This window comes from Bos indicus, chromosome 16, assembly GCF_029378745.1.
Source record: "Bos indicus isolate NIAB-ARS_2022 breed Sahiwal x Tharparkar chromosome 16, NIAB-ARS_B.indTharparkar_mat_pri_1.0, whole genome shotgun sequence".
Taxonomy (NCBI): domain Eukaryota; kingdom Metazoa; phylum Chordata; class Mammalia; order Artiodactyla; family Bovidae; genus Bos; species Bos indicus.
In genome coordinates this window covers 37,185,215-37,257,303 of record NC_091775.1, presented here as the reverse complement: position 1 = coordinate 37,257,303, position 72,089 = coordinate 37,185,215, and the positions used below count along the sequence as shown (strand labels likewise).

The following is a 72,089-nucleotide window of genomic DNA, read 5'->3' as shown; positions in this document are numbered from 1 at the left end:
TATCAGACTCTTCTGTCCATGGAATTTTCCAGACAGGAATAGTGGAGTGGTTTGCCATTTTCTACTCCAGGGGGATCTACAATCAGATAGGTGAAATAAAATCTCAACTTATTTTATTGACAGCATCCAGGACTAAATTTTCTTACATAATCTCCCTGAGCTTCAATTTCTTCATCTGTTACATGAGAATAATAAGGCTATTATCTCATAGGGCTCTCAGGGTTGTGATGAGGATTAAATGATATAATACATGTGAAGTGTTGAATACACAGCCGGGCACAAACAAGAGAAGCAGTCATCACCTCCGCGTGGGAGGCAGCACAGCACAGAGGTGCCAAGTGCAGGCTCTTTGTCTCATGTGTTCAGAAGTGGGACCTTGGATAGTGTGCTTCATGTCTCTGAGCCTTCGTTTCTCCTTTGTAAAATTGGAGTAAGACTAATCTCCATCTCAACAGGATGTTATGAGGATTTGGGGGCAATAACACATGTAAGTGCCTTCCTTGCTGGCACTTAGGGAGGATCTTGAGGCTTCCCAGATACTGCTAGTGGTAAAGAACAAGCCTGCCAATGCAGAGGACATAAGATCAAACACAGGTTTGATCCCGGGGTCGAGAAGATCCCCTGGAGGAGGGCATGTCAGCCCACGCCAGTATTCTTGTCTGGAGAATCCCATGGACAGAGGAGCCTGGCAGACTACAGTCGATAGGGTCACAGAGTCAGACACAACTAAAGTGACTTAGCAGGCATGCAGGAAGGATCTCAGTAAATATCTGTTACCAGTGTTCTATGAAGATATCCTGACCTTTTATTCATGAGGTAGAATTTACTTTTCCTCTTTGGCATTTTCATAAAGCCTCTTGTACTTTTATGAAAATACTCATATTGTTTAACAATTATTCCCAAGTTTCTCCTTTAGGTCTTGTTATATTTTATATGTATACATGTAAAACAACTGTCACAACATAGGTGCTCAATAAATGTTAATGAATCCCTGAATGAACCCAAAATAATTTTTTTTTATTAGATCAACAAGAGGTTATTTGAATTGGCCCTTAAAACGGCCAGAAAAGCTGGTCTATATGTGACCTGATTCATTTTTGGGTAACTGACAGCATCCCAGACTCATCGTGTGTTTAATAAGAAGCAGGAAGTGCATTGCTCTCCTGGAACAGCTTAATAAAGTCCTCAGTGTGTGATGCTAAAAGGGAAGATGAGAAAATGAATAAATTAATGCTTGCCAACAGCAGTAAGCTTTGGAGAAAAAAAGAAAGTTGTGTAATAATATAATGGCTCTGGGTAATTGCCTGCATGGACAGAATTTTTCCCCTTTAATCACTGAGGGAACTCAATCTTTTATAATAACCAGGTATACTATCTTCTACAGCTTTTGTGAGAATGAATTAGGCAGGGGACTCAGATTATTCCCATTCTACAGATGTGGATACTGAGGCATGGCATAGGCATAGACTTTCCCTATACCACATACTGATGAAGTGGTGGAAATAATAAAAACAGTTAGTGTCTATCAAGAATCTACTATATCCCCTCACTGTTAGGACTATTATAAACATTATTGCTAATTTTCACGCCTATCCTGCCAGGTAAGTATTAGCAAACTGAGGTTCAGAGGGGTTAAGTGACTTGCCTCAGGTCACACAGTGATTGACAGAATCTGGAACCAGTCTGTCTGATTCCAGAGTCCCTGCACAACATCAAGCCCAAGCATTCTGATCTCTGGCCTAGAAGATTGCACTGTGGGGTAGGGAAATGGTACCGGCTTTTGAAAGACCTGTGATTAAGTTTCAAGATTTTAGAGAGCAGTGCACAGGACATGGTTAAAGGTGAATTTAGCTTCAGGTGAATGCTGCTGCAAAACCAGGTGTTCCTCGTTTAACGAACATGATTAAATTACAGTGGAAAGTGGGCTAGAGAGGAAGAGTTTGGGGGACCTGCTCTGGCTCAGGGGAATAAATAGTGCAGGGATCCAACCCTCAGCTAGAAAGAGTGGCCTCTAGCAGGGAATGAACTGTTCTCTCTCCCTTGAGCACCCTGCAGAAAGGAGCAGGAGAGGGAGGCTGTAAGTTAGCGTGGGCTCAGTCTTGAGCAAGGTGTGGACTTCACAGCCACATGGTCTAGGTTTAAATCTCGGTTCTGACATTCTCTAGGGCAGGGGCCCCTGACCTCCGGGATCTAATGCCTGATGATCTGAGGTGGAGCTGATGTGAAAACAATAGAAATTAAGTGCAAAATAATTGTAGTGTGCTTTAATCACCCCAAACCATCCCCGCCCCCACTCCACCCCAGTCAGTGGAAAAATTGTCTTCTATGAGACCAGGCTCTGGTGACAAAGAGACTGGGGACCACTGCTCCAGGGTATGCCTCAGGTCTGTTTCTTCATCTAGCTGAGCCTCTACTTTCCAACTAGGAGATCAGAGACATTCTGATCATTTCATAGCAATGTGAGGAAGATTATGAGAACTTATGATTAAACTGCCACTTGCAGAGAGGGTAGTCTGACCTTCCAGCCCTGGGATGGCTGTGACTCAGAAAGCCAAGTCGCTTCACTGGGGCATGAAGTGACCCGGGGCAGCCCAGGCTGGCTTGTGGTTACTGGCATCAGTCAGACCTTGCCTTTATTGCTCTGCAGGAAGAAATAGGGTCATGGTTCTGGTTCACTAGCTGGTACGAGGCGGTTTCCACCAGGCTAGCATAGAAGAATGAGGCAGTGAGTATAGGAACCTCTCAAGGTGAGATTACCTCCCCAGGGAACCAGCACCAGGCAGCCCTGCTCTGCCCAGAAAGCAGCAACCTGCAAGTTTGGGTTTACAGAGTCTAACAGGTGTGGGAAGGGGCGGGAGAGAAATTGCTTCCTTCTCAAGGTATCGTCAGAGAAGGCAATGGCACTCCACTCCAGTACTCTTGCCTGGAAAATCCTATGGACAGAGGAGCCTAGTGGGCTGCAGTCCATGGGGTCGCACAGAGTCAGACACGACTAGGCGACTTCACTTTCACTTTTCACTTTCCTGCATTGGAGAAGGAAATGGCAACCCACTCCAGTGTTCTTGCCTGGAGAATCCCAGGGACGGGGGAGCCTGGTGGGCTGCCGTCTATGGGGTCACACAGAGTCGGACACGACTGAAGCGACTTAGCAGCAACAGCAAGGTCTCTTGCAGGCCTTTGACTTTTCCCTCCATCACACACACCTTGGAGCAGAGTGTGAAAACACCACCCAGCCCTGCCAAATCCCATCCTTGTATTTTGCCTGATGAGCACTAGGCTCTCGGGGGCACACCTTCAGAAGAGTGAGGGCGTTCCAAGTACGGACTCCATGGAGCCCACAAGGCACCAGGGCCTTGGCATTTATTATTCCTCGGGAGCCTTGAGCTCTCCTGTAATTTGCAATTAATATGGTGAACTGTTTCTCACTTGTTGGCAAACTTGACTGAGTGCTTGCTTGCTCCAGAGCACAGCTCACGGACCAGGGCTTTAAGTCCTGACTTGGAAGCCCATAGCATGCAGTAGGAGCCTGCACCACGGCTTACTCACTAGAGGGCTTGAAGTTCAATTGGTCCATCTGTAAAATGGGGATAATGTTAATGTAAGCTGTTGCAAATGGATGAATGCCTTATCAGACACTTTCCCTAATGCCTGGCACTTGTTAGATGCTCCATAAATGCCACTGAGACAGTGAACAGTAGAAGAGTTGTATTCTCAGTGTGGTCACACTATAAAACAAAAGAGATAATAATAGAATGAAATGTACAGATTCCATGACTACATGGGTTGTAGAATACTGGACAATGACCTTAAAGGCATGTATTTTAGACAGAAGGTCACATTGTCAATGATGAAAGACAGTCAGAGCTAAGGGGGCCTCATCTTTAGAACTGCATTTTAATGAGAAGGATTTTTAATTTAGTTATCATATGGCTCAGGGGTGTTGGTGATAATTTCATTCATTCCACAAATATTTTTACTGCCTACCATGTGCAAAATTTTTAAAATAAAACAACTGCCATATCCAACCTAGAGTGGCACACATAATTTCTTGTGAACTGATTGGAATTATTTGGGTTGAAACTAAAAAAACAGCACTTTGCCCTGTGCATTTTCCACTGATTGTTTCAGCTTTCCCCTTGCTCCTGTGTCCTCTCCTTGAACACATCTCAGGATAGGAGTCCTTAGTCATCTCTTGGGGTCTCCCTCTCTTCCTGATGTCAATCAGAATTTACCTGTCCTTGCTCATTATCTTTGGTTTTTCCATGTCCTGTCTCAGCTAACTAATTGAACTGGGAGACCACGTTTCACATCATATTAAAGATTACAATCCCATTAAAGTCTTTACCATTACAGCAATTTTTATAGCATAAACAGCGACGTGCTAGGTACTCAACACATTGGCTCAAGGAATCAAATCTAATAGGATTTCAAACACTGCAATGGAAGGATGAGGTACATACAGATATTTTTGCTTCCTATTGTGATACTGTTTTTGCCAAATGATGTAAAGAAGAAAGAAAAGAATTTGGAGAAAGAACAATGGACCGGATCCTGACTTGACTTTGGAAATATATAAATAAATAAGACAGTCTGAATAAATTTTAAGTAAGAGAAAGGATGTGATTTGGAAAGTGCAAACATACCTAATACATTTTCCTCCACCTGGAGATTTTAACCATGTTATGATATTTTCCCTCCATTTTTCGCTCTTTTGAAATCTCCTATGCTTGTCACCTCTCAGTATCCACCTGATTCATCTCCCATTTGATCTGTTGGATCACTCCTTAAAATGCTGCAGTTCACAAAGCAGATATTTAAAAAGGAATCTTAAATTGTATTGACACAGTGCTTTTGCGGTGAACCCTTAAGTTTGTTTTCCTGGCATTTTAAAACAAAGGTCACATCAGGATGGTGCCTTCAGTTAGGCCAATAAGGCGTCACAAGTGAATATTCAGTTCAGTTCAGTTCAGTTCAGTCGCCCAGTCATGTCTGACTCCTTGCAACCCATTGGCTGCAGCACCCTAGGCTTCCCTGTCCATCACCAACTCCCGGAGCTTGCTCAAACTCATTTCCATCGAGTCAGTATGCCACCCAACCATCTCATCCTCTGTCGTCCCCTTCTCCCACCTTCAGTCTTTCCCAGCATCAGGGTCTTTCAAATGAGTCGGTTCTTCCCATCAGGTGGCCAAAGTATTGGAGTTTCAGCTTCAGCATCAGTCCTTCCAATGAATATTCAGCACTAATTTCCTTTAGGAGTGACTGGTTGGATCTCCTTGCAGTGTTATCGAAATGTGATTATTTCTTTGTCTTTACAGTCTGGGGTCAATTTTTTTTTTTTCCCCTGTGGAAATACCTTTGAAATCATAATTCAAGTTTAAAGTTTGGTTCATTAGGAAAGTTTGATTTTATTTACAAATATGCAGAAAGGAAACTAAGGCTTATAATTTGAAGTTGTTCGATTAAAGTTTGATAATATTATATGGGTTAAAAGTCAGGAAATATCATATTTTTACGATTATAATCTGATACTCTCTGGAATGTTGAATTTAAAATTAGTGTCTCTGAAGGCAGAAGCAGTGCCCCTGTGCTTTATCTTCTCTCGGTAGGAATTTATGTTGTTGTTTAGTTGCTAAGTCGTGTCTGACTCTGCAACCACATGGACTGTAGCCTGTCAGGTTCCTCTGTCCATGTGATTTCCTAGGCAAGAATTCTGGAATGAGTTACAATTTCATTCTCCAGGAGATCTTCCTGACCTGGGATTGAAGCAGTCTCCTGCACTGGAGACTTTACCACTGAGCCACCTGGGAAGCCCGGTACGAATTCATAGTCATAAAATATTAGGAAAGAATCCTTTAAAGCAGGGATTCATGGTCTGTGGTTGGATTCAAGGTGTCCATAATACCCCTGAAAATGTACATTAAAAATCTAATGTATGGATTTTCTTCTAGAAAGAAGGGTTAGTGTTTTCATCAGGTTCTCACAGTCTCTGATCTTCAGAATGCTAAGAATCACTGTCTTGAAGATAAACTACCTCAACCCTCTCATTTTACTAGTTGAGAAATGGCTCACTCCCTCCCATACTTATTCGGTTAAGCAACTTCCCTGATATTCTTTATAAGAGCAAGACAAATCCCAGGCATGGATAAAAGTCTGTGGACTTCCAGGACCATAAGAATTAGAATCTTCCCCAGTAACATCCCTGGAGAAGGAAATGGCAACCCACTCCAGTATTCATGCCTGGAGAATTCCATGCACAGAGGAGCCTGGCAGGCTACAGTCCAGGGGGGCACAAAAGAGTCGGATTAGCAACCTAACACACACTAACACCAGGATCCTCTGGACCTTTCAGGCAAACAATAAATACTAAATTTAGTTTTTTAAAAATATCATTTTCCACCATGATTATAAGGGGCTCATTAACACTAATGAGCTGGAACATATCAGTGAAACTTTGCATCATGTGCTATGTTCACTCGCACCCAGTTTGGCTCTCATGTAGCACAGGGGCTGCGTGTGTGCTGGAATAAACACCCTCTCCCTCCCTTTCACCTGCGCTCCTTCCTTCTCACGATTGGTAACAAGTGTTCCGTCTCCTCTGAAGGAGCCCTAGAGGTGGGGGATGCTACCTGCTTTTTGCTTCATGGAAAATTACTGCCGTATCTGGCCCTGATATCTGAAACCTCATACCACAGTTCTCATCCAACAGGTCTGTCAGGCGTGTGGTGTTTGCACAACAGTCTTTAGATAATAACAGAGAAGATAAAATTTCCCAGATAAGGAGGAAGTGGTGTGAGTTGAAACCTGCAGAGGTTTAATTTCCAGCTCTCCTCTCCTCACCTCATCCCTGCCCCTCTCAGAGTTAGTGAGTGCAATGACAGCACTCTGCGTACGCACTGCAAGCTGTACAGAGCCCATAAATAGTAGTTGTCAGTGACCCATAAATTAATATTTATTCTACTTACCCGATGTGGAAAATACTTTGCCTTTAGCTGAGTAAGCGTAAATAGAGTTGAATTGGAAAGGTTAAACTGTCAGGAGTTGAGTGACCCTGATTCCTTTTCCTGGCAAACCTGGGAAAAATCACCCCATCCATAGGTCTCAACCCTCTCTGCCTAACTTGTTTAATAACATTAACTCTAGGAGTTAAGTCCTTTGATTCCAACATATCATTTTTTTTCTCTACGATTTTTCTTGTAAAACAGAATTTTCACTTGTGTGTTGGAATCACTTCTCACTCTTAGCCAATTTCCTGAGCCACCCATGTCAGGGTGACGGTTAAATCTGACTTTTTTCTTGCTGTTTTGATTGTTGTCAGGGAGACACAGCCCCTCTTTTCCCAGTGATCACATTTGGCAGAAGGGGTTTTCTAGTTCATCATTTCAGTTCCATCCAACAATGACTTTTTGAGCCTTTGCTGTGTACCTCCACTGATTGTGAGGAAATCATGGCTGAATTAAGTCATGTGCTTTGTCCTCACGAAGCACACAACTTTGTGCAGAAGTCTCGTGTAAGCTGCTGGTTTTAACGCATGGCAGCATGACAATTTCATGCTGAAAAGAAATACAGGCAATGTGTTATGGCAGTCAGAGCAATGACAATCTTAGCTGTGTGATCAGAAAACTCTTCAGGGAAGAGGATGCATGTGAGTTGAGGTTTGTTTGTTTGTTTGTTTGTTTTTTGCCTAGTATAGTAATGGGTATCTTTTACTGAGTGCATACTATGAAGTATTTTTTCATTTCATACTCACAACAATTCTATGAAATGGATACTATCAATATTACCCCTCCATTGCAACTGGACAAACACAAGCATAGAGTTCAAGTAATCAACTGCCAAAGGGAGTTCTTCTTGCTAACTCTAGAATCCTTTCTCTCACCACCCCACCATACACCGGCTTATTTGAGAAACTTCTCTAACCAGCAGAAGATGGAAGCATTCCAGGCTGTACCTCCATGTTTACCGGGTGAGCGGCAGAAATGGAGTCTCTGAGGGCAGAACTGTAGAGCCTAGAAAAGAGTATGGGAATTGTCCTTAACTCCTTAATGGTTACTCTAAGCCAAGCTCTGCCTGAGCACCTCACAGACACAATTAGCCTCTCATCCTTATAACACTCTTGAGAACTAGAGATTATTATCACAATTTTTAAAATTGAGGAGACTCAAAGAGTTAAGTTTGCTTACTTGAGGCATCAAGGATTATTGAAAGGCAGGGGTTTGATCTCAAGTCCTGACAACTCCTTTCCAACCTCTTTAATCTATTATAGGAAGAGGAGGCTTCACAAACCTGATCAAAGACTCCTGTGCTTTTAACCATAAGCATATTTTCACCTCCTTCCTCTATTCCAGAACCTGAACGCAAATAAAAAAACAAATATCCTAGTTCCTTTCACCAAATTGCCTTCCTATTATCATTTGGATTATAAATTGGCAATGAGGAAGAAAGAGAGTAGATTAATTCTCACCATAGTCTCCCAAGATATATACTGCTTACTTTATTTTGCAAATGAAAGAGCTTGCACTCAGAGAATGAAGAAACTTAGTTATGTGGATGAAAATTCAATTAACTACCAAGAAGAAAGAGAAAGAATTTTATCTGAGCCAAACTGAGGATTATAACCCAGGAAGCAAATTCTCAGGAAGTTCTGAGAACTGTTCTGCTTGCTACACGTCAAAGGCACAGTCATATACATTTTTGAGACACGGGACCATACGTCAATATGACATAGTTATAGTTTACATAAAGTTGATCATGGATATATAGTCCAGATAAATGGGTACAAAGTGAGCAGCAAGTCACCATGACTCTGTTCAGAGTCAGGAAAGACCTCTACTTTTTAAGAAGTTACACTGCTATGGTCACAAGAAAGAAAAAAAAAATTGGTCTTTCTGGTTGAGGAGGCACTCCCCTCTTTGAGGAGCTCTGGTTAATGTGTACATTAGAGAGGGAGGAGGAGGCCCAAGCATACACAGAGACTTTTATGTTTAATTTTTTCTTGCCCTGCCTTAAAATAGAAATTTATTTCATCAGTCAAAATCAGATAGCAATTATGAAAGGCAGAAGGGATGACTGTATCATTGGTTGATATTTATGGAGATTATCAAGATGTAAAATGCTTTGTATTCAGATATTTGGGCTTCCCCGGTGCCTCAGCAGTGCAGAATCTGCCTCTCGGTGCAGGAGATGCGGGTTCAATCCCTGATTCAGGAAGATCCCCTGGAAAAGAAAATGGCAACCTACTCCATTGGCTGGGAAATCCCATGGACAGAGGAGCCTGGCAGGGCTACAGTCCACGGGGTCACAAAGAGTCAGACCGAGTGACTGTACACACATGTGACAGACTAGGAGAGGACAGCTTCTAATCTTTCTCAATAATTCATTCTTTTCCAGAACCAAGAATGTAATAGTGGCTTCGAGGTTTCAGAAACAGAAGGTTTGACAACAAAGAGTATCTTTTTTCAAGAATAAATTTCAGATATAGAATTACTACATGTTAGAGATGGAAAGGGCTCCTCATTTATTGTAATCCGTTTGGTTAACAAATGAGGAAACTGAGGCTCAGAGAGGTGTGATGACTTATCCAAGGTCCCAGTGAGCATTAATACATGCTTTTGCTTTAATAAATGCACAAGTAAATTATATTCCTGGATGAGATGAAAGTATTGTCAAAACGAATACTTTTTTTTTTTTTTTTCCAAATCAAGTATAGCATTCATACAACTCCACTTCAAGGGTCAAAAGGATTATTTATAAACAATCCAACAAAATGACTCTAGAAATCAGTGAACTTAAATGCTCAAGTCATTCAGGGGAATTGTCTATTCCACAGTACAGTCTGCACACACAGGTAGAATGGAAGATAGGAACACATTTCTCCGAACACACAAGATAGTTTCATGCGTTATATCCCACTTTCAGGGCTTCCCTGGTGGCTCAGGCCATAAAGAATCTGCCTGTGATGCAAAAGACCCAGGTTGATCCCTGGGTAGGGAAGATCCCCTGGAGGAGGAAATGGCACACACATCCCACTTTTAATGAGTCTGAATACATTTTAAGAACACACTTTCCAAGGGAAGTGTTCTGGCCCTTATTACTGTCCTGCAACCTGACAGCCAGCCAACAAGCTTATGTTCAGGTAAGCCTTATGATGACGCCTTCACTGAAAGGAGCAGTAAAGCCATCCTAATCGTCCCTGACTCAAAGCCTTCCATTTCATCCCTTAAAAACTCTTACTGTGTTAGCTGTTCTTCCAACTGCAATAATAATTAACACTTATATAATGTCTCTTATCCCAGGAGCTCTAAGGGATTGGCTAACATTACAGTGCTTAGTTCCTTTCTGATTAGGCATGGGAAAATGTCAGTTCTTGTTGCTCAGGAAAATGACTACTCTTCCCTGTACCCCCCACACACCCTAATTCATCATTCTTGGGTCAGGAGAGCAGAGTGCCTGCACTGGCAGGGCAGACTGAGACAGAAAGAAAGGAGGGACTTGTGTCAGGAGTGGGATGCTGTTGTGGAGGGCTGTTGGTATTTACACTGGGCTCTGACTCCATCACGTGAGCAGTGCTGTGGGAGTTCTATTGTTTAGGGAGCCTCACCCTCCACGCTGCTGTCCTTGGCTCACTGCAGTGTGCTTTAGTACTGTGGTTTCAAACCATGCACTTCTTGTAAGCCACCTTTTTGATGCCTCGTGAGTGAGTCTGTTTCAGATGCTAAAAACTCATGTGTGTGTATGTGGTTCCTAATTAACAGGGCAAGGGTTGCAGAGCATGGTGCTCAGTCCTCAATCCCTCAGTCTTATCTGACTCTTTACGACCCCATGGACTGTAGCCCACCAGGCTCCTCTGTCCATGGGATTTTCCAGGCGAAAATACTGGAGTGGGTTGCCATTTCCTTCTCCAAGGGATCTTCCTGACCCAGGGACCAAACCCGAGTCTTCTGCTTCTCCTGCATTGGCAGGCAGACTCTTTACCACAGCACCCCTTGGGAATGGACCACCTCCTTTTTATGCAATCTCACTTGTAGGGTATCCAAGTAGTTTGAGAACACAGATTACTCCTGTGGGGAAGCTAGTACTTTATACTCCTTCAGTACTTTTCCATCCTTGTAATAACTGTCTGGTTTTAGAGATAAACACAGTCTGCCTAACACAATAGGGAAAGATGAGATGATGAACTTTGAAGTCAGAATTCTGAACTCAAATCCCAAGCACTCTGCTTTCTGGTTTTGTGACCTTGGGCAATTACTTGTCTTCTTTCTGTGAAACTGTTTTCTCATCTCTGAAATGTATACAATCCCATGGCAAAGGTTGTTGTGAGGATTAAAGATGATGATAAGAATAAAGAGCTTAGCTTGATGCCCAGCACATCACCATGAGAATGGCAGCTTTTGTTACATCTGTGAAGTGGTTGCTATTGATAAAATTGCTCGTAGACATTAAGCCAAGTACCCTTTGCCTTTGCAGAAAAGAATAGGAAATTATTTTCCTCTGTTATGGTAATCAGGTTTTTTGTTGTTGTTGTTTGTTTGTTTGTTTTTTTAAAGAAAGATTTATGAACTGACACCTGGCAAAAACAATGTTTGCTTTTGGGCCCTTTTTTCCTAGTGACTCTTCCCCCCACATGCTGTTTCTTTTTTTTTTTTTTTTCCTTTCTTCTTTCTGATCACTCTAAAGTAAGATATTTACATAGTTATCAGCTTGTTACTGAAAAATTAGGGCTTACTAGAGAATTCTTATTAGCATTTGGTGTTAAAACCAAAATCTTCTTATCCTCTGTAACATTTAACATTATTTACCTCTTATTACATACCTGTACACCTTTCAAGTGTTCTATATATGTTGACTTATTTAATTCTCACCATACTTGTATGAGGTAGAAACTGTCAATCTCCCCATTTTACAGAGGAAGAAACTGAGGCACAGAAATGTTTATTAATTTGCTCAAGTTAACCATTCTATCTTCCAGGATCTGAAATCAGAGCCTGAAGCCAGGACTAAACAGTCAAGTCTCAACTTGGGAGACGCAGATTTTGGTGAACTGGAGAATCCCAGGGATGGGAGAGCCTGGTGGGCTGCCATCTATGGGGTCGCACAGAGTCGGACACGACTGAAGCGACTTAGTAGCAGTAAGCAGCAGCAGCGGTGATGAGGAAAGAGGTGAAGCCTGGGCAGGCATGTTCCCTGATGAGTCTGGATTTCTCTGGAATCAGGGAGACAGTATCCCTTGGAGGAATTGAATGGAAGGGACATTTGTCCACCCTTTTCCACCATGTTCTCATCCCTTTTGGTGGAGGTGCCCTTGCCCTCCTCCCTGACAGCTCACTGCCTCTCACCTCTAGTGAGAGGTGCTGCTCAGGAAACCAACGCTGTGCCATGGAGTGGCCACACAGAGCAGGTGGGGTGCTGTCAGAGTCAGAGAAAGAGGAGAGTGTTTGAAGGAAACTGAGAAGGCTGGCAAGGATTATGTTTCCTTCATGTGTAACTAGAAGGATGACTGTATCACTCCAGTGGTAGGTGAAATCCTCAGCACCTAGATGTAATTTCCTAAAATATAACCTCAGATCTGGTGGCTTAGAACAGAAACTTACTCTCTCACAGTTCTGGAGGCTCAATGTCTGAAATCAAGTCATCAGAAGGACCATGCTCCCTCTGAAGCCTCTAGGTGAGAATCCTCCCTTGCCTCTTCCCGGCTTCTGCAGCTTCTTACAACACTTGGGGTTTCTTTGCTGGTAGATGTATCACTCCAGTCTCCCCATTCTTCACATTACCTCCTTATCTGTGTCTCTCTGCATTCCCTCCTCTTCTTATAAGGACACCAGCCATTGACTCATTGTTGTTTAGTCATTCCATCTTGTTCAACTCTTTGCAACCCCATGGATTGTAGCCTGCCAGGCTCCTCTGTCCTTGGGATTTCCCAGGCAAGAATGCTGGAGTAGGTTGCCGTTGCCTTCTCCAGGGGATCTTCCTGACACAGGGATCGAACTCAGGTCTCCTGCATTGGCAGGTGGATTTTTTTTTTTTTTTTTTTTTTGCCACTGAGCAATGAGGGAAGCCCATAGGCCCACACAAAATCCAACATGATTTCATTTTGAGATTCTTAGCGAATTACACCTATGAAGACTTTTATTCCAAGTAAAGTCACATTTTGAGGTTCTGGGTGGACATAGATTTGGGGAAATAATTTAACCCACTACAACAGACCTTAGGAAACCATCAATATTGGTTGTAGAGAAATAAATAGAATAATTATGCCCCTGCCTGACTACAAAGACCACTGAGTGCTCTGTAAGACTTGGAGTTGAATAATTAAAATCAAATTACCTCAGAAGGTACTTATAATTTGGTACACTGAACTTAAAGAGTAAAGTTACTAAGCAGCTATTAAGGATTTTGAACTAAAGTGCATTTTTGGGAGGATGTCCAATTAAAATGAGCTGATATAGCTATGCTGTTACAAAAATGGACACTTTGATGTAGAAGCCATTTAGCAAGTGATAGATACATCTGTCGGAGAAGGCAATGGCACCCCACTCCAGTACTCTTGCCTGGAAAATCCCATGGACGGAGGAGCCTGGTGGGCTGCAGTCCATGGGGTTGCTAAGAGTCGGACTCGACTGAGCAACTTCACTTTCACTTTTCACTTTCCTGCATTGGAGAAGGAAATGGCAACCCACTCCAGTGTTCTTGTCTGGAGAATCCCAGGGACGGGGGAGCCTGGTGGGCTGCCGTCTATGGGGTCGCACAGAGTCGGACACGACTGAAGCGACTTAGCAGCAGCAGCAGCAGCAGATACATCTGTACACACATGCACACATATACAAACAGAGAGAGAACGAGAGAGAGAACATAGGTTTTACATGCCACTAATTATGGTATTTTGTGGTTAAGAAGGTAAAGAGTCTGCCTGCAATGCAGGAGACCTGGGTTTGATCTCTGGGGAGATCTCCTGGAGGAGGGCATAGCAACTCACTCCAGTATGCTTGCATGGAGAATCCCCATGGACAGAGGAGCCTGGTGGGCTACAGTCCACAGGGTTGCAAAGAGTCAGACACAACTGAGCGACTAAGTACAGCACCTGAAAAGGAAGGCCAAGACTTCCTTGCATTTTGGTACAATTGTCTTTTAGTCAATGTCACTGGTGACTTTGGTTTACAAAGGATGGCACTTTTTGCAAATTCACCTCTTCTCCCCACAAATTTGCCTCATGTCTCCATGAATCACATTTTTTTCCAGAAGTCATCTCATTTTGGATATTGCCATATGGTATGCTCTTTATTGTTGACTGTTTTCTCTGTCATGTCACTAGCCAGAAGGACATGTTAGTTTAAGTCCTGCTTCCAAGGACCCCTGGAGGCATTTCTGAGGGAGAGAAAAATGAACTGAGAAAGGAGGAGCAGACAGTGCCTTTACTTCATTGATGTTGGCCTATTTGAACTCATTTGTGGAAGAAAACATTGACTGAGCATCTGGGATCAGTGCGGCAGTCCCTGGGATGGGTTCTAAGGATGCAGCGGTGAGCACCCAGGCATCTCCCCTACTTTCAGATGGCTCATTTCAGGTGGCAATCACTGGACAGCAGCTGCTTGGATATACTGTGATCATGTCAAGTGATGGTAAGTCAGAAAAACCATACTTTCTCAGCTACTGCTTATTCTAAATTTGATGTCTTAAGAGGAAGCAAACAAGTATTTATAGAGTCAACTGTTTGACAGGTACCCCATGGACCATTTGGTCTAGTATCCTGTTTTAAGTCAACAAGCATCTGATAAACACTTATTGAATGTCAAGGATGTACCAGGCACAGAAAACGCAACAGTGGCTAAAATCAGGCACAGAACTCGCCCTGACAGAATGTATAGTCTAGTGGTGGAAGTCAGATGTTATCAAATAATTACACAAATAAATATAAAATTATGATTGTGATAACAGCTATGAAAAAAGTTTAGGCAGCATTGTGAAGCTGTGAGATTGGGAATTTGAGTCAAGGAGGTCCAGAAGGCTTCCCCATGAATTAGATTTAAGGTGAGATCTAAAAGAGAAATTTTGCAGGGGGCAGAGAGGAGGGACCCAGCAAGTTCACTGTGGACTCCCTTTCCAGATCCTTCTCTGGACCTGCAGCAGGCTCTGAAGATAGGCCAGGAATTTCTCAGGAATCTCCAATTCTTTTTCAAGCTCTCTAGGTGATTTGGATGTGATCCTGAGAGATCCTTCATTTTGGGAGCTTTGTGTTCCACCACATTTGAAAGCGGATTATCTGCACCAGCTGAGCAACCTTGGGCAAGTTTCTCTCTCAGCATCAGTCATCTCCTTCGAAAAACTAGCAAGAGTTGTCGTTCGAAGTGTACAAAGATGACATTCAATATCATGAGTATAAAAGTGCATGCCACAATTAGACATACTGAGGTAAGGGACAGGTCTGTGAGATGTCATTTTTCTTTGCTCAGGAAGATCTCTACGAACAAAGACTGCATGGCCTGGTAGAGAAGGCTGACTCACACATATCATCGGGACAACTCAAATGGACTCCCAGTCTGTTTTCTGGATAAGATTTAACATTGACTTCCCAAAGGGCACAGGTTGCAAAGGTGGGCCTTTGGATGGAGTGGCATGAACATCAAGGGTAGAAGACTGGGGGTAGAGTTGGGGCTGGCTTCCCACTGAAGAAGGAACCACATTGACGGTTCTCAACATCACACAACTGAAGAGAACATTTTTCTCGCACTGAGTAGCTAAGAGCCACAAGCTTCTGGAGGCATTCCCAGTGCTGGGGACAGTTACTGTGTTTCAGAGTCACCCTTGTATTGAATTCAGCCAGTTATCACTTATATCAGTCAGGTCCTGACAAGAAAAAGGTACATATTCAAAAGGGATGATTGGAGAGAATAAATGAAAGAATCATGTGCAAATGTGTGAGCAGGATTAAGGGTGAATACCCAGGCAGGCTCCACTAAAAACAGCTGAAAAACCGCTCCTCCACCCTACCCCCAGGTCTGAAGGGGCAGGGAAAGAGTGATGTCTAGAACTCTGTCCTGGAAGAGGGGACAGCTGACAGAGGCTGAGGCCTCATGGAAAGAAATCCAGCCACTGCTTACCAGGACTTAGCAGGGAAATTAACATTTTGACCCTTTTTCTCTCCCTTTCATATTCCCCTGGTGCCTCCCACTGGCCAAGCCTGATCAGGACCCAAGGGCAGGACGGCACACTCATTCAGTGAATTAACCTTCCCAGGGCGCAGTGCTGGAAAGAGAAGTGATCCAAAAGTGAAATGAGAATATCCAGTACGTTACTTACAAAACCATGACTTCTTTTTTTTTTTTAATACCAGCCTCTCCTCAAGCACTTTCCACATACCGTTTTATTTAATTTTATATAGATTAAAAGGAAAGTATAGGGCTGTATGTATGAGTGCATGAATGTGCACACACTTGTGCGTGCTCACAGACACACGCACACAACGCTGCAAAGAGGGCTGAGTGATTTGGGTAGATGTTAATACTGCAGCATCTTATAACGCTGGGCTGGGAAATAGGAGTCATTAGTGTGCAGTGCGCCTGGCTCCAGGCTGCCTAAGGGGAGGGGAGGAAGGCTGGCCTGCAGTTTTCCCCTCTGCTCTGTCACTGTCTGCATGGGCGGAGCGGGAGCGGGAGGGTAGAGTGGGCTCCGTGAACACAGGATTAGAGGACCAAGCCCTGACCACAGCCCACAGGCCCAGGAGCCAGGGCCACACCAGGTACAGGGCAGAGGAACCTTGTCTTATTCTGCTTCACTCAGTTAGGGAAGAATATGAATCAGACTTGTTCTCAGGGAATGGATATGCCCCTTGGCCTGTGGTTCTAGATTTGGTTATGTATGAACATCATGGTGGTGGGAATGGGGGTGCGAGAGCTCATTAAAAAGACAAATTCCAGAGCCCCCTCTCCAGAGACTGCACTCCAGTAGGGCAGATAGGACCCCAGGAATCTGCTTTTGGAACATTTGGATCCAGGTGGTCTGGGGTGACCTGAAGTTGAGAAATGCCGATGTGTAGTGGGCTTGTGTTTTTAGACTTGGGAGAGACAATAGGCTTCCTAGGTGACCAAGTCCAGTATCAGAAGCCCGGAGAGGTGAAGTGATTGTACAAAGCCAAAGGAAGTCCAAATGCATCGCTGCAGGAAAGAGAGTAAGAGCGTGAATCTTAGTGAAGGGAGCTAGGGGTGATCAGAAGCAGCAGGCAGATAGTGCTGGGGAACCGACTGGCCGAGATGATGGGAATACTATCTCCCTGGAGATGAAAGTCACTTTCAGGGCTTGCTAAATGTGCATGAGCTGGATCTTTTGAGATTCCTCAGGATTGGTCACCTTGCTCCCCTACGGGACACAGACTTCAAGTCTTACCGGAGAAACCTGGCCAAGCCCTGGGGACTGTCAGTGCAGTGTTGTATGCTTCTGGATCCTCAGATTGGAACTGGGAAACATGGGTTGATATTCAGACCCTCTCACCCAATATGTCTGCAACTTTGGGCATTACCTCTCAAAGCCTTCGTTTCCAAATTGGTAAAATGTATATAATAAACCCAGTTCAACAATGCTCAGATAAACTGAATCATGTTAAAGCCCCACAAATGGAAAAGACCAAATGTTTACTGAGTGCCCACTTCCTGCTAGATCATGTGGATTATACACAGAGTTTTAAGCATTGAGGAGGCTGATTTTGAATTAGGAAATTTGACTTGGGATGACAGCCCTTAAGTGTTTTTCCGACTGAATTATTATCTTTTTTCCTCATCTGTATCCATGTGTTCCCAATGGGACATTTCTTTACTATGTTCTCTAGCAGATCATCAACTCCTGATGACGTGTATTCTGATTTATGTTGTTTCACTTACAAGCATATAATATATCTACTAAAGCCATATATCCAGCAGCCTACATGTCTCTGGGCTTCCTTCATCCTCACAGATCTCTGAGCACTGATGAGGCACTTAGACCTGCCACCTTCCTTTCATGAGCATCTCAGAACTAACCTGGCTTGGCTCCCCCTTCACAATCTTGGTCCCAGTGCACACGAAGTCCTCCTTCTCCACCATAAAGGCTCCTCCTTCTGCCTGCTGCTTCCAAATCTCCTGAATTCTTGTCCCTCACTCTCAGTCTTCATTGCCCAACCCTGTCCTCCTGACATCTCTTCCCACAAACTCATTCTCAGTGACCTCTGCCATCCACTCTCATCATATGGACTACTGCAGCCCCTGAGGGTGGGGAAACAACAGGCTCCCAGCTTTGCTCATTCCCAAACGAATTGCACCAGTCACGTGCCTGTGCAGGGACACTCGGCTGCCTGCTGAGCCCTCGGCTGCTCATCACACTAATTTGCATAATGATGCCTCCTATCCAGCGTCTTGTGTTTCTCTGGGGTGATAATGACAACCTCCATTTGTGTCAAGCGTTAGAATTTACAAAGGCTTTGGCAGACTACAATTTGATGAGATTCTCACAACAATTTCATGGTGGTTATTATCTCTCATTTAACAGACAATGAAACAGGTTTGTCTAACTCAGTGGTTCTCAGCCAGAGATGAGTTTATCTCCCAGGGAACAGGTGGCAATGTGGAGGCATTTTTGGTTGTCACATGTTGCAGAGGCAAGATCTACTGACATCTACTCAATAGAGGCCAGGGATGCTGCACAGCATCCCACAACATGCAGGACAGTATCCCCAACAAGGAATCATTTGGCTCAAAGTATCAATAGTTCTGATGTCGTGAAACTCTGGTCTAGTTTCATTTACTTGCAAAACCAGAATTCTAACCCACTTGGTTAGAGTCCTTGAGCCTCTGCTGTTCTAGGGATCTTGTGCCACCGCTTTCAGGTTTTATCACTACCTTGGTTAATATCATCTCCTGATTATGAGAAAAGGATTGATGATTTCATTGAAGTCCCCTTTGTGCCTTGAGCTAGCTATGAAAAATTAGGGCAAATGACTAATGCTTTCTGAACCTCATTTTCCTCAACCATAAAATGGTTATCCTAGATTAACCGCTGGAAGATTAACTGGCCTGTCCAATGTGAAGCACATGGTAGAGAATCCAGCACACAGTAGATGCACTTTATTCTACCCCTCCCAATCTTCTCTCCTTAACTTCGGCTCTTATTCTTTCTCTGCTACCTCCAATATGAGCATTTTTTAACATTTTAGCTCTTACAGTTAACTTCAAATGGCAAAAAGGTGGGTTCCATCACAGGAAATCAAAGGATCACACAAAGAGAGACAAGCTTAAGGAAGAGGAGGACAGCCTGGGTGTGCCGGGGCTATTCGGACCTTCCTCAGATAAACTGGGAAGCTGATAACATTCTTTTTGGAGGGAAGATATGAATGGTTCAGCAGATACTCACCAGCTTTTCTGAGAGTGTGTATATAAGGACCCTGTGTATAGCCAGGTCCTACTAGTGGTAAAGAACCTGTTTGCTAGTGCGGGAGACATAAGAGATACGGGTTCGATCTCTGGGTCAGGAAGATCCCCTGGATGAGGGCATGGCAACCCACTCCAGTATTCTTGCCTGGAGAATCTTATGGACTGAGAAACCTGGCAAGCTACAGTCCATAGGGTGGCAAACAGTCAGACATGACTGAAGTGACTTAACACGCATTTAGCCACAAAGAACTGCATAGGTATGAAGTCACTCCAGTCGGTAGAACTGTAGCCAAATCCTCATAATACACAGAACTTAAAAGGGAAAAAAGTAAGTATGCAAAATTGGAATTCTCCAATAATTTTCAGTCCACATTTTAGGTTAAATATCTGTTCATCTGGGGCTATCACCTTCCTCTAGGCACTAGGCAGAACCATGTCCTCTGTCTTTAATACCTTGTCCATGGAGCCAACAGGTTTTATCTATTAATAGTAGGTTTAGATCAACTCTAGAGTGACACTGTAAATATACACTGTTCTAACTGACAATGTTCCCTCATAGCTCAGTTGGTAAAGAATCCACCTGCAATTCAGGAAACCCTGGTTTGATTTCTGGGTCAGGAAGATCCACTGGAGAAGGGATAGGCTACCCTCTCCAGTATTCTTGGCTTCCCTTGTAGCTCAGCTGGTAAAAAATTCTGCCTGCAATGCGGGAGGCCCAGGTTTAATCCCTGGGTTGGTAAGATTCCCTGGAGAAGGGAAAGGCTACCCAATCCAGTATTCTGGCCTGAAGAATTCCATGGACTGTATAGGGGTCGCAAAGAGTCAGACTTGACTGAGCGACTTTCACTTTCAACTGACAATGTACAACGGGATCTGCTCTAGTCCTAAAAGTCGAAAAATAATTCACTTGAAGGGAAGTGTTGATTCAAAGGCTAGTGTGGGGGTTTCCCATTGAGATCAGGGCAAACAGTATATTCAGAATTTCTTAAGAATGAACTATATCTCTGAGGAAGCTGCCAGGAAGGAGCAGGTCCAGGCTTAGTCTCACCAGAGTGACTATGGCTTTCCACAGCTTTCAGAAGAACTCAGCCCTAATAGCAAGTATTGGTGAGGATGCAGAGAAATGAAACACTCATACACAGCTGGTAAGAATGTAAAATGGTGCAGTTACTGCATTGGAAAGGAGCCTGGTGGTTCCTTAAAAAGTTAACAATAGTTACCATATAGCCCCCAAACTCCACTCTTAAGTACTCACCCAAGGGAAATTAAAACATATGGCCACACAAAAACTTGTATGTAAATGTTCATAGCAACCATGTTCATGGCCAAAAGCTGAAAACAACCCAAATGTCCATCAGCTTATGATGGGTAAATATCAGTGGTATGTCTATACAGTGGAATATTGTTTGGCAATAACAATAAATTAAGTACTGACACATGCTATAGCATGGAAGAAGCTTGAGGAAAAACATGCTAAGTAAAAGACCATTCATGAAAGAACACATATTGAATGATCCCACTTACATGAAATGTCCAGATTAGACCAATCCATAGACAGAATGTAAACTGGTGGCTACCAAGGGCTAAAGGGTTGAGGAAAAGTGGAGAGTGATTGCTAATAGTATAGCATTAGAGAATTTCTTGTTGGATGATAAAGACGTTCCAAAATTTACTGTGGTGATGGTGATACAACTCTGTGAATATGCTCAAAGCCATTGAATTATGTGCCTTAAATGGTGAAATGTATGATGTATGAAGTGTATCTCAATAAAGATATTAAAAGAAGGAGGAGGAGGAAAAGAAAGGAGAAGAAAAAAAAAATAAAAAGGAAGAATCATCCAATCACTGGAATGCCCATGGGCAGAATCTCTCCTAAACATCTCGAGTCCGTTACTACTAAGAAGTCAGAGATCTCAGTGGTTACACTGTGGGCTCTGGCATAAATATCAATGGTTTTGGTCAGATAGGCATTAGCATCACTATATTACTCCTTCCCAAGTGACTCCTGAAATTTGGCTACAGTTTTCTGAGATGATTTGTGTGCGGTGGTTCTCTAGCATGCATCAGATCACCTGCAGGGCTTGTAAAATTGAATACCTTTGGGCCCCACCACAGCATGTCTGATTCAGCAGGTCTGGAGTAGAGCCAGAGAATCAGCCTGCCATGCAGGAGATCCCAGCTCAATTCCTGGGTTGGGAAGATCTGCTGGAGAAGGGATAGGCTACTAACTCCAGTATTCCTAGGCTTCTCTTGTGGCTCAGCTGGTAAAGAATCCACCTGCAATGCAGGAGACCTGGGTAGGGAAAATCCCCTGGAGAAGGGAAAGGCTATCCACTCCAGTATTCTGGGCTGGAGAATTCCATGGACTGTATAGTTCATGGGGTCACAAAGAGTCAGACACAACTGAATGACTTTCACTTCACAGGGCCAGAGAATTTGAGCTACCAACAATTTTCTAAGGGATGCTGATGTTGCAGGTCGTAGAACCACACTTTGAAAACTATTAATCTAATACTTAGATTAATAATTATTGTGATTAATTATTGAGAACTTAGTTCTCAAAGTTCCCCAGGGCCTACTGAGCATACTTTGCCAACAATAGCAGAAATTCATAATGTGAATTAGTGTGCATGTGTTTACTATTTATTTGTTTGGCTGCACCAGGCCTTAGCTGTGGCAGGTCGTATCTTCTCTCTTCCTTGTAGCATATGGAATCTTTAGTTGTGGGATCTTGTTCTCTGACCAGGGACAGAACTCAGGTCCCCTGCATTGAGAGCATGGAGTCTTAGCCACTGGACCACCAGGGAAGGCTCAGTGTGTGTTTTAATATTATAAAACCTTATAAATATTTTATTTGGAAATTATTTCTAAATGTTGATGTACTAGTGTAACTGGTAGACTTTAGTTTTGATAAAATGATGAAAGGAATCACAGACTAGGACTCAGAAGATCTGGGGGTCATGGCCTTCCAGCTCTAGGAATTTGAACCAAAAAACTTCCTGACCACAGTTTTCTTACCTGTGGGAAAAAAAAAAATCACAATAATGCCTCACTACTATATAAGGCTGTGAGAAAGATAATATAATAACCTAGTTGAAAATACATGGTGAGCTGTACATGCATTAAACTTATATTCCTTTTTTGCTTTTTAAAAATTAATTTTATTGGAATATAGTTGCTTAACAATGTTGTGTTAGTTTCTGCTGTACAGCACAATGAATCAGTTATAGATTTCCTTCCCATTTACATCATCACAGAGTAGAATTTCCTGTGCTATGCAATAGGTTCTCATACATACTAATGTATGTATGTCAATCCCAATCTCCAAACTTACATTCTTTCTAAAAAAATTTTATTGGAATATAGCTTCTTTACAATGTTATATGAGTTTCTCCTATACAGCATGACCTTATTTACAAAGCAGAAATAGAGATACAGACGTAGAGAGCAAATGTATGGATACCAAGGCGGGGTAGAGGGGGATGGGATGAACTGGGAGATTGGGGTTGATGTATATACACTATTGATACTATGTATAAACTTACATTCTTTCAACTGGTAGTATATAAGCAGTCTGTAGTACAGTCACACCAACAGTATATAGAAACGAACTACTGATATTTAATGACATGGATGGATCTTGAAAAGATTTCTAGTGAAAGGAATCAGACAAAAGATAGCATGCTGTGTGATTCCATCTATGGAATATCCTAGAAAAGGCAAAACTCCAGTAACAGAAAGTAGTTCAGTGTTTACCAGTGGCTGGATTTTGGGAAGGATTTGACTACCAAGGGGTGTAAGGGAACTTGAGGGTTGATGGAACTATTCTATGTTTTGATGATGGTGCTGGATGAATGACTGTATGCTGAACACAGAAGAGATGACTTTTATTATATGTAAATATACCTCATTAAAAAGAAAACACGGAAGGGAAAACCACCAAAGGATAAAATGTGACTTTATTCAGATTAAACTCATTATGTATTGAAAAGCCAAGCACAGTTTCTAGGCGTAGCTGGGTCCAGTTTCAGCAGCTCAGAAGGATGCTTAAGTGTAGAGATAATGCCCAAGTTATCTTTCCAGAGGCCCATAATATATCCGTATGTGACTTTAAAATTCTGAGTAGCTTGAAAGTATTCCATACTTATGCATGTGCTCAGTCATTCAGTCCTATCCAACTCCAGTTCTATGGGCTGTAGCCCTACAGGCTCCTCTGTCCATGGACTTCTCTAGGCAAGAATACTAAAGTGAATTACCATGCTGTCCTCCAGGGAATCTTCCTGACGCAGGGATCGAACCTGCGTTTCTTATGTCTCCTGCCTTAGGCGGGTTCTTTACCACTAACACTACCTGGGAAGCCCATTCCATGCTTATACTCAGGGTTAAAAGAGATTGGGCTGGGAACTTGAAAGCAGGGTTAGGATGGGAGATGGGGATTGATGTATACAAAACAGATAACTAACAAGAACCTACTGTGTAGCACAGGGGCAAAAAGAAGGTATAATCTGTTTATAGGACATTTATTAAATTAACCTTAAAATGCATTCCAATATACAGTCAGTAGGAACAGTATTTGACTCCACTTATACCTAGAGCAAACAAATTCATAGAATCAGAAAGTATCTTGTTAGCTTCCAGAGACCAGGGAGTGGGGACTGATATGGGGAGGGGAAATGGGGACTTAGTGTTTAATGGGAACAGAGTTTCAGTTAAGGAAAGTGAAAAATTTGGAAGGTGGTTGTTGGTGAGATTTACACAGCAATGTGAATGTACTTGGTGCCACTGAACTGTACAGTTAAATATGGTTAAAATAGTATGTTTTATATTAAGGGACTTACCACACACACACACACACACACAAAGAAAAACATTTTAAAAAGCAGGCATCCAGACTTACAGAAATCTAAATGATTCTGCTCCTTCATCCTATTATTTTGGTGTTTCGAAATCTCGTTCTGCATATTTGTGTGATCCTGGAAGGGTGGTTGGTGGTTTGAAGAATAAATACAGGGGTTTGCTAGTGGTGGGTGAAGCAGGGGCAGAGAGAGGTGAGGTGCTAAGAGAGGAGGGACAAACACACTGTTTTTGTTCTAACACTGTTTCTAAGGAGTGTGAAGCCATTTGCTTTTATAATCTAACTGCTAATTTTTTCCTTCTCTAAGAGTTTCTTCCATTTGCATGTTCCTTACATTTTCTTAGAATTCCACCTTAAAACAAACTGAATGTACTTATGGCCAATATTTCCGCGCCGAAAAGTTTTGCTTAAACGATGACACACTGCAGTTGGAGCCTGCTCACCCACATCTGGAAGCCACATGTCAGCAGCAGCTGTATAAAACCAGCAGCCCAGCAGACATAGGGTGACAGTTTTTGCCAGAAGCCCAGACGGCATGGACCTCACTCTTCTGTGGGTGCTTCTGCCACTGGTCACCGTGGCTTGGGGACAGTATGGTGACTATGGGTACTCCTATCATCAGTACCATGACTACAGTGACGATGGGTGGGTGAATCTGAACCGGCAGGGCTTCAGCTACCAGTGTCCCCACGGGCAGGTGGTGGTGGCCGTGAGGAGCATCTTCAACAAGAAGGAAGGTTCCGACAGACAGTGGAACTACGCCTGCATGCCCACACCCCAGAGCCTGGGGGAGCCTACGGAGTGCTGGTGGGAGGAGATCAACAGGGCTGGAATGGAATGGTAAGAGCCAGCGCGCTGCACACGGCTGGTGAGGCAGCAACAGACCCCTCTCGCTGGGGGAGGCTTGACCCTCAGGGAAGAGAGCTCACTGGAGACTGGGCAAATCCTACCAGGATCCTTTCCATTGCATGCTCCGGGTGTGGCAGGGTCGATGCTGAGCAGACCACTTTACAGGACAAAAACTCACGATGGGGCAGAGGGGTGTCCATGGCAGATGGACTTCTCTGTGGCTCTCAGTTTGGTCCAGGGACTAGTATGGCTTTGTGAAACATTTACTAGTTTGCCAAAAGATAAGTACAGAAACTGAAAGTCTTTATGAAACTTTGTAGCAATTCAATTTTGCTGTAACATCCAAGTGGCACTTTAGTACGGTAATAACTTATTCAGACTATCTTACAAAAAAAGTATTGGTACCCAATAGATTGGGGAAAATAAACAACAGAACCTTCACTACAGTTTGAGAAATATTGATTTAAGGCTAATGAGTGGGGGAGAGAGGTCAAAGAAATTTAAGCCAAGAGAAGTGAAATGAAATGGCTTTTTGCCATCCCAATTAAATGTGCCCTCTCAGTTTTGAGTACCAAGGTCCTTCTCTGTCTGCATTTAAAATGGATTTCATTGCTGGGAAATAGTTTACTGAAATCTTTCGGGAGAAGTCTTCTCATTCAACTGGGTTCTGCAATGGTTAATGACCCAGAAATGGCCTGAGCCTGTGTCTTCACTGTGGAGTGTGACTGTCTCACACTAGTACTCGGTCAGAGCCCATCCCAGGAGCTATGCACTGTGAGGCCAGTTAGCAGCCTGAGTGGAGGCAAGGCCACGGAGTGGGTTGGGGGAGAGGGTGAAGGCAGACTCAGGGGGAGGCTGGCCTGGGGAGGAAGAAGCCCAGCTGGCTGGTTGCTGCTATGGTAACTGTGAAGAGGAGATTCTACTGAGGGGTCTCCGTGGGCATGTGGTGGATTGGGGCTTAGGGGTGGTCAAGCACAAAATTCTGAGTGTCACTCCACCAGCACAGAGATAAGAGGTCAGGAGAAAAAGACTGATGGTTGGAGGAGCCAGGCAATAAAGAGGACTTCTAAGCAATAAAAACAGCTGTCATTGATTGCTTAACCCAACCAAGCACCATGCTGAGTGCTTTAAATCTATAAGTCACTTTATGGGTAGATAAACTGAGGTCTAGAGATCAGGGGTTTCCTCAAATGGAAAATGGTCGATCCAGGATTTGGATCCAGCGAGTTTCAGCTCCAGAGCATAAGTGCTTAGCCATGGTGATGGGCTACTTGAGAGTCTGCTGCCCCACTGCATGGGCTCAGTCAGCATGGGTCAGGGTGGTAGGGACTGGACTCAGGGCAGTTCTTCATCCTGGGAAGGGAGGGCTCTGTAAGATGACAGCAGAAGCTAGTCCTGGAGGGATGGGGTCAGCTTGATTACTGCCAGGACTGAAGAGGGGCTCAGCCAGCCTGCAAAAGGGATGGGGGTAACGGTTCACAGCTGCAGGTGGGGGCCCCTTTATCAGGCCTTATTCATCCATCCCCACTGCCTCCAGCGAGCATATTTAATTATCTAAAACCCTTCCAGACAGATGGCTGACTCAGAGTCCAGCCTCACCTCAATGACAGTCTCCAGTGGCTTCCCGTAGGCAGGCCATTGCCTGGCACAGAGCCTGGGGATGACCTAATTACAACTGTCTGTCTAGTCCTCCAATTTAGGGGACCAGTAAATGGGTGTGGCCCCTTTCTAATGGCCCCTTTTAGAGCCACACAAAACAGCACTCAGATGATTTTTTAAATCCTAAAGGAAGAGCTGGACTCTGAATCAGGAGGCCTGGACTTGGATCCTGCTTCTGAAGACAACTTGCCTGGTGACCTTGGACCATGGGTTCAGCTCTTTAGGCTCCCACCTCATTTGGAAAATAAGCAGTTAGACTGCCTAATCTTGTAGGGCTCCAAGGCTCCTAATCTCTGCTTGGCTCTGAAAATACAGCTGGATTGTTCTTTCATTCTGTTGATCTTTGTGTTTATCCCTGCTAGGGAGAGAAGGCAAATTGTGTTTAGTTTCAAACTTGCCAACGTGTGACTTGTTTGTCATTAACTCCCAAACTATTTGAAGAAAAGCATGAGAGGGAGTGCAAATTATATGATTTTGTTTGGCCAATGGGAATCAAATGAGAAGCTGACAGACACAATCTCTCTTCCGCCTTCACTTCCTCCACATTTTTGATTGTGCAGAGTCAAATGATTTTTTTTTCTTTCCTCCTTTCCACCCTCTGTTGTCTCCATCTCCTCCTCCATTAGTCAGAGAGTTAAAAAAAAAAAAAAATGTACAAACGAAAACCAGTAGGACTCAGCTGCCCCAGGACTGATCCCGATTACCCCAGAGGCACTTCTGTTAGATGATCATTGCTTTTAGTTTAGGCTCCAGTCTCCGTGAAAAAATCAGGAGAGAAATTGTTCATAAACTGGGGAGCAATTATATCTTCCCGTTGACTGTGGGTTCTTAATCTATTCTGGGGGAAGAGTTGATAGTTTTGTGCAATATGGCTGCCTTGTATAACTACATTTGCTTGCAAGCTTAGTTTTAAAGGGGGTGGAGGAGTCTCAAACACAGATATAACAAAAACACATAGGATCTGCTAAAGATTCTTGTTAAATGGAGCACAGTCTTTAAAAATTGCTTTTGACATGTCTGAGTTGACTTGTAACATGGCTGTTTGCTAGGGCTTCTCTGTTGAAAAATCACATCTTTAGGTGCCAGATTCTGAAGTGTGCATGCTGGCCCCTACTTACAACTGCTTGGAGGCTTTACCTTGGTCCCATGAGTGGCATTTTGCCATCTCAGAGCATGCCCCAGTTGTTCTCAGGGAATCTTCTCAAACTTGGGTTGACCCAGGCTGTAGGACATGTGGGTCCCATGTGGGACAAGGTGAAGCTAAAATTTGTTAGCGAGGCTGAGCTGGAGTGTGGTGAGAGGAGCTCTGGTTTTAGAATCAGGAAACTTTGATTCACAGCTCCTTTTCCTATCATCTCTGAGCGCTGTGGTCTTGGGCATTCAATTTCTCATTCTGGAAAAAAAGTGTAATACCCATATTGCAAGCTGTTAGGGAGAAGTACTGTGATGCTCACAAGCTAAAGTGTAGGAGAACTCTAACACAAATCTAAAACAAATTCCTGGCACATTATGGGCAGTCAACAAAGATTTTGTGAATCTGTAATTTGACCAGGCTGATTAAAGAAGCAAGTCAGCTTTACATGGAGTCTGAATTCAGAAGAACATTCAGTCTCCTGGCATTTGCTTTTTTCCCAGGTCCTCAAAGAATTCCCAAGGAGACATTTCAAAATGGCAGCTTGTTTTGGAACTGACTATTTGAATTTAATAATTCACCAAAGATAAGTCACGTGATAAACAAGAGGAAAGCACATTACTTCCACCACGTTCCAAAATCATGAGCTACTCCAAAAGCATATCTACTATTAGTATAAATTCTGGCAGTTTTATCCTTGGCTAAAAGGTACAGGCCCACATAAGAGCCTGAGTCAGCCTGTTAAGCTGAAGTAGCCATAGATAAAGGTACTACCTCAAAAATATAAGAAGAAGTTGCAATAGCATACCCAGCACAGTATATGCCGTTGTCATCTTTTAAATAAGAACTGTCAGTGAACCAAGAATAATCACAGTTACCCAGAGAACTTCCTAAAGATCATCACAAGAAGTCAGTAGGCCATCCCATCAGTGTTAAGCAATCATGAGGAACTTCATCAGTGCCAGAGGGGAGAAGAGTAGCAGAGTCAAGGTTATAACAACATGAATGAGTGGTGCGAGGAACAGTTAGCCAAAGGACTTCTTGTGAGGTGAGACAGCTGACTGAGAAATGTTCAGTGTGATGAGAATTCAGGAGAACTTCTACTGAGGTACAAAAATGGTTAAATGGTTCTGTCTCAAACCTCCACTCTCAGTCCTCAAGTTTTCTCATCAGTAAAATAGGAGCATTGGGATCCCCTGTGGCTCAGATGGTAAAGAGTCTGCCTGTAATTGGGACACCTGGGTTCGATCCCACACAGGAAGATCCCCTGGAGAAGCGAATGGCTACCTACTCCAATATTCTTGCCTGGAGAACCCCATGGACAGAGGAGCCTGGCAGGCTTACAGTCCATAGAGTTGCAAACAGCTGGACATGACTGAGCAACTAACATAACATATAGGGACTAGTATAAGGGACAATGAGGTGTTGAGCCTTATAATCTAATATGATTTTTATGCTTTGAAGGGCTTCTTTACTTACAGGATATTGATTAATTCTGGGAAGAGGTTTTAAGGGATCTGTTTGAATCTTGATGTGTAGTGGGCTAATTTTCCTGATATCAGTTGGAGATTTTGCCACAAAAAAGGTGGTAATTGATTCAGTAGAAGCAGATGATCAGTTGTTTCCAGAATCAGCTCTAGTACCATCAAGAGCAAAACAAATAAATGTCAAAGAATCACTTAATTCACCTGGTTGGCTGCTTTGATGACTACTGTCAAATTCTAGAATTATTTTCTCCTTTTAGGAAAAAGTCCTGTATATTTCTTTGGCTTTCCTGGTGGCTCAATGGTAAAGAAACCACCTGCCAATGAGGGAGACACAGGTTCAATCCCTGGGTCAGGAAGATCCCCTGGAGAAGGAAATGGCAACCCACTCCAGTATTCTTGGAAAATCCCATAGACAGAGATGCTTGGTGGGCTGTAGTCCAACAGGTCGCAGAGATTTGGAGATGACTTAGTGACTGAGCATGCACTCGCACCCGTATACGTCTCTAAGAAGTCTTCACCTAATAAATGGAAGGGAAAAGAAACTAAGGGAAAAAGGTATGTGCCTCTTAAAAGGCCTAAGCAAAAGGGAATATATTCAGAGACAGAAACCTCATGAGGTTTATTAGAGATTTCCCGCTATTTGAATTGTTTTAGTACTACAAGGCAAGGGCTGATTTAAATAGTGCAGTTGAGTACCCAGAACGTGGCTCCAGTGTCAGTTAGAACTGGAAGAGATTCACCCCCAACCTGGACAAATTTTTTTCAAGCCATTTAAGAAGGATGATTGGGAGGAGCTCCTTTTGTTCCCAGGAGTCTAGTCATTGAGGACTGGGAGGATGTTGGAAAGGTTGATTAAAGGGCTGAAGGCAACTAAAGCCCTTAAATTTGTAGCAAATTATTTTCCAATGTCCTGACTTTTTGCAAAAATAGCAGAAACTTAGGGGAAGGGGTTCATTTAGGGGCCTTCATTTGCTGAAGTTGAAGATTAAGAATTTTGGCAGTCTTCCTTTTAGGTAACTCATCTAAAGTAAGAGAGTGCTGGTTTATTAGGTTAACTGAGTCTGGAGTGGACAGTTTTGTATTCCATGCTGGTTCTTTTTACTAGAAGGGAGAGGTCCTGGATCAGCCTGTTACTAAGCATAGAGTTTAGAGCTACCCAAATGGAATCAACATCTGGAGAAAGATCAGAATTTGCTTTAAAAATAATCTGAAGTCAGTTGTAATAGTCATAAACACATTTGTGAAATTTTTGTGTGCCAGCCTGAATTTTGTTCCAATCAACAGGCTTTAGAAAAGCCCTTGTAATAACTCAATGAATATGCCTAGTGATTGCCTGAGCCTGGACACATAGTAAGTTAGTGTGCTGGTCTTACAGTTGTAATTCTAGAGACCTTTTAGGAATTTCTATATTAGCTATTTTCATTCGAATTTGGGCGTTGTCTTCACTGACAAGCATATGAACTAGCTGATATATGTTGAAGAAACCAGGTTGATAAGTTTGAATGACTAAAGTACTCAGCAAATCTATGAGGATCTTCAGTTACTTTGGGAAAAAGTTTGTGGCTTGCAGTTCAGCTTTAGTACAGGAAATATTAGAGATTAAGGGTTGAGCCTCTGGGTTCCCAAAAGGCTTAATTTGAAAGGGACAGTTTCTGATCAGTTCAGAGGGAAAGGGAATGGGGAGACCTTCACAGAAAAGAGGAAGCCTGGCAAGAGAATCAGTACTGGGGGATTGGGAGTCTATATGAGATATAGGGGCTTCCCCAGGGCTTCAGCGGTAAAGAATCCACCTGCAATGCAGGAGTCACATGAGATGCAGGATTGATCCTTGGGTCAGGAAGATCCCTGGAGAAGGGCATGGCAACCCACTCCAGTATTCTTGCTTGGAGAATCCCATGGACAGAGGAACCTGGTGGGCTACAGTCCGTGTGGTCACAAAGAGTCAGACACGCCTGAAGTGACTGAGCACACAAACACACACAGGAGACAGGAGGTGTAGACGGCAAGATAGAGAAGGAGAAAGATGGCACTGAGGGTGGGCCCTGAGCAGGGGGTGCCGAAGGAGACAGGCAAGGTGGCAGAGGTGGAGTAAGAGACAGAGAAGCCGAGGAAGAACCGAGGCTTTGGGAGCCATGTTATCTTTCTTTGAACATTTTCCTCAGTTAATCTGAACATTTTACTTTGCAGAGATGCAGTTTTAGTCTCCTGATAATATTTGGAAGCCTCAAAATACCCATCAGAATAGGCTTTTCACTTAGCTTTGGAAAATTTAGAGCGATGGCTGTCCAATTTGGTTTTGAGAAAAGTAAGCTTAGGGATTTCAAAAGTTCCCCCAGAATGGTCATTGGTATTCCTAATTGCCTTTGGTTAGGTCAATCCAATTTAGTTAGACATAAACATGAAGAATAACCTTGGTTTTCACACATAAAATGGACCAGGATCGCTGTAGGGAAGGGGTACCCTCAAAATATTTAAATAACTGGGATCCCATTTTCTCAGAGCTGTTTTCTCTTGAGTAAGAGAATTATTTTCAAACAACTTAGCTCGAATAGCCCATACTGCATGCAGGTCTAGTATCAGCCAGTTCTAAGACAGCAGTCTGGCCCCAAAGAGACAGGAAGCTACTCAGCATACTTCCAATAAGACAGCCCCCCTTTCCTAAAGGCATGCGCTGATGGCCAGCCAGTTCCAGCTGTATCAGTCTGATTTCAAAAATTGAGTCAAAGTGCCAAATAAATATTCTCATAGGGGAACAAGGTCTTAACCAGAAAAGATGAAACCTTAAAACAGATCCTGAATAAAACCTGGAAAGCTTCAAAATGCAACGAGGGTGAAGCTCAGATCCAGGAGAAAGATTTGCTTAAAAATCTCAGGGTCAGTTAGAAAAGCAATGAGCATCAACAAATTCAATGTGGGTACCACATCTGTTTGCTCACAAGCCTCAAAGTGATCAAGGATCTTCACTGGATCCCCCAGTGGAACACCAAAATGTTGACTTAAACGGACTGCCAGTTATAGCTCCAGAAAACAATGCATTTGGTTGGCGTGAGCAGACAATTACAATCTGGGGTCTACAACCATGGTGAGGCATGTGCAAGTCCCTACAAAATGGAGAGAACGCTTTTGTGGGGGTAAAAGGAGTTGGGAGGTCTACAGTAAACGTAGAGTCCATGGTTTTTCATTGGTTCCCTTGTGACAAACTCTCATTGGCTGAGCAGCATCACAGGGTATGAGAGCTCCCCCTTCTGGTCCGTCTCCTGACTATTTAATTGAGATTTCTATTTAATTCTTTTAACAGTGGGAACTCAGTTTTCCACAGTGTAATTCTAATTGAGACCAAGGTCCTGTCTAGTAAAGAGCAGTCCTTTCTGATTCATTATGCTGGTCATTAAGTACACACTGTGCTCTCCTGGTTTTCTCAGATCAGCTCCTCTACACCAGTGTCTTTCACCTTCTGCTTTCCAATCTGCTTTATGTTTCTTGTGGTGCCTTTGTCCTTACCTGGTTTGTATTTTTATAGTTTGTTTCCTTCAAAATATAAGCTTCATGAATATAAGGAGTTTGTCTCATTCACCACTGTATAGAATATTTTTCAGCACTAGAATAATACTGGCACATTGTGGGACCCACTAAATATGTAGTGAAATATCAAATGAGACTGGTTAGGGACTTCTTTGACAGTCAGCGGTTAAGAATCTACCTTCTTAACCGCTGAGGGTGTGGATTCAATCCCTAGTTGGGAGCTAAAATCTCACATGCCTCATGGTCAAAAAACCAGAACATAAACAGCAAGAGCAATATTGTAACAAATTCAATAAAGACTTTAAAATAGTTCACATTAAAAAAAAAAAAATTAAAAAAAGACTAGTTAGTTCATTGAGCAGCCCAAATTCCAGCCAATGTCCTTAGTGCCCTCAATGAAGAAGCCTACAGATCTTCCTGCACAGGAAACCACTTTGGTTACATTTTTAAATTATTTTATTTTATTTTATATTGTAGTAAAGCTGATTTACAATGTGTTAGGTTCAGGTGTACAGCAAAGTGATTCAATTACATATATATATGTAGATAGATAGATAAATAGATAGATACATTCTTTCTCATTTTTTTTTCCATATAGGTGATTACAGGATACTGAGTAGAGTTCCCTGTGCTATACAGTAGATCCTTCTTGATTATCTATTTTATTATAGTAGTGTATATATGTTAACCACAGACTCCTAATTTACCCCCTCTCCCCACTACATATATACAATGGAATACTACTCATCCATGAAAAAGAATGAACTTATGCCATTTGCCGGAACTTGGAGGAACCTAGAGATTATCATACTGAGTAAAGTAAGTCAGACAGAGAAAGACGAATAACATATGATATCACTGATATGTGTAATCTAAAAAAAAAAAGTGATACAAATGAACTTCTTTACAAAACAGAAACAAACTCACAGACTTCAAAAACAAAGGTGAGAGTTAAGCAATTGAAAAAGCAATGAAACAGGTATGAAGTATAAGTGCTATTACCCTAATTTTAATTGATATGATGCTATATCATTTATAAAATATTCCTCATTCATTTGCCTATTTATTCACTGCTGCTGCTACTGCTGCTAAGTTGCTTCAGTCGTGTCCGACTCTGTGCGACCCCATGGACTGCAACCTACCAGGCTTCTCTGTCCATGGGATTCTCCAGGCAAGAACACTGGAGTGGGTTGCCAGTTCCTTCTCCAATGCATGAAAGTGGAAAGTGAAAGGGAAGTCGCTCAGTCGTGTTCAACTCTTAGTGACCCCATGGACTGCAGCCTACCAGGCTCCTCCATCCATGGGATTTGCCAGACAACAGTACTGGAGTGGGGTGCCATTGCCTTCTCCCTATTTATTCACTAACAAATACTTATTATCACAAACTTTTCCAGACTCCAGGAATATGAAGATGAATAACATATAGTCTATGCCCCTGAGTTACTCATGGTCTAATCTTATTTGAGCTTCACAATAATACTGCAAGGCAAAATTACTATTGGGTTGGTCAAAAAGTTCATTCAGTTTCTTCCATAAGATGTCTCTAGTAGTGCTTAGTTGTTTTTTAACTTCACTTGAAACAATTTTGTTAGGCTGTATTGTAACAGCTATCATATCAGTGTGGATTTAAAAAATATATATCAAAATCGGTAAATTTTTGTTCAGCCATTTTAATATTGGAGATGGAAGAAGTAAAGCAACATTTTTGGCATATTATGCTTTATGACTTCATGAAAGGCAAAAAAAGCAGCTGAAATGGAAAAAAAAATTGTGCAGTGTATGGAGAAGGTGCTGTGACTGATCGAACATGTCAAAAGTGATTTGTGAAGTTTTGTGCTGAAGATTTCTCATAGGACATTGCTCCATGGTCAAGTGGACCAGTTGAATTTGATAGTGATCAAATTGAGACATTAATTGAGAAAAATCAATGCTATACCATGTGGGAAATAATCGACATACTCAAAATATCCAAATCAAGTGTTGAGAATCATTTGCACCAGCTTGGTTATGTTAATTGCTTTGATGTTCCATGGAAGCTAAACAGAAAAAAAAAAAAAAAAAAACAGAAACCTTCTTGACAGTATTTCCTCATACGATTCTCTACTTAGGCGTAACTAAACCATTCCATTTTAAAAACAAATTGTTATGGGAGATGAAAAGTGGGTACTGTACAATAATGCAGAACAGAAGAGATAATGAGCATTTAAAATGAAAAACCATCAACCACACCGAAGCCCAATCTTCATCCAAAGAAGTTGATGATGTATATATGGTGAGGTTAGAAGGGAGTCCTCTACTATGAGCTCCTTCTGGAAAAATAAATGACTAATTTCAATAAGTACTGCTACCAATTAGACCAACTGAAAGCATCACTTGACAGAAAGTGTCTGGACTTAGTCAACAGAAAACCCATAGTCTTCTATCAGGATACTGAAAGACTGCATGTTTCTTTGATGATCAGGCAAAAGCTGTTACAGCCTGGCTGGAAAGTTCTGATTCATTCCCCAATCCACCAGACATTGTACCTTCAGATTTCTATTTACTTCAGTCTTTACAAAATTCTCCTAATGGAAGAATTTTCAATTCCCTGGAAGACTGTAGAAGACACCTAGAACAATTCTTGGCCCAGATGTAGCTTCTCCTTCCATTTAATTGCAAATATTTATGATAACAGTAATAGTAACAACCACTACCTTTTCTGTCTTTTCATAACATACTTTGTATGAGGCTCTGGGGTAGACACTTGACATATAACATCTCTTTAATCTTCATGCAATACTATCAGGCCTGAAGTTGTCATCCCCGTTTTGTGGCTGTGCTGTGCTGTGCTTAGTTGCTCAGTCATGTCTGACTCTTTGTGACTCCATGGACTCCAGACCACCAGGCTCTTCTGTTCATGGGGGTTCTCCAGGCAAGAATACTGAAGTGTTGTCATGCCCTCTCCAGAGAGTCTTCCCAACTCAGGGATCGAATCCAGGTTTCCTGCATTGCAGGCACATTCTTTACTGTCTGAGCTACCAGGGAAGCCCCCATTTTTGTGGAGGTAGGCATAAACATCAGCAGAAAGAACAAGATGGGACATGGAGTCATTCTGTTGGGGCTTGAGAGAAATATCCAAAACGTGTAAAGCTCCTTTGAATAGGTAAACTTGCCCCCAAACTGATGTGTCTTTGTCCCTTGCCATTTCACTGCCCCACCATCCCCAGCCAGTTTCTTGTTTCTCATCTTTGTCTTTAGTACCCATCTATTTCTTCCATCCAACGTCTGTACCATTGTGATGTCCCTTACCAGTACAGTTGTCTGGAAAGCATTCCGGACCAAGTACAGCACCTGTCATAGAGTAGGTTCTAATGAATACTTGTTGACCTAACAAATATTTTGAAAATCTGTGAAGCATGTTATACATGTCTTATAGCAACTCAAAGAATATTCTGGGGAAAAGAGAATTAACAGGAGTCCAAGCTGGCATCCCACTCCAGTACTCTTGCCTGGAAAATCCCATGGACGGAGGAGCCTGGAAGGCTGCAGTCCATGGGGTCACTGAGGGTCAGACACGACTGAGTGACTTCACCTTCACTTTTCACTTTTATGCATTGGAGAAGGAAATGGCAACCCATTCCAGTGTTCTTGCCTGGAGAATCCCAGGGACGGGGGAGCCTGGTGGGCTGCCGTCTCTGGGGTCACACAGAGTCGGACACGACTGAAGTGACTTAGCAGCAAGCTTTACTCTAAAAGAATGAGTCTTGACAAAGGTGCCCACTCTCACCACTACTATTTAACATAGTTTTGGAAGTTTTGGCCACAGCAATCAAAGCAGAAAAAGAAATAAAAGGAATCCAAATTGGAAAAGAAGAAGTAAAATTCTCACTGTTTGCAGATGGCATGATCCTCTTCATAGAAAACCCTTAAGACTCCATCAGAAAATTACTAGAGCTAATCAATGAATATAGTAAAGTTGTAGGATATAAAATCAACACACAGAAATCCCTTGCATTCCTATATACTAATAATGAGGAAATAGAAAGAGAAATTAAGGAAACAATGCCATTCACCATTGCAACGAAAAGAATAAAATACTTAGGAATATATCTACCTAAAGAAACAAAAGACCTATATATAGAAAACTATAAAACACTGGTGAAAGAAATCAAGAGGACACTAATGGAGAAATATACCATGTTCATGGGTCGGAAGAATCAATATAGTGAAAATGAGTATATTACCCAAAGCAGTCTATAGATTCAATGCAGTCCCTATCAAGCTACTAACGGTATTTTTCACAGAACTAGAATAAATAATTTCACAATTTTTATGGAAATATAAAAAACCTCGAATAGCCAAGCAATCTTGAGAAAGAAGAATGGAACTGGAGGAATCAACCTGCCTGACTTCAGGCTCTACTACAAAGCCACAGTCATTAAGACAGTATGGTACTGGCACAAAGATAGAAATGTAGATCAATGGAACAAAATAGAAAGCCCAGAGACAAATCCACACACCTATAGACACCTTGTCTTTGACAAAGAAGGCAAGAATACACAATTGAGAAAAGACAATCTCTTTAACAAGTGGTGCTGGGAAAACGGCTCAACCACTTGTAAAAGGGTGAAACTAGAACACTTTCTAACACCATATACAAAAATAAACTCAAAATGGATTAAAGATCTAAACATAAGACCAGAAACTATAAAACTCCTAGAGGAGAACATAGGCAAAACACTCTCTGACATAAATCACAGCAGGATCCTCTATGACCCACCTTCCAGAATATTGGAAATAAAAGCAAAAATAAACAAATGGGGCCTAATTAAACTCAAAAGCTTCTGCACAAAAAAAAGGAAACTATAAGCAAGGTGAAAAGACAGCCTTCAGAATGGGAGAAAATAATAGCAAATGAAGCAATTGACAAAGATTTAATCTCAAAAATATACAAGCAACTCCTGCAGCTCAATTCCAGAAAAATAAACGACCCAATTAAAAAATGGGCCAAAGAACTAAATAGACATTTCTCCAAAGAGGACATACAGATGGCTAAAAAACACATGAAAAGATGCTCAACATCACTCATTATCAGAGAAAGGCAAACCAAAACCACAATGAGGTACCATTTCACGCCAGTCAGAATGGCTGCGATCCAAAAGTCTACAAGCAATAAATACTGGAGAGGGTATGGAGAAAAGGGAACCCTCTTACACTGTTGGTGGGAATGCAAACTAGTACAGCCACTATGGAGAACAGTGTGGCGATTCCTTAAAAAAACTGGAAATAGAACTGCCTTATGACCCTGCAATCCCACTGCTGGGCATACACACCAAGGAAACCAAAATTGAAAGAGACACATGTACACCAATGTTCATCGCAGCACTGTTTATAATAGCCAGAACATGGAAGCAACGTAGATGTCCATCAGCAGATGAATGGATAAGAAAGCTGTGGTACATATACACAATGGAGTATTACTCAGCCATTAAAAAGAATACATTTGAATCAGTTCTAATGAGGTGGATGAAACTGGAGCCTATTATATAGACTGAAGTAAGCCAGAAAGAAAAACACCAGTACAGTATACTAATGCATATATATGGAATTTAGAAAGATGGTAACGATAACCCTGTATGCGAGACAGCAAAAGAGACACAGATGTATAGACCAGTCTTTTGAACTCTGTGGGAGAGGGCAAGGGTGGGATGATTTGGGAGAATGGCATTGAAACATGTGTAATATCATATGTGAAATGAATCACCAGTCCAGGTTTGTGCATGATACAGGGTGCTTGGGGCTGGTGCACTGGGATGACACAGAGAGATGGGATGGGGAGGGAGGTGGGAAGGGGGTTCAGGATGGGGAACACATGTATACCCGTGGTGGATTCATGTCAATGTATGGCAAAACCAATACAATGTTGTAAAGTAATTAGCCTCCAATTAAAACAAATAAATTTATATTAAAATTAAAAAGAAAAGAAAAGAAAAATATCCGTGGAAAATACATGTTTGTGTTCGTGTAAGCTTAATTTTCACAAGCTACATTATCTAAAATGAAAAATAAATAAATAAATAAAAGAATGATTCTCCCTTGGTGAAATTTAAACCCTTATCACCTGCATTGGGAGAGCAATGTTGGGGAGTAAGAGGTTGAGTCACATGGTCTTCTAGTCACAGGGAGTGGCCACCAGCCTGGACGATGGGAAAAGTTGCTTTTATTCCATCTTTGTTGTGGAGTTGAAGACTGGCTAGCAGACCTGGAAACACAGTTTGTGGAGCTGGAAGAAGAGACGAGCACAACCGGCCCATCCATTTGATGGGATTCTGAAAGCTCTTCACCAAGTTGATGCTACTTTCCTTACTCAACCCAATGCCACCTCCAACTTGCTAAGAGTCTGGGTTTTCTGTGAGTCTGGACCGAGACCAGCAGAGACTGGAATGAGAGACTAAAACTTCACAGAGAAGTTCACTGGCAAAACCAGACACATGAACAGCTTCCCATCCTGGCCACTGTCACTGAGCCTGACCAATGGCCCTGGACCCAGGGAAGGACACAACCGCAGGGAGAAAGCCTGGCTGGAGAATGGACCAGAAAGCAGAAGGACAATCATGGAGCAACATTTTGGGCTCCCTGAGAGTTCCTGAACAGGAGCTCTGGCCTCAGGAATATCTGAGTTTGGATCGTTGCTCTTCCTGTTTCTATCTTGGCTGAGAGCTTTGCAGGTGTTATTTCACTTGATTCTCACAGTGACCTAGGTGAGGCTCCACATGGAATGTGAAGGTCACAGCTAGGACCAGAACTCAATGCCTGCCAATCCCTCAGCAAGGACTCTTTCCCCTGAATCCTGTTGCTTCCACATTTTGCTATTGTGGATATAGAAGAAAGTTTTTCCGGGGTGATGGCCCTGAGAAAAGAGAAATCACTTTCATAAAGGCCATTTTCTCAGAAAATGTCCATGACCATTGTTGTCAGAGGAGGAACAACTGCCTGGTGATTTTCCTTCTAGAAAGTTTCCAGCATCAGGTGGAGCAGGGCTCACAGTGCTCGAGTTTGTGAATCTGAGCCTCCAGTCTTCAAAGGGTTGATGAGGAAGAATGTCTTTTCAAAGGGAGAGGAGAGAGTCCAGATGCAAGGAACCCCAGGGCCCTCAGACTCTGAGGAAATGTTCTCAGGGAACCTGTGCCTAGGGCTCAGCTGGGTCCTATTATCCTTTACCAGGAAAGCTGCAGTCTTGGGCCCATCCTCTTTTCTGCAGACCATTCAAGAACAACAGTCATGCACTGGGCAGTTAAGCAGAGCCTCAGGGATGTCTTTTCCACAACTTAAAAAAAAAAATTGAATTTGAATCACTTTAGTAATGCAAGCTTTGTCCAACTCCCCCTCCTTCCCCTCCTGTTGATAAGCTGCCTTCATTCCCCTTCTCACCTGCCTGGCTCCTGTGTTTGGAATCCTGCAGTTTGTGGGCAAATCTTTAGGTGGATCTTATTAAGTACTTTTTGAAAAGGTGATTGAAAGGGAGAGGAGTGGAGGTGAGGAATGCCCCAAACTAGATTCGTTTTGCACCCTCATCCTGGAGTAGGCTCTGTTCCTGAAGGAGAAGGTAGAAGTGGGAAGATGTACCGCTCACGTGAGTTTCTGAGAACTGCTTGCAGAAAGTTTCAGGGTCCCTCCTGGATTTGAATGATGGACTCTTACAAGTGCATTCTGGGGGACTTCCCTGATGGTCCAGTGTTAAGAGTCCATCTTGCAGTGCAGGCAATGAAGGTTCAATCTCTGACTGGGGACCTGGCATGCCACATGCTGTAGAACAATGGAACTAGCACATCTCAACTGGAGAGAGTTATGTATGAAAGTGAAAGTGTTAGTCTCGATCAGTTGTGTCTGACTCTTTGCAACCCCATGGACTGTAGCCCTCCAGGCTCCCCTGTCCATGGGGTATTCTCCAGACAATCATACTGGTGTGGGTAACCATTCCCTTCTCCAGGGGATCTTCCTGACCCTCCTGAGTGATTAAACCCGCATCTCCTCTTTTGCAGGTAGATTATTTACTATCAGCTACAGAGTTGTGTATGCATTGCTTCATTTGGTCTTCACAATAACTTTAATAACTACATACTGTTATTATGCCCATTTTACAGATGAGAAAACTGAGACCTTTAGAGGGTATGAAGCCTGTCAAAGGTGATACAGTCAGGAATGGTTGGAGTAGCAGTCCAGCAACATAGCCTGTGCTCTTAACTACCCTGCTAGACTGCTTCTACATGAGTGTGAAAATGTCCCCTTACAAAAATCCAATTCTAGAAGGGATAATTTCATCACGTTGGCCACACACACAGCCAAGCTCCGGTACAGGCTCACTCTACCAAAATGTGAAAGCAGTGGGACAGAAACTGGGGGAGGCGAGCTCTGTTTGGTTAACTAGCTTTCATCATATGTCCTTGGGCCCTGGGCGTGTAGTGTCCAAATAATCTTCACAAGGCAGTGTTATTTTAGGTGGCGTTTGAGAGAGTGACACACACACACTTCCCATATAGGACTGTGGGGTCAGCTGCCTGGCTGGCAGCCGGCAGAGAATTCATGGAACTTGGATGGGCTTCACAACTGGTACCGAAACCATTCAGCTTATCTTGTTACATTTATTTTTGCTTATGGGAACTTACCATCATGGGAATGCGTCCCTGTGACAGTCTGAGTGCCCAGTGGAACAACAGTTCCAGGAAAGCCTGGTTCAGTTCTGACAGGGCTGATTTAGAGGGAGGCAAACTTTTAGTGATGGAGAAAGATCACAGAGAGTACCAGTTTGCTGCACCATCACTCTTTGGACACACATGAGCTTGGTTTACAACTCTTAGAGCTTTCTATTGAAGTTGCATCTCACTAGCAAGGCTAGAATTAGGATAGGATAAACCATTGTGGAAAATCAGCCCCCAAGGCTACCCTTCAGACCTTAGTCATCCATTCCAACTGTATGGATTCCTGAAATGTACCAGGTGCTTTCAAAAGCTGAGATATGAACAATGGTAGAGCAAAGAAGGCTAGGTCATCAATGGGCATAGGTCTCAATGTACATCTTAACTTGCATTATTTATATCTTATAGCCGAGCTTTCAAAGGTTTGTCACAACTTCTTGCAAGTCCTGGGAACAGGGAGTTCGAGCCAATTTGCCTGTTGACTGAGTAACAAGCCCATTTCTTGATTTTTGTTTCAACACAGAGATTGATACAGAATAGTGAGGAGGTACAAGTTTGTTGGATGAATGGATAAATAAATACATTTGAATAAGTCACGTCCAACTCTTTTGAGACCCTATGGAGTATAGCACACAAGCTTCTCTGTCCTTGGGATTCTCCAGGCCAGAATACTAGAGTGGGTTGCCATTTCCTTCTCCAGGGGATCTTCCTGACCCAGGATTGAACCCGGGTCTCCTGAATTGTAAGTGGATTCTTTACCTTCTGAGCCACCTGGGAAGTCCTTATTTGAATCTGATCAAACTAGATAATAAATATATTTCATGTCTTGTCAGGAAGCATCTTTTTTTTCCCCATTCGTTATTCATTTATTCATTCATGCTTATATATATATATATATATATATATATATATATATATATATTCAAATACATATCTACATATGATCCAGAAGATCATTTCCAATAATTAAAAAGAACAAAATGAAGTTCGGTCACTGATGGTTTTATAGTTTGTGTGTCAGCAAGGTCTCTCTCACCTATCAGCACTGGGTACTTATTCTTAATCTATTATATTTTCTGGAAACTTATCTTTACTTGGAAAGCAGGGATGTATTCCAACTGCCAGGTAGTGACACAGAGACAAATTCCTGCTCTGCTTCCTCACAAGAGGGAACAGGATCAATGTCCAGGTGGGTAAAAATGCAGAAAAACAGAGTTAGCTAAGACTCACTTTGGAAAAGCTTTTGAAAGCTTTCAGGGCTTCCCTGGTGGCTCAAGGGTAGAGAATCTGCCCGTTCTTAAGCAGAAGAAATGTTTATTTGAAGTTCATCAATCCGTTGTGTTTTTCCTTGTCTTCATTTTATTTCAATTCAGACAAAGTGAATTATATTATCTTTTATTTTGAACGGCATGAATAATACAATCTTGCATTTGTAAAAATTCTAGATGCCTCTGTATCCATCCATTTATGCATTCTTCCATCTAACAACATATTCTCAGAGGTCTAACAAGAGCAGAGTTTCCCAATTTTCCTCCAGTTGAAAGATTTTGAATCATTTGAATTTTAACGGTGAGTATATGTCATTCCTACCAATAAAACAAAGTCTTTTTTATTTGCATAAAATAGAATAAATTGTAAGGAATCTAGGTCATTGAAAGAGTGGCTTGGCTTAGTAACTGGGTGTTGAGGTCTTGGGGAGGGGGTGAATTTGTGCACCATTGTGTTAGCTTATTTGGAGTTTTCTCTTCTCTTCAGGTACCAGACATGCTCCAACAATGGACTGGTGGCAGGGTTCCAGAGCCGCTACTTCGAGTCAGTGCTGGATCGCGAGTGGCAATTTTACTGCTGTCGCTACAGCAAGAGATGCCCATATTCCTGCTGGTGAGCCTGGCAGCCAAACACAATCCCTTTAGGCTACTGGGACTGGAAGGGAGCTTGGGGGGTGTGCTTTGGTCCACGTTTCTAGTTTCAGATAAGCATAAGCCATCACAAACAAGTTTTAAATATAGCAGCTAGTCTATAGAAGGGAGAAGGAAATGGCAACCCACTCCAGTGTTCTTGCCTGGAGAATCCCAGGGACAGAGGAGCCTGGTGGGCTGCCATCTATGGGGTCGCACAGAGTCGGACACGACTGAAGTGACTTAGCAGCAGCAGCAGCAGCCTATAGAAGGGGATGGATAGATGAAAGAAAAGGCCAGAGTAGTATTCACACTGGGAGGGACCTTACAGGTCATCAACCCAGTGCTCCTGCATCCCTCTTTTGGTAGAAAAGCAAAAAAAAAAAAGAGCAATAGAGCAAAAATGTGACTTGCCCCAGACCAGCCAGCTTATTTCATGGTGGTTCACCTCTAAGCTGAAGTTTACAGACTCCTGTTGCAGTGCTCTTTTCTGTCTCTATCATTATAACTTCTCATCACATCCAAGGACACTGGACATATCTGGGACCCTATGTTTTCTTTCAGGACTTCTTTTGAAGATCCAGCCTTTTTCCAGGTCAGAGTGCCAAACATAGTATATAATCATAGACTTAAAAAGGACCTGGCCTTTGAGTATATATAAATTCTGATAACTTGCATTGGATGTTGACAACACAACTTGTCCCAAGTTCTTCAGTCTGGAAACAAGTCAGACATTTCTACTTAGAACAAAAGAATAAGTGTCAACATTTGAAGGTTGACTCACTCAAGTGACATATCTCTCCACAGTGTGATGTGATGCTTGGAAAAACAGCCTTGTGGGTCACGCTTATTCTCTGTAACCAAACAACTCCACAGATGCTCAAGTAGGGCACAGTGTCTCTAGGGACAGGCAGCACTTTTCTGTTTGAAGCAGTGATGAATGGTAAATTCAGAGCTCAAAGTCATCTGAGAGCAGAAGCTCTCTGATGGGGGAAGGACTTCAGCCAGCTGTCCAAAATGCCTCCATGCTGTTGTTGTTGCTCAGTCGCTCAGTCATGTCTGACTCTTTACGACCCCATGAACTGCAACACGCCAGGCTCCTCTGTCCTCCACTGTTTCCTGGAGTTTGCTCAAATTCATGTGCATTGAGTCAGTGATGTCATCTACCCATCTCATTCTCTGTCGTCGCCTTCTCCTCCTGCCTTCAATCATCAGGGTCTTTTCCAATGAGTTGGCTCTTAGCATCAGGCAGTGAAAGTATTGCAGCTTCAGCTTCAGCATCAGTCTTTCCAATTAATATTCAGTGTTGATTTCCTTTAGGACTGATTTACTTGGTCTCCTTGTAGTCCAAGGAACTCTCAAGAGTCTTCTCTCCAGCACCTCAGTTTGGAAGCATCAATTCTTCAGCGCTCAGCCTTCTTTACGGTCCAACTCTCACATCCGTGTATGACTGCTGGGAAGTCCTTAGCTTTGGCTTTACAGAACTTTGTCAGCAAACTGATGTCTCTGCTTTTTAATACGCTGTCCAGATTTGTCAAAGCTTTCCTTCCAAGGAACAAGCGTTGTTTTGTTTGTTTGTTTGTTTGTTTGTTTTTAATTTTGTGGCTACAGTCACCATCCACAGTGATTTTGGAGCCCAAGAAAGTAAAATCTGTCATTGCTTCCACTTTTTCCCCATCTATTTGCCATGAAGTGATGGGACCAGATGCCTCCATAAAGCTGGTCTTACTCCACCATGGTTGGTGAACAGACATGACTAGGGTGTAGGTTATAACTCTGAAAGTTCCTGAATCCGAGACCTAAACGGTCTTACATTCAGGGTAGAGTAGCAGGAGCCCACCAGTTTCTAAGAGGCTAAGAATTTAATGAGCATGGAGCCGTGTATGTGGGACCAAAGTCTTGAGATAAAAGGCTGACAGAGATGAGCAACTTAAGTTACCCAAGACATTAAAATCTCTGGTAACAAAATTTATCCTTGGCCGTGGTCTGCAATGGTCTGCCCATCCTCTCCCACCACCCCACTCTCCCCATTCCTCATCCCACTCCATCACCCAGACTTGACACTGACAGTTGGTAGAATCAAACTGTGGAGAGAGAGAGAAGAATGGAGAGAGGAGATAATTCCTCCGAAAGACACAGAAAGTCCACTTTGAAGTGGTCCCTCTAAGAAAGGCTTCCCTTGACTGGACCTCTTCCTGGTTGTGTGGTGTCAGAGCTGAGAACTACTATGGTTGTCAAGGAAATAGTCCTTTTCCAAAGGGACACTTGGAACAGCACAATGAGATTGCAGGAAGCACTGTGGTATGCAGGGCATGAGTCACTGTCCCGCCGGCATGTCTAGACATTTCAGTGGCATCTTTAAGTTTCCTGAGTCATGACATTCTATGTTTTTCTACATTGCATGAAACCTCTAGGGCATGAATTAGGTCTTATTTCTCTGGCATCTCAGCATATTGCTTGGCACAAAGTAGGCAATAAATTTTTCAAATGAATAGTTGAGCATCAAAGGCCCCTTGGAACAGTAACAGTAGGGAAACCTGCCATTGATATGAGGAGGTTTTATAGTGGAAAAAAGTCTTTCTTCAAGTGCATTATTTTATCCGACCCTTTTAACAGCCCTTCGGAGCGAGAACTGTTTTCCCACACCTTCCCACAGTGAAAGCTCCTGATAACCCTCTTCCTCTAAACCTTCCCTCACATCACTTTAACTAACTTGAATCACCTCCCAGGGAACTGGGCATATGTGGGTGGAAACATTTTTCTCTTCCCACTTGGAAGGCTGTTCTATAGCACTGAGCCTGACATTGAGAAGTGAACATCTATCCTCTCCGAGCTTGCAAGCTTTTAGGGATTCAGGAATAGCACCCTGTGCACAGGAAAAAAAAGTAAATCATCCAAGCAACTCCCACATAAGTGCGGGATTTATTTGTTTGGTGGGGACCAAGGCGCCGCTCCCATTTCAGTCTCTGCAGTTTCTCATGAGATATTATAGCATCACTGAAGTCTGGTAAGAAAGCAAATTCCTGATAGAAGCAGACATGGCATCACTCTCAAGTCCCCACTGGGACTGGATACAGACGTAAATGTTGTTACACAGATTTATTTATGTGTGAGAATATGCATTCTTAGTCCATTCATCTGCAAACCACAAACACGTGTCACTGAGGAAGCCACAACCTTTCAGAGACTGAATAATTCCCCAGTCTCCACACAGCTCCAGTGGCTGCTTGCCATGCATCAGGCTGTCCCCCATCAGCACGCTGAGGCTGTCCAGGTGTAGACCATGTCGCAGGGACCAACAGTTTTGAATTGAGCATGTGTTTCCTTTCCTAAATGTTTCTTTTCCAGATTCATAGCCTTTCCTCAGGTTCACTACATAATATGTTTTGACCAAAAAAAAAAAAAAAACCTTCCTCAGAATCAGCATAGATAACCCATTAGTTTTCCTTCAGCCTTGAGTTTCTATAATGAATTTCTACTATGAGTTTCTATATGAATCTCAGATACTGTATTCTGTTCTCCACTATCTGGTCTCCCCTTCAATTATGCTGAAGTCATAAGCCAGAGATTTTTTTTTTTAATTCCTAGATAGTTCTGGCTAACAACTACAACAAAACCAGCTCATCTGAATATTCTCCTCTTCCTACCCCAAAGCACTCTATCAAAGCTTATCTTTAACTACTGATTTCATTGTCCAGCTTTTAATACAAGATGGATAATGTTTGCATTCCCATTTCCCGTGAAACCATGACAGGGACAAAGATGACCTCATAGCCATCTCCATGTGGCATCTGCCCCCCCCACCCCTGCTCAGATGCCTACTACAGCACTACTCCCAGAAGCCTGGTGGGAAGGGCAGCTTCTACAATGCTTCCTCTGAGCAGGTTGGAAGCTGTTATTACGGAGATGGAGACACCCACATTTTGAGAAAGTAAGACTGGATGTTACATTTTTAAGCAGCCTGCATTGAGTTTAGCTGCTTCTGGGGCTTCGATCAACCATCGCCTGGCACTGCATGAAGCATGAAGCACTCATTTTAGGGGCTGATGGGCCCTTTGAGCTTCAGCAAAATCAATCATATCTGTCATCAGTTGGGGTGGCGTGGCTGTCGTAATCATTGTGCCATATTTCTAATTTAGAAATGTATTTGCTGCCTTCATGTCAGTGCTTCCTCCCTTCCTATGTTCGACCTTCAAGAGTAGAAACTTCAGAGATGTGGCTGGTTGTCTAGTAAGTATTGGGTAACATAAGATCAGGTCCCACTTGCTGCTTAGAACAAAGTAAACCTTGCAATTCCAAATTTGTGGCTCTATACTTTCTTATTCACTCTCTTTTATTGTATTCTAGAAATAATCATTCATTCCTCTATTCATTAATTCACTTAATCAGACTGAATATGAATGGATATAAGTAAAGTTCATAAACTTTGATTCAGTTCCTAATGATGATGATAAATTTTATTTTATTTATTAATCTACACCATTAGTTCATTTACTTCTGATGCACAGAAATCATAATCTATGGCCCAGATGATAGAACCAGGGTGCAGAAGTTGTGACTTGTTCAAAGTTCTGAACTCAATTCCAACAGGTCTATCTGCCTCCAGATCCCACATGCTTTGCATAGTACTGAGTCCTCTGAATCTCGATGAGAAAATAAGACCTGGAAAATTGGAGTATTAGGTAACAATACAGTGGGCATCTCACAGTGAAAACAGAGAAGAAAGTGGTTATTTTAGCTGGAAGGGAGACACTGCAGGTGGAGTTGTCCCCACCAACTGCGGGATTGGGCAACCATGATGCAGTGTGGCCGGTGAAAACTAACATGAGTCAAAACAAATGTGCTTACTGACCAGCCCTGGGCTTGCAATGGTGAGCTGGAAATTCATTTCCAAGAGAGTGATTTGGAAAATAGTTAGGGACTTTCCTATTCTAATTTAAAATGACAGATATATCTAGAACTGTGTTCCCCCTTTTGTGATACATATTTGAACACTTTGATATATAGTGCTCCAAAATGCCACAAGAGGACAGACATGACCGTATTGAATTCTTTCTCTGACCCCTGGAGTTCAGGGCCTCTCTGCAGAGAAGGGCACTTTGGTGACTCCAGAGTCATTTAGTCCCACTTGAACTCTTCCCCCAGCTCTTTGCAGAAGTCAGTTGACTCCGAGGTTGCTTTCCTTTATGCATAACTGCAATTGGGTTTTACTTTTTTCATTTTTGCAAAAATAATTCAAATAGGTTCTGATATAGCACCTACTGGGGATGCCAGGCCACAGGCAAATTAGTCTCACCTAAAATTTTCTCATTCTTTGTAGCTTACCTGGCAAAGCGTTTATTAATCAAGAGGATTGACCACAAGCAGATTCTGTTTATTTTAGACACTTTTCAGTGATTTGCCTGTCAGAAAGGGGTGTCCTCTTTTTGACTGGATGTGGAATGTAGGCCAATCTCAACATATCCCAAGTCTATAAATGTTGAATTTCTCCACATCCACAGCTGAACTAGATTATAAAAGTGTATATGCTTGTCATATACTAATGACCCCTCAAGGAGCTCACTGTACTGATCACCATTGTGAAACAAGATGCTATACAGTATTCTGTCTTTTGATCAAAAGCTAAATATGTGGTGCTGACAAGTAATAGGACTTTAGAATGTTGTTTAGTCGCTAATGTTGTTTAGTCGCTAAGTTTTGCGAACCCATGAACTATAGTCTGGGAGGCTCCTCTGTCTATGGGATTTCCCAGGTAAAATACTGGAGTGGATTGCCATTTTCTTGTTCAGGAGATCACTCCTGACCAAGGGGTAAAACCTATGTCTCCTGCATCACAGGCAGATTGTTTACCACTGAGCCACCTGCAAGGCCCAGAACATTAGAATAGAGTATTTTAAACAAGGTGTTAATTGAGAAGCAGAAGAGTGACATGTTAGGTCCTCAGTCATGTTTGACTCTTTGTGACCCCATGGATTGTAGCCCACCAAGCTCCTCTGTCCATGGAATTCTCCAGGCAAGAATATTGGAGTGGGTTTCCATTTCCTTCTCCAGGGTATCTTCTTGACCCTGGGATTGGAACCTGGGTCTTCTGCTTTGCAGGCAGACTCTTTATCATCTGAGTCATCAGGGAATTCTAGGAAGCATAGAAAATAGAAGTAAGACAGAATTAGAGGCTGGATTGACCAGAAGAAGCTTCTCTAAAATGTTGTTTGAGGATGGGCTGAGCGCTAAAGAATGGGATGGGAAATACTGTTTACTCTTGTTTTGAAAAAAGCTGATGTATGGCTTCCTCAGGTAACCCCTTCTAGTTTGTTAACTTGTAGATGCTGGGTTTTCTCCCAGTTTTTAGGGTAGGACATCTGTGGTGTGTGCTTCTCTGGCATCCCACAAAGTGGGATACGGTTGAGGATGTGATACTAACTGATGCTGGGCCATAGGGCATGGCCCCATTTGTTCTCGTGCACACCAGCGAAGTACACAGCCTAAAAGTGGAGCCTCTGGGATGACCCCCAAAGAATCCAGTTGTTCTACTTGCTGACAGGTCAGACATGTAACAAATAGATGCTGGTGCTACAAGGCCTGACCTTGTGTTCAAGTCTCAGTAATCAATAATAAATGGCTTCCTGAATGTCTCAGTGGTAAAGAATCTGCCTGCAATACAGGACATGAGGGTACAATCCCTGGGTTGGGAATATACTCTAGAGAGGGAAATGGCAACTCATTCCAGTATTCTTGTCTGGGAAATCCCATCGACAGAACCTGGTGGACTATAGTCTATGGGATTGCAAAAGAGTCAGACATGACTTAGCAACTAAACAAAACAAATCAATAATAAAGGTGAAGTTTGATAAAATCTATACTGAGTCACTTTCTGTTGAGAAAGAGTCAAAACCCTTTCCTTTAACTATTAAAAATTGCATAAATTCTCAAGCAAACCTCCAACAATAAGTAAATTGTCCTTTTTAAATTCTATCTCTACTCTCCTTTTTAAAATGAATGTGATGATATATATCTGAGTAAGGTCTGTGACATGTCATGTTCTCATAGAAAAGGAGAATGCCATCTGTCAGCTGTGGCTCAATTTGTGGTTACGTACTGGACAGCAATCATTTATTGATTCTAGCTGAATCCATTGATAATTTCAGAGCTTTAATAATCTTAGGTGAGAAAATCCTGTATCTGTTTTAAAAATCACCTCCATTTGCAAGGGCCTTCTTCAATTCATACCTAAGACATTATTTAATTTCTTTCCATCTTCTTCAAACTTATCTAATTCAAGAAATTGTACAAGTGGTTCTATGTTATCAAGTTCTCACTTAGTTTTGAAACAACCTTCTGGTCCTGTCCCCTTGCCTACAGTTCAGTTCAGTCACTCAGTCATGCCCAACTCTTGGTGCCCCATGGACTGCAGCATACCAGGCTTCCTTGTCGGTCACCAACTCCCAAAACTTGCTCAAACTCATGTCCAACAAGTCGGTGATGCCATACTCTTGCCTATAGATGGCATTAAAAGTAGTTTACAGTGAGAAATTATGCTCCAGTAGCCACTCATCCAAAAGTGATAGGGGAAACACACACAGAGGGACAATTAGCTCTTTGTAAAGGGATATATAAGGATCCTGATAGAAGAGCTTCAGTAGTAGACTCATTTCAGTAAATTGCATAAAAACGACCATATAATCAAAGCTATGTTTTTTCCAGTAGTCATGTATGGATTGTCAGAGTTGGTCCATAAAGAAAACTGAGCACTGAACAATTGATATTTTTGAATTGTGGTCCTGGATAAGACTCTTGAGAGTCCCTTGGACTGCAAGGAGATCAACCAATCAATCTGAAAGGAAATCAACCCTGAATATTCATTGGAAGGACTGATGCTGAAGATGAAGCCCCAATACTTGGGCCACCTAATGTGAAGAGCTAAGTCATTGGAAAAGACCCTGATGCTGGGAAAGATTGAAGGCAAAAGGAAGAGGAGGCAGCAGAGGATGAGATGGTTAGATAGCATCACTGACTTTGAGCAAACTCATGGAGAGAGTGGAGGACAGGGAAGCCAGGCATGCTGGAGTCCATGGGGTCACAAAGAGTCAGACACAACTTAGTGACTGAACAACAGCAATGTTACTGACAGAACTTTCTCTTCTTCTTGCAAGGGAAGGCCTGTTTGATTGTTTTAATTGGTCTGGAAATGTATGGCAGTGCTCAGTATGAAGTGTACTTTGCCATAAAACTGCCTGCCGTGACCTGGTAATCCACAAGGAATCTGGAACCACACTGAACTCCTCCCCTTCTGCCCTCAGGAAGCCCATCACCATAGTTTATGAAACCCTTATCTTGTGCTTCCTTGTAGTCTCTTTTAATTTCCTGACAAGTTCCTATGTCCTTGTCCCTGTGTCTTGTTCTGAACGTTTAAATTCTATTTTTTCCTTCTGAGGAGTTATTACTAGAGCTTTCACTTATTGGAATATTTTGTGTGTGCATGACATCCTCAGAAACTAAATGGAGGCACATTTATCTTGTTCTAAAATTCAGAATCCTGACTGTATTGAAACAGCAGTTCCCTCTATGAATGGTGTTTGGGAGGCTTATTGATTGGGGCTCTTTCTTCCTCTGTATTTTTACTTTCATAAAGTAGAAGTAATTTTTACCGAAACCCAAACTCTTGCCTTACCCTCTTAATCAAAGATTCTGTAAAATAATCTACACTTGACCTCATGATTTTATAACAAAAACAAAGCAACATGAAAATCCCCAATATCAAGTAAGAACAAAAAACTGGCTGGGACCAAGATGGAAATACACAAATAAGCATGTATGACACCTTCCTGAGGGTATTCTAGAAATTTACTGAACAGCAATCCCCCACAGAGAAACCTCATAGACAAACTGTCAGTTGAACAGGAGACTTTTGGTCTGGCCACTACCAAAAATGAAGCCATAGGAACTGCTAGTTGAAAAAAGCAATGGATAACTTTTGTCCCCCTTTGAAGCTTAAAATGTCATTTTTTAAAAAAATGCAAGCCTCTCTTTCCCATTTCATTCCAAATGTATTTAACTATCCAAATAATCTGAAAGTAGATCAGTAAAAACTTAAAAAAATATCAGTCTAGCATAATGATTTCCAATAGTTTTGGGAACTGGATTTAGCCTAATGTAGTGTTGCCTTGGGGCTTTCCTGGTGGCTCAGATGGTAAAGAATCTGCCTATAAAACAGGAGACCCAGTTTCAACCCATGGATCAGAAAGATCCCCTGAGATGGTAATCGCAACCCACTCCAGTATCCTTGCCTGGAGAATTCCATGGACAGAGGAGTCTGGTGAGCTATAGTCTATGGGGTCACAAAGAGTCAGACACGACTGAGTGACTACTGTACACTATTACCTTAGGTGGATTTCTGCCTTAGCACATCTTAAAATGTTTGGCAATCAACTTTTATATATTGTATCTAAAGAGTGCTCTAAAAATTCTGGAAAATATTTTGTGCTCCCTGATGTAAGAAAAAATGCATTCTACTCCATCTCTTTTAATCCTAATTTTCATTATCAACAAATCCCTCCTCTGGGTAAACTTGAATCTAGCACTTGTTAGAATCCTCAGGGATCACAAACCAACAGAATCCAAATGAAAACCTATTAGGGCCATTTATGAGTCATTTAATGTTTTCATTAGGAAGAGAAAGTCCTTGTTCTGAGTCTCCTTGGAAGCACAAAATAGGGTTCTGCTTTAGCCTGTTTCCTTCCATAAATATTAAGCAGAAACACATGGAACCCACTCTAGATAGGGCTTGGTGTTCTGATGGAGCATAATTATGTCTTGAGAAGAGAAGAATCAGAGAACAAGAACAAGTGCATAATGTGGTAAAAGAAATGGTTATGAACAAAGAGAGTGAAGTTTTAAGTTCCAGTTTGGGCTTCCCTGATGGCTCAGAGGGTAAAGCGTCTGCCTGCAATGCAGGAGACCTGGGTTCGATCCCTGGGTTGGGAAGATCCTCTGGAGAAGGAAATGGCAACCCACTGTGGTATCCTTGCCTGGAAAATCCCATGAACAGAGAAACCTGGTAGGCTATAGTCCATGGGGTCTCAAATAGTTGGAGACGACTGAACAACTTCAACTTCAATAACTCAGGTTATCTTGTGTTAACTTGTTGCATCGAAGCTTGAGACTCTTCTAAGAGACCTTCCAGTTTATGAATCAGGCTTTTAAGATCTCATGACAATCCTTGCAGTATTAAGTCTACATGTAGGGAGATCTTTATATCATCAACATACAATGACCTGTGACCCCAAATCAGATTAAATTACTGACACTATTTGTTTCCCAAGCAGTTTGGGGGTGCAGATAAAGACTTTGGGGAACATATATCACACCAAAAGGACTATTTTGATCCTGAAGATCCCCAGTGGTGAAGCATTATAAGAGCCAGGAAATTCTAGATTTATTCTGGTGGAGCACAACGAGCCTACCCAGGGAGAGGCCAGGGCTTGGCTTAATCTTGGAGGAGAAAGAAGGAAATGTGAAGGAGGAAGAAGACACAAAATTTCGCCTAACAATTCAACTCCTACCACGTGTCATACTTATTTGTGTTAATCCAAATGACAAACCTGTAAGGTAACTTTCATTCTTCTATAGACCAGGAAACAGATTAAATGACTCTCTCAAGGCTATTTATTTATTCAAAAAATACTTACTATGTACCAGGAACTGTTTTAGGTGCCAAATAAACAATGGCAGACTAGGTAAAAACTATTTTTATACAGCCTATATTTTATTTTAATATTTTTCAAATACAGTAAAAAAAAAGTGCATATTAAATTATCAGACCATACAAATAACATATAAATACATGCACACATATATATTTGAAACAAAGTTTTTATCTACATACACAATAACTTTAGTATGTACAATGCAGTCTCTGATATTTTCTATTCAATCTCTTCTTCTTTTTTAAAGCTCAGCTGGTCCTAACCAATTAAACTGATTTCATGATCTACTAGTAAGTTACAACCTGTATTTTGAAAGCATGGTTCTGGTTAACTGGATTGGAATGAACTAATACTGATATTAGTCAATGTTTCCTCAAGGCCTGAGGAGCTCGCTGTATCTTTTTTAGTGTCTAGTTTAGTGGCAAGGAGGAACATGAGATGTGAGAGAAAACTGTCCATCTTTTTGCAGCCTGGAATGGTTTAGCAGAGGTCATCCAGCTCTGATTTGGGTCTCCCATAATGTTGAAACTGTATCTCTCCTTTATAACATGTTTTCTGTTTGCTCCCAGCAGTATAGTTTTATCTTTGCCCTCTAAACTTTTGTTCTTCCCACATAGGCTGACAACAGAATATCCAGGCCACTATGGTGAGGAGATGGACATGATTTCCTACAATTATGATTATTATATGCGAGGGGCAACAACCACTTTCTCTGCAGTGGAAAGGTGAGCCTTCCCCATGGGCAAGGTTGGAGTGGTCAGAACCAGCTCTCTGCAAGGGTCATATCTGCAGGATTTTTGATCTGGGGTTTTCCCTATTTTAGTTTCCTACTTGGTCTAGGTTAACTAAAAGACTGACATGACAATGGAAAACAATGGGAATTGAACCTACTTCGTGGAGCAGCTCACCCTTGGAGATGAGGATGGGTTCCAGATTGCTCAGAGCAGGAGATGCCAAGTTGGTATTCCATGATGGTTTATGCTCTTCCCTTTACTCAGTCTTAAAAAGCACTTTTTTTCCTGCCAAACATGTTAGAGAGGACAAAAATGATTAAAAGAGTGCCCAGTGTCAAAATGAACCCTCTCCAATACCACTTCTCTATATGATCCTCACTTTGGGTTGTGGGAAGGGAGAGAAAAGAGAAGAGAGGGGACTGGAGATGAGAAACACACAAAACTCACCAACTATATTTAGAAACAATGATCCAGCAATCCCACTGCTGGGCATACACACTGAGGAAACCAGAAGGGAAAGAGACACGTGTACCCCAATGTTCATCGCAGCACTGTTTATAATAGCCAGGACATGGAAGCAACCTAGATGCCCATCAGCAGATGAATGGATAAGAAAGCTGTGGTACATATACACAATGGAGTATTACTCAGCCATTAAAAAGAATACATTTGAATCAGTTCTAATGAGATGGATGAAACTGGAACCTATTATACAGAGTGAAGTAAGCCAGAAAGAAAAACACCAATACAGTATACTAACGCATATATATGGAATTTAGAAAGATGGTAACAATAACCCTGTGTATGAGACAGCAAAAGAGACACTGATGTATAGATCAGTCTTATGGACTCTGTGGGAGATGGAGAGGGTGGAGAGATTTGGGAGAATGACATTGAAACATGTATAATATCATGTATGAAACAAGTCGCCAGTCCAGGTTCGATGCACGATACTGGATGCTTGGGGCTGGTGCACTGGGATGACCCAGAGGGAGGGTATGGGGAGGGAGGAGGGAGGAGGGTTCAGGATGGGGAACACAGTTATACCTGTGGCGGATTCATTTCGATATTTGGCAAAACTAATACAATATTGTAAAGTTTAAAAATAAAATAAAATTTTTTAAAAAATGGAGAACTTCAGAGAAAAACAGTACTAATTTTTTAAAACCCCTTTCTCTCATAATCAGTTTCCAATTTTATCACAAATACATCAAAGCAAAACAATAAGAGGAAAATAAAAATTCTTCTCCCTGCTAATAAAGAAAGAGATATGAATAAATTCAGGTGTTAGAAGGTTGATTTGACCTACTTATAGTTAGGTGATCATCACTTTGCACAGCAAATGAATTCCTGAAAAGTTACCAATAACTGTTTAGCAAATGAACAAAACCTAACTCATTAATTCATTAAATAATAGAATGACAAATTTGGTTGGGACATTTTGGTGTATATTTATGTTTTTAAGTGCAATGATATCATACCTAATTGGAGTTAACTTATTTAATATGACCTTTAATTTAAAAAAAATTAAACAGAAAAAACAAACATGAACGAAATCTGAAAAGATGCAATACAGTTTTCAGGCTCAATGAACAAAAACCCTTACATTTATTCATAGAAAACCCCCTCAGTTCTCACACATTAATTGTTTGCATTTTACATACCTTTTTATCTAGCTTAGTTATTATTTTCTCAACCCACATTTTGAAAGCATGCTTCTGGTTGACTTGATTGGAATGAACTAATATTGATATTAGTCAATGTTTCCTCAAGGCCTGAGGAGCTCGCTATATCTTTTTTAGTGTCTAGTTTAGTGGCAAGAAGGAACATGAGACATGAGAGAAAACTGTCCATCTTTTTGCAGCCTGGAATGGTTTAGCAGGCAAATTAAAAAATAAACTACAGTGAGCTATAAACTCACACCAGGCAGAATGGCCATCATCAAAAAATCTACAAGCAATAAATTCTGGAGAGGGTGTGGAGAAAAGGGAACCCTCTTACACTGTTGGTGGGAATGTAAATTGATACAGCCACTATGGAAGATGGTCTGGAGATTCTTTAAAAAGCTAGGAATAAAATCATCATATGATCCAGCAATCCCACTCCTAGGCATATGCCCTGAGGAAACCAAAATTGAAAAAAACACATGTATCCCACTGTTCTTAGCAGCATTATTTACAATAGCTAGAACATGGAAGCAACCTAGATGTCCATTGACAGATGGATGGATAAAGAAGCTGTGGTACATATACACAAAGGAATATTATTCAGCTGTAAAAAAGGAACACATTTGAATCAGTTCTAATGAGGTGGATGAACCTAGAGACTATTACAGAGAGTGAAGTAAGAAAGATAAATATTGTATACTAATGCATGTGTATGCAATCTAGAAAAATGGTACTGATGAATTTATTTGCAGGGTAGCAATGGAGAAACAGACATAGAGAATAGACTTATGGAGGGAGAGGGTGAGATGTGTGGAGTGAGTACCATGGAGACATACATTACCATATGTAAAATAGATAGCCAATGGGAATTTGCTGTATGACTCAGGAAACTCAAACAGGGGCTCTGTAACAATCTAGAGGGGTGGGATGGGGAGGGAGATGGGAGGGAGGTTCAAGAGGGAGGGGACATATGTATTCCTATGGCTGATTCATGTTGATATTTGACAGAAAACAACAAAATTATGTAAAGCAATTATCCTTCAATTAAAAAAAAATTTTAATGAATAGGGAAGATATTACTTCTCACCAGTTAAAATAAAACAGCTGAATGATGTGACACACATAAAACTATATTTAAGAAAAAGAAAAGGAAAAACCTAAGAACTCAAAGCCCTGAAGGGCAACTCTGGACAACAGTATAGAAGGGTGCTCAATGTTCCTAATGACGTTTCCAACTCAATGAGAAAATTAGTTCGGCATTTTCTGTTTAAGGAGACAGGAAGGAATACAGTAAAGAGAGTACACCATCCAAAATTTCCTCAAAATAAATATATTTTGACAGCTAAAATGTCCAGTGGCTATTGACTTGGACATTTTCAGTTATGTAGTTTAACCTAAAATCTTGGAAAACTGAGCTATTATATCATGCATTTGTTTACAATTAATATACCCATGCAATTTTGCCACGGTCACTAACAATCAGTGGTGTGAAGATCCACAACTTGGATTTCTCCTGCTCTGCTGAAAGATGCTGAGGTCATCACCTTCAAGAAATATTTTCAGTGTAGGACTCATTGGGCAAGAGCTTTTCCTCCACAGGCAGATCATAGTGGTTTTCTCCTGGAATGGAGTTGCCCAGCTGGGGCACAGATAGCTCTTTGTTGCAGGAGCCTTTCCCATGCATTCCAGATGTTCAGCAGCAGCCGGACCCCTCCACACTAGATGACAATAGTGACCTCCCCTCCCCCAGAGTTGTGACAACAACAATAAAAAACTCTGAGAAGCAAAACTGCCCCTTCTTGAGAACCACCATCCAGGAGGGAAATCAGAGACTAAGCCTGATTCTTATAACTTGGTTCTTTTACAACCAAGTCTAAATTTTGCTTAGCATCAATTAAAGCCTTTTGAAAGAGCAGCGTGAATGCCTGGCTCAAGATCTTATTTAGCTATGTCTGTTGGCATAGAGATAAATCAGACTTGTCTACAGTAATGAAATTTATTTCATAAACTCACATGCCACCGATTTCCTAACCTCCATCTGAGACAAGCCATGTTCTCTGTTAACAACTGCAGGAATAAATACTAATAAATAACTGGTTACCCAGGCTCTTGATAACTTTTTATACTTGGGCAGCCTATGCCCATTACTCTAAACAACCTCGAGCAGCAGACTCAAATTACAAAGCCTGCCTTACTGTGTGAGCAGCCTGTTCCATAGCTGTTGGCAAGTTACCTCCCAGAACTTGAGAGTGGTCAGTCCCACCTTCCAGATTTGCAGCTTGGTAACGATCTTACCAGTGTTGGTGTCTAAGAAAAATCTGGGAAGAAGCCTTTCAGACTGAAGAGGAAGAAGAATATTCTAAGGTTAAATGACCCCACTGTGCTTGAGAAGCATTTGAGTGGCTATATACGGAATGACTTTTTTTGCCCTTCATCAAGACTTTGCAAAAGACATGACAGCCGTGTTCTCAATGGGGGTATGGGTGTCAAGTTAACGGAGTCATTGTGGTATCAGATAAAGAGCAAGATTTGAGTCCAACAAACTTGGAACTTGCAATTGTCATCTAATTATGTTAATAAAGTTCATGTTTCTCTGAGTCCACTTCTCCACCTAAACAATGACATATTGTGAGGATTAAATGAGAAAATATGTAAAGCATCTAGTACAATGCTGGACATATTGGAGGACTCAGCGAATAATGGTTACAGTTGTCATTACCATTGCTGCTATCATTGTTAAATAGTATCAGACCAGAAGAGTGCTATGCAGAGTAGGCTTTCAATATATTTTTGTTAAATAGGTGAACAAAGGACTTGGGCTAGTCCTTAGCAAAGAATGTTCCTTGAAAGGCATCCACACTGTATTTTTCAAAACTAAACAATTCTATGTTTTCTCATACCTATGCCTGACCATCTAAACAAATATGCAATTCAGTTTCTGTCATGCAAAAATAACAGGGACTTTCCTTTTCATGTTAAGGCTTTTAGAGTTGTTTTCTCTCTGTCCATTTCCCTGTGATAGTGTTTTCTGAAGAGGGTACAGCACAGAGCCCAGCACATTGTACGTTCTCAGAAAAAGAAAGAATGAGCGATGGATAGCCAATGTAAGAGATGATTCTCAACAATGAAATGAAGAAAATGTTAAATAAATGCTTTTATCCCAAGCTGTTAACCTGTATGTCCAAGAAGGTGCTTTTGAGATGGACCAGTGATCAGCTGATCACTGGTGATAAACAGGACCTAAACACACTGGCAACCTAGTTAGTCCCGTCCAAGATGCACCTTGAACTGGGAGGAGGGGTCCAGGAGTCCTGACCTCATAGACAATTACCAATAGGTTTTCTAGAGACTTCTTAGAGATGTTTCCTGAGAGGAAAGTGAGGTTAGCTGTCCCTTACGTTCCTAAATTCTCCAAAGATTGCTCATTGCTTTATTCTTCCCAAGGTGTCTTTTCTCACTGACATTAGCTCTCTGACTCTCTCCCTACAGGGATCGCCAGTGGAAATTCATAATGTGCCGGATGACTGACTATGACTGTGAATTTGCAAATGTTTAGATCTGCAACCTACCAATCTGAGTGAAGGGAAGAGGTCCAGGAGGCCTGAGGACTCCACAGACGTTAACATCAGCAGGGACTCCTAAGTGGTTTCTGTTGCTCTCTTTTCTTCTGCTCAAGCTGGTTGGTAGCTGGAATGCCAGTTTTCTGGGCCTTCTGACTAGTATCACGCTTATAATAAAATCCCTAATTTCTCACTTTCAACATGTTCCATAGAAACCCTTTTGTATGAGTGACGATGGCTGTGTTGCACACCATATATTCTGTGTGCACAGGCACAGCCTGAAAACGAGCCTAGTTGCTTGAGCACCTGTCTCAGCCTTGCTGTTGCTTTTACTACCCAGTGAGTTGCCTAGTGCTGAGCAGTACCTGTGAGGAGGTTTAGTAGTGGAATGAAGGGGCAGAAATTGAAGAAGGGGACCAGGAATGCTCTCTAGAGCTCTGTCTGTTTGAAGGAAACCTAGGATCTTCACAGAGAACAGACCTTCTGCCTTAGGGCGACCTGCTTCCACTCTCCCACTCCGCATAAGCCAAGCTTGCCTAGAAGTTCAAGTGCAGAGCTCTGTGCTCCAGGAGGGAGGAGACTGGGAGGTGAAATGGGGAGGTGAAATTGTTTGGGCCTGAAAGACTGAGGATTGGAAGAATTTCCTAAACTGGAAGAAGATTGTTACATGCCCAGTAATGAAAATGAGCACAGGAACCAGAGAAACCTGTGAGAATCAGTCTCAAGTAAGACAAAAACAAGGAGGATGAGAGAGGTCAGAGAATGGGACTCAAGTTAGGAACCTGGAGGAAAACTGAAAAAGGAGTTTGACTTGCCAGCACCTGGAAAAACTGGCAAAGGCCCTGTAGTTGTGCGAGCTACTGGCAAACTCATGTTGACTGGTTTCCATTTTCTGGATGGAAAAGGCTGCCCTGGGGGATCTACTTCTTTTCAATGTGTAGTTTAGGGGTGTCTTTTGCAGAGATGGCACTATCGTTCCTCCTCCTGTGATGTCCCCATCTCCAGCCCTTTGTACTCTCTTCATCATAAAAAGAATAAAAATATTAACATTCACTATGTTGCAAATGTTAAGGGTCATTTTTCTCTCTCTGTGCGAAGCCACTTCAATCATGTCTGACTCTTTGCGATCCTACGGATTGTAGTCCTCCATGCTCCTCTGTCCATGGGATTCTCCAGGCAAGAATACTGGGGTGAGTTGCCATTTGCTTCTCCATTTTGCTCTCTGCTGCTGCTGCTGCTAAGTCACTTCAGTCGTGTCCGACCCCATAGATGGCAGCCCACCAGGCTTCCCCGTCCCTGGGGTTCTCCAGGCAAGAACACTGGAGTGGGTTGCCATTTCCTTCTCCAATGCATGGAAGTGAAAAGTGAAAGTGAAGTCGCTCAGTCGTGTCCGACTCTTAGCGACCCCATGGACTGCAGCCCACCAGGCTCCTCCATCCATGGGATTTTCCAGGCAAGAGTACTGGAGTGGGGTGCCATCGCCTTCTCCGACTTTGCTCTCTACTCTTCCCCTTTCTGATTATTCAGAAAATATAGCTTCTCATTGTGATTTGTGCCAAGCACCATGCAGGGCACCAGGAATCCAATAATGATAATGACAGAGTATGAGAAATCCAATAAATAAAGCATAAAGTGCTAAGTGCTTTCATTAAGGATTGGATAAAGGGTGGAATCACATTTCTTTGCCTTTGAATCTAGCTGATTTGTCCTCAGCATCCTACAGACCTCCTCATGCCAATGTGTCACATGATTTTTGACCACAGGGAGCCTCTACTTTCTTTATCCACACAGTTTGCCTTTTCTTTTCAAATCTGTGCTGTGCTTCCCTTCTCTTCTCTCTCAGGAGACCCAGGCAGGCAGGCAAATCCACAGGGATCACCTACCTTGTTAGGCAACCCATCCAGGTGGTCAAGACAGTGAATCTCAGCCAGTGAAGCTGGCATTTCCCAGTGAGACCTCAGTATTAGGAAGAGAAAGGCAGAGCTAAGGATGTCCACCTTTGACTTAACGCTGAGGTCCTTTTTCACATTATGTTTCTGCTTTATTTCTTCCATTTCCCTGTTTCCACGTCTCTGGCAATTTTCATTTATACCAAGCTTCCCTGTGTTTTTTTCTCACAAACGGCACCATTAATATTTTAGCAATTGCAGCTTTGGGTCAGGATGGCAGCCAGGAAATGGACTTAGCCGGGTGTGTGGAGCACAGCTGGAAGAGAGACAAGCAACGCAGACTGGCTGACTTAGCAGCCATGAAGGAAACCAAAGGCTGGGGAGGAGGTGGGGGAGTAGGGCACCAGGACGCCGGAGGCTCGGGTTGGAGAGGTACAACTGGGAGCAGCAGTCCAGGAGACTGCCAGACAGCACGAGTCACGGAAAAAAAGTAATACAGCAATCCAATGTATGTCTGTGCCAAATAGAATAAATAGAGAGAAGAACTAAGAGAAAAGCTATTTTTGCATATAGGCCGAGGACAATAACAGGAAAGTCATCATCAGCTTGGTCCAAATCTGAATTTATACTTTTTTTTTTTTTTTGGTCAACCTCAATTAGAAGAAACCAAGTGCCAGATTGAGGCTTCATCCCTGATCTTCTGACTGTGATCTCTCTCTGTGCTCTCATTTCTCCAATCTTTCTAGTAACCTGCACACAACCTTAGACAAACCACCTCCCTACTCTATGAGGAATTTATCCAGGTGATATTGTGGTTTCTTGCAACCCCAGAAATCCTGTGAATGCTGAACAATCTGTCCCAGATTGTTTACAAATTCCTAAGGCATTTTCTTCCAGGGAAGAAGCCTGGGATGGGATTTGAAAACGTAGTTCCTGCCCCTGGCTCTGACAACAAGTGGCTGTGTACTATTAGACAGATCCCCAAGCCCACTCTTTCCTCATCTGCCTGGTTATGAGCAGGAGTCCCTTTTCCAGTAACTTCACAACAGGGTGGTCACAAAAAAATGGGAAGAAAAGAGATTTGATTCCTGCCTCACCGGGCCTACAGTCTGACAGGAAGAGATGAGAAAACAGACAATGAAGACACAAGTGCAGGAAAGTTTCCTGAGGAAGCCAAGCCCATGACTGGCCCTGAAGGACCTATAGAACTTGTGAAGTGAGTGCAAGAAGGCCCTGGATTCCAACAGTCAGGGCACAGATCCTTGTTCCATCACTTACCAGCTGCATGACCAAGGCTCAGTCACCTACTTTCCCTAACACTCTATTTCCTTACCAGTAAAGACAATAATTTGAGATGGAAATGGCAACCCACTCCAGTGTCCTGGGAAATCCCATGGATAGAGAAGCCTAGTACAGCCCATGGGGTCACAAAAGAGTTGGACACTACTTAGCAACTAAACAACACAAAAAAAACTTTTTTTCTTTGGAATCCTAACTCTATAAAAGTCACTAAAATCCACCTGCAAAGCAGAAGATGTGAGTTCAGTCCCTGGGCCAGGAAGATCCCCTGGAGAATGAAATGGCAACCCACTCCAGTATTCTTGGCTAGAAAATCCCATGGGCAGAGGAGCCTGGTGGGCTACAGTCCATAGGGTCACAGGAGTTGGACATGGCCTAGTGACTAAACAACAACAAAGACAATAGTAGCACCCACACTGTGGGATTCTTGTAAGATTAAATACGATCTCATAGTGTCTTGCACTAATAAGGACCCAATAAATGTAGTAAGAGAAATAGAATATTATTAGCATACTTTAGAAATAATGTTCCTTGTGTAAATTGGATATTGGTATAGATGAAGAAAAGGAAAATTCATAGAAGAGGTGAGATCAGTTTTGCTATCATTCACTTATTTATTCATTTATTCACATTCAGTCACTCAACCAATACATTATTAAAGGCTTATTATATATCAGCCACTTCACAAGGCAGAGTTCCTGCATTCCAGAGGATTATAAACTAAGGGAGTCAAACAAGCAAGCAAATCATCACAGTCCAGGTTGGTGAGTCAAGAATAGGTGGCATTGCAACAGAGAGTGGTGAGAGGTTAGGGTGGGAAAAGGGAGAGTGGCATTTCAGGCAATGGAAACAACATCATCAGATCAGATCAGATCAGTTCAGTTGCTCAGTCGTGTCCAACTCTCCGAGACCCCATGAATCGCAGCATGCCAGGCCTCCCTGTCCATCACCAACTCCCGGAGTTCACTCAGACTCACGTCCATCGAGTCAGTGATGCCATCCAGCCATCTCATCCTCTGTCGTCCCCTTCTCCTCCCGCCCCCAATCCCTCCCAGCATCAGGGTCTTTTCCAATGAGTCAGCTCTTCGCATGAGGTGTCCAAAGTACTGGAGTTTCAGCTTTAGCATCATTCCTTCCAAAGAAATCCCAGGGCTGATCTCCTTCAGAATGGACTGGTTGGATCTCCTTGCAGTCCAAGGGACTCTCAAGAGTCTTCTCCAGCACCACAGTTCAAAAGCATCAATTCTCCGGCTAGGGGTAGGATAGGGAGCCCCTAGCGGAAAGGGAGAGGAACAACATCATGGAAGGCACTAAAGGAATGTAAAGGCTTAGGAAAGTTTCCCCAGAAAACACTGATGCCACCAGTGTCTGGGAGGCACAGTACACAGTCACAAATACCCTAAGGATGTACAGGTAGCTCACGTCAGCACCATAAGGCATTCCGCCATGTGTGCATATTAATAATTACAATTATGGTATCTGGAACTCAGATTGCAGCTGAGGCCTCCTAGAAATCTAGAGAGAGGGAATTTAACAAATCCTCTCTCTGCTCCATGCACCCAGATGCACAATGCCATGGCCTGGGGAATTTTCTCTCCATCCTGGGTGTTCATCCATATGTATTATCTTTATGGGTCAACTGCTTCGACCCAGACTAGAAACTCAGCATTTTTTTAGTTCCTACAGAGGAATGTAATCTCATAAAAGCATTAATGAATGTACAAACTCAAACTAAAAAAGCAAAGAACAAAAATTTAGACATTTTGGTTGAGGCAGTCTGAATGCAGGTTGGAAAAGAATTTCCATACACTGGGCATTTCAGAAGGAAGTAAGTTTATTAAGAACAAAGAGCAGAAATCATGTGACCACTGTGAATGCACTAGACTGACCTCCTGACAGACCAGGGAAAGCTGACAGTTTTCATGGATTAGTAGCTAATTTTTATAGCCTCAAGACAAAGAAAATTACTGCTGGAAGGTTAGCAGTAGGTGATTGGTGGGAGCACTATAGGGGATTTACTGGAGTGGACATCTTTGCCTAATTTGGAGTCAGGAGGCTTGTTAGTAATGATCAGGAGGCTTTTGGTGATGGTTGTAAAGGGGTTCAGTTAGCTTTAGAGGTGTCCTTGGTTCTAGGCTCTGCTTCAGTGGCCTTGGGGCAGGACTCAATAATTTCCTTCTTCCATGTTTATTTATTATTCATCATGTAGTCAGGGGTTTTCCCTCTTTCTAGCCAGTCCTTTGTCTAGCTTCCAACCTACTTGGTTCTCTCCTTATACTTCCAGGTTCTTCTCCCCCTTTTAGTGAAGGAAATTGTCACTCAGTACAGCCTGCATCCAAACAGGTATGCACATCAGGTGGCCAACACAAGCAACGGCCACAGAGCCAACAGCATCCACTCTTACAAAGAAAATCAAAGAAAAGGAAAAAAAAATCTTACAAAGATCCAGTCCATTTTAACTAAACCTTCTGTTTAGTTTTGTGAAATTAAACCACTGTGTTAAGAAGTACTACCAGAGCCTGGTTACCATTCTGGGAGCCAGAGTCATGAAGGTAAGTGAAATCTTTTGCAAAACAGGGTCTGGATCTAACTGGGGTGTTTATCCATTACCAATGCACTCGGGTTAGTTGCCCTGCGGCCTGTGAGATCTTAGTTCTCCAACCAGGTATCAAACCTACGTCCCCTCTATTGTGAGATAGATTCTTAGGTTATTATTAGGTTCCTCTGTGCCTTCTTAAGCACTGGAAATGTATCATTTGTAACCTTCTTCTCCTCTTCCCAATACCCCCTGAAGAAGCCCGGTTATCCATGTGAGTGAATATCCTTATCAGTGAAAACTGCTGAATAGAAACATCTTTTTAAAAATGCAAATTATTATATCCTCTGAATTTTCTGAATGGTAGCATTACTGTTTATTTCTTTATTTTTTTAATACTTCTCTGCCTTTCCTAACGTTAAAAAACAATTACCATTGATTGTGTTTATAATTTTTCTTAAGTAATTTTAATCTTATGGGACAAGAACAGTCACCAGCTGCTAAACAGTTCAGCCCTAGGACTCTGCTCCAGCTGAAAGGTGAGCATATGCTGACTTTATGGAAAGAGAGAGATTATAAAACCAGACTCTTTCATCTAACAGTCTGCCTAGTGGGTTATAATTTAATAGGCAGAATTACCTGCTCTTTCCAACGTCTCTCACCATCCCCAGAGACAATGGAACAGATGTTCATTCTGTCATATGGCCAATGAGAAACAAATATTTAAAACTCCTCCACTCATTGAAGTGCCCTTGCTCTTGCTTGCCCTTCAGGACCAAGCATGGGACTCAGCTTCCCCAGAAAATTTGCAGTGTTTGCTAAGACTGGTTCAGGGTCCCTTCCTGGCTCCTCAGTAATCCAGTCTTTGTTTGCATTTCCCTAAGGGAAGAGGTCCTGACTTATTTATTTGTAGGTTTCTAGTGCTTAACAGGATATTTTTACATATAGTGGGCATCCAAGACTTATGCTTTAAAATGTATCTGGATTTCCAGGCTGATTTTCAGTTTTTATTGGGAAGACCTATCACAGCTCTGGGGCTTCCCTGCTGGCTTAGTGGTAAAGAACCCGCCTGACAATACAAGAGACGTGGGTTTCATCCCTGAGTCAGGAAGATCCCCTGGAGAAAGGAATAGCAACCCACTCCAGTATTCTTGCTGGGAAATCCCATGGACAGAGGTGCCTGGAGGGCTACATTCTTTGGGGTCGCAAAAGAGTCAGACACCACTTAGCGACTAAAACAACAACAAAATCAAAGCTTTAAGGAATCAATAATTGGAAACATGTGTAAAAGCACTTTGAAAATTGCATAGCTGTATTAAGAAGCATGGTATTATGATAATGTGTGGTTTAGAAGGGAGTTAATGCCCTCTCCCCCTGGAGGAGGGCATGGCAATGCACTCCAGTATTCTTGCCTGGGAGAGCCCATGGTCAGAAGAGCCTGGCAGGCTACCGTCCACGGGGTCACAAAGAGTCAGACAGGACTGAATCAACTCAGCATTCACACATGCAATGCCATTTCCCGCTTTCTCTTCAACATCATTAGGTAATCATTAATTTCATCCTTCTAAGAGCTACTCACTAATGATGAGTGAGTTGGAAAACATACCAGTCAGTCACAATTGTTACTTACGTGTTCAGAAAGTGTGTCACCATACTAAAAACCAGAATGTGAATTTTAGTGTTTTTATGACCTTTTCAACTATATTGAAATCAACATCTGGGCAACAAGTACAGGACTTGTTGCTATTGTTCAGTTGCTAAGTCATGTCCAACTCTATGTGACCCCAAGAGCTACAGCCCACGAGGCTCCTCTGTCCCTGGGATTCTCCAGGCAAGAATAATGGAGTTGGTTGCCAGTTCCTTCTCTAGGGGACCTTCCCAACCCAGAGATAGAACCCAAGTCTCCTGCATTGGCAGATGGGTTCTTTACTACTGACCCACCAGGGAAGTACAGAACTAGGCATTTGTTAAACATGAGGTAGCACCTAGGTAACTAACCCTTGAAGAGACTGAGGGGCCGAGGGCAAAGGGGCACAGGTTGGTAAATTGGTGTAGCTCTGTATGAATTTGGATGCATTTTGAGTCTTATAATAGCATATGAGTTCCAGAGGATAGGAGGGCAGTGATTTTTGTTTGATGTATCCCCTATACAACAAACATTTGATAAGTAAATACAAGTAGAGCCCTAAGACAAGCAATAACACAGATTAAAATTTTGTGAATATAGATTTTATGACCCTTGTTTTTCCTTGTTATTCCCACAAAGAGTTGACTTGTGAGACTAGCTGGTGATTAGCTGGGCTGAAGCAGCGAAGCCAGTTTCTGAGAGTCAGGGTTTCCTGTTCATGAGGTTGCCTGGCAGGCATCCATAGACCATGCCTGTGTGCCACATCTTCCCTCTCTGGGACTGGTGGATTTCAGCTGACCTGAGTGTTTCCCAGGTCTCTTTTGTTGGCAGACTCGAAAGTGAGCTCATTAGCCATCACCACTTGGAAAGATGTCTTTGGGAATCAAACATGCTCTGAGTCATACCTGCCTGTCCCCTACTGAGACAGTATAATGTCACTGACAGTACAATGTCATGTAAATTAATTCTGCCCATGGCTTCCAGGAGGAAGGTGCCAAACACCTCTCACAGTGTAAAACAGCACAGCTCAAGCTGGAGAAGGACTTCACAGAAATTCAGAGCCAAGGCAAGCTTAATTCTCTACATGCACAGGTAAGCCTGGATAAAAACCTTTGCAGAGGGATAGAAAAAAAACGGAAAGATGTGGATGAGTGGATTATTGGTGGTGGGGGCATCAGACTCAGCCCTTCCCAGAATGGCACCAATGCTTGTTCCAAATCCATAATCCCACACATCTGTGCTTTTGTACATTTAATGTCGACTGTTACTTCAACAAGGTATCATTAATCACTTACTTTGTTCCTGGAACACACTGAAGGAAGTCACAAAGCCTAAAACATACTTCTTTCCTCAGGAAGAATTTTGTTCTAGTTGGGGAGCCAAGGCCTAAAATCCAGAAAGGTTAGAAATCAAAAGAAAGCTGTTTACAGTCGAGGGCCCAGTGAGTGACAGTCAAAGGCACAGGGAGTGACACACTGTGAAGGAGGATCACTATGTGCCTGACAGGAATAGAACGGGACAGCTATACAGGTATTCGGAGAAGCCCCAGTAGGGGCGAGAAAAATGTCACCACCCTTCTACTGATTTTAATAAGCCCTATGGTAATCCTGAAGAAGAAGTGAAGTGAAGTCGCTCAGTCATGACTGTGGCCTACCAGGCTCCTCTGTCCATGGGATTTTCAAGGCAAGAACACTAGAGTGGGTTGCCATTTCCCTCTCCAGGGGATCTTCCGGACCCAGGGATCGAACCCGAGTCTCCCGCATTGTAGGCAGACTCTTTACCGTCTGAGCCACCAGGGAAGAATCTAATAAGAATGGTAATCCTAGTTGACCTCATAGGGTCAGACACTCTCCTGCCTGATATAAAGGAGGAGCTAGTGATGTAAGCCTGACATCTTCTTGAATAAGGTGGTCTTTCCCCCTCCCCCACTTTTCTTTGATTATAAAATCATAGCCCATTTAATCGTTGGGGCAGAGCTCCGTCGCCTGCCCACTTGCATCTCTTACAAGCACCCTATATTAAAAAATCTACCCCTTGACTATCACTTTGCCTCCGGCTGAATTCCTTCTGTGCTGAGACACAAAGAACCTGAGCCTCAGTAAATCTTAAGTCCCAGTTCAAGTTTTGGCCAGGTTTTAGTCCCAGCACATGGGTTCAAGTCCCCATCTGAGGTAAACAGTTTCAGGCTGATGAAACAGAAGACATCAGAACAAGTGAAGGAAGAGTAAGAGTCATGCCAGTAGTGGAGACTGCCTGGGCAAACCTATGGAAGTGAGGTGCTTCTCAAGGAGCTGAGGGAAACCATGCATGCAATTCTTACATCTTACTAACGGAAGACTGGAGCCCACTGAAGTCAATGACTTGCTCAAGGATATCCCATGAGTAAGTGGCACAGTCAGATCTAGAATTCAAGGCTCTGGGCTATTAGCTCAGTGATGTACGCTCCCAGGTCCCTGCACAGTGGTTTAGTACGGTAACATGAAAGGGAGATTCAGGCCCTTGAACTCTGTGCTCTAACAGGCTTTCCCATTTAACACTTGCAGCTACTCTACATGGGCCTTCTTATTGCCATTTTATAGCTCAGTTCAAAAGTTCCTGAAATAGAAGACTTGCCCAAGGTCATACAGCTAGTGAGAGTGGACTTTGAATCCAAGTCTGGCTGTTTGTGAAGCCCAGCTTCTCTCTGCTATGTCAACCTGGAGCCAAGGGTTTCCACTGAGAGTAAGAAGAAAGTTTTTAAACTGCTTCTTATTATTCCATAGCTAAATGTTGTACAATAGAAAAGACTTACAGCTTTATTCCAATATTTTACATATTACCTTTAGAGAGAGAGGTACATTGTAAGGTAAGTGAGAGAACATTGTTGGAGGTCTAAAAAGTCAGACGGGTGGCCTGAAAATCATAACCCTACTACTCAACTATTTCATATTACTTTAGACTTTACTCATCCCAATAAAACCAGGAAGAGATTCAACATCTCCTGTAGTGACAATACCTCGTTGTTATCTGACTTCTGTAATGACTCCTACATCACAAACCCCCAATTCCATAAATCTAACCCAGCTAAGAAGAATTACTCTGACAGCTGAGACATACTCATCTTTTCTTTGTTCCCAGCCTCCACAATTGTTTCAGTTCCACACAGAGTCTCAGACTCATTTCTCTTTGCTGCACGTGCCCCGGGAAGATTTCTGCCTAGAGAATCATCATCACGCTTAATAAGCACTACTGTTCTCTTCAGCTGATTAAACTCCAGGATACCCAGTCTGTTAGCAGGAATGTGCTGGGCTGATATCAAAGCTCTAGCTCACTTCATCTCCTGAGGCTCTTCTCCAACATTGTCTTGAAGGATGAAGGTTACCTGCATCATAAATCAAATTTATCACTGGTATTTGGTAGTCACAACCAATTCAATAGACATATAAATTATTTTTTATTATCTTTAATTCCCAATGAAGGAATTTGGACACCTAATCTAAGGAAGTAAAATAGTGTGCCCCAGTTTCATCAGACATTATAAAGATCTCACTTCTAAAAGAAAAGTAGAAAATAAGCAAATTTATAGGTAGTGGCAATTTTGAGGTCCTTCCACATGAAGTCAATCATCATTAAGGATGCTGCTGCCTTTGACTTTATGTGAAGCTTCGATCCACACAGGCCTCCATGAATTCACAGTTGATCTTCATGTACTGAAGTAACTAAGTCTTTGATTTATCTGTGTCTCTAAATATAGGTATCAAATCATGATTATGATAACAATTATTTTTATACATTCTCTGAGCCAGGTACCTTACTTGGCCCTTAAATGAAGCTCATTTGAAAACTCATAGTAAGTCGACTTACAAGGTGGCTGTCATTAATCTCATTTTACAAATGAGAAAAATGACTCACAGATATTGAGTTAGTTTTTCAAGACTGCAGACTCTACTCGTCAGACCTGGCTGAGGCCCATGCATGTGTGTTCCAATGTAGACTGAGCTAAGCTGCCTTCTGTAGGCAATGCCATCCTTTCTCACCCCATCTGAGGCCTCAGCCAGTATGAGCACCAAATCAACCGAACAAATGAAACTGTGAAGGCAGTCAGTCTCCGCCTGGTACACATGGTCCTTTACTGTATCCCCAGCACCTGGTGGAGTACCTAGTACATTGTTGGAGATCAAAATATATTTGTTGAGTGATTGAACAACTGACTCTGTAGATTATTCTTTGCTGAAGGACTAAGCAGCAGCCCCTTTATATTTTCTTTCCCATACCCTTTTTTTAAAAAAAATATAAATGTATTTATTTTAATTGGAGGCTAATTACTTTACAATATTGTATTGGTTTTGCCATACATCAACATGAATCCACCACGGGTGTACACGTGTTCCCCATCCTGAAACCCTCTCCCACCTCCCTCCCCATACCATCCCTCTGGGTCATCCCAGTGCACCAGCCCGGAGCATCCTGTATCATGCATCAAACCTGGACTGGCGATTTGTTTCACGTATGATATTATACATGTTTCAATGCCACTCTCCCATACTCTCTATTCATATTCTTCCAGTCATATTCTCTAGCTATTCCTTTCATTCTTACATCCCCATGCATTTATACTTCCTAGGCTCTT

At 42.3% G+C, this 72,089-nt stretch overlaps 1 protein-coding gene across 1 annotated transcript; it reads left to right on the top strand.

Moving 5' to 3' along the window:
- The first annotated feature begins 24,685 nt into the window (after window positions 1-24,685).
- On the top strand, window positions 24,686-61,182 carry DPT (dermatopontin). Its single transcript, XM_019976667.2, has 4 exons — window positions 24,686-25,083; window positions 43,323-43,448; window positions 54,786-54,893; window positions 60,059-61,182. Exons 1-4 carry the CDS (start codon window positions 24,779-24,781, stop codon window positions 60,123-60,125), a joined length of 606 nt encoding a protein of 201 aa, XP_019832226.1. The 5' UTR covers window positions 24,686-24,778; the 3' UTR covers window positions 60,126-61,182.
- The last annotated feature ends 10,907 nt before the right edge of the window (window positions 61,183-72,089 follow it).

Excerpts from the sequence above, each read along its gene's own strand:
- DPT (XM_019976667.2), top strand. The coding sequence starts at position 24,779 with ATGGACCTCACTCTTCTGTGGGTGCTTCTGCCACTGGTCACCGTGGCT. Across the intron at positions 43,449-54,785 it reads AGATGCCCATATTCCTGCTG|GCTGACAACAGAATATCCAG; the intron begins GTGAGCCTGGCA and ends CTTCCCACATAG. Across the intron at positions 54,894-60,058 it reads ACTTTCTCTGCAGTGGAAAG|GGATCGCCAGTGGAAATTCA; the intron begins GTGAGCCTTCCC and ends CTCTCCCTACAG.